This window comes from Alosa alosa, chromosome 20, assembly GCF_017589495.1.
Source record: "Alosa alosa isolate M-15738 ecotype Scorff River chromosome 20, AALO_Geno_1.1, whole genome shotgun sequence".
NCBI classification, from domain to species: domain Eukaryota; kingdom Metazoa; phylum Chordata; class Actinopteri; order Clupeiformes; family Clupeidae; genus Alosa; species Alosa alosa.
Genome location: NC_063208.1, coordinates 20,253,164 through 20,312,723, shown reverse-complemented (window position 1 = coordinate 20,312,723; position 59,560 = coordinate 20,253,164). Strand labels below are relative to the sequence as shown.

Sequence of the window (59,560 nt, the reverse complement as noted above, 5' to 3'; positions counted from 1 at the left end):
CGTGAAGAAAGCATTGTAGCCTATGTTAAGGTAAAGCATAGAGGCAAGTAAACCTAATGAAAAACAGTAGTTTTACCGTTAGATAGTCTAACAATAATCATTTCAGAGGTTTTCGATGGATTGACCGTAGGTCAGAAAAGTGGAAAGAAGATTAGCCTCAAGGCTATAACGTTTTTGTTTTGTTTTACCATGACTGTTTTTGAAGATTTACTTTACTTTGCTTTCCTGCTTTACTTTGTCAGGCAGGTCCTATTTAAGTGATTTCTTGACTGAGAACAGGTGTGGCAGTAATCAGGCCTGGGTGTAGCTAGAGAAATTTAACTCAGGTGTGATAAACCAAAATTAAGTTACCCTTAAAAACCTTCAAGAAAATAGAACAAGAAAATAAACACGCAAAATGATCAGTTATAACAAGTGCAGACACAAGCTAGATGGTTTGGAATTACAGATATGAACTAACCAACGGTTTCCAAGAAGTTCATCTTATTTATAAGGAATTCCAAGGAGCTGGTAGCCTAGTCAGGCTAAGGAGCTGGAGCATATAAAGCAATGCAGATTCAACCCATCTGTTTGGACTACCCTAGGGGGGAAAGGCAGCCAAAAACAACATTTGGGTGATTTGTGGTGACCAAAGGAGTTCACTAGAAAATGTTTGTCAATGCCAAAAGTTTGTCAATGCATAGAGCCAAACTTCCAGCAAAGTTCTGGCAGCAATGAGTTAGGAACAAACTGATTCATAAACCTGGCAAATATTGATTTAATGACAATTTTCATTTTCTCTTGGTCAATAAGATTATTCTGACTGAAAATGACACTGCCACATGCCAAAACGTTATATATTATAATTTGTTTAATGAAAAATGGCATGTCCAAAATGATGTATACCCTTTTTAAATAATCAATGCAAATAATCAATATTTGCATTTACAGTTCTCAAAATGGTTATTTGGTTCTCAAGCCTCTCCATGTCTCCACAATGATTCTAGACCACACCTTAGCAGCAATCCAGGTTTTGAGGATTATTTGCCATCACTCTGGCCTTGTGCTCACTTTTTTTGATGGATTGAGGTCTGGACTCACTGGGGCCACTCTAAAATGTGGATATTGTTTTCTATTAACCAGTTCTTGCCTTTGTTTGGCTGTATGTTTTGGATCATTGTGTGGTTTATGGTCCAATGCCACATATTGGGGCAGGTCTCTCGGCAGACAGCCTGATCTTTTCCTCCAAAATCTTAATATTAATGTAGCTCCTTGTTTTAGTGTTACCATTTATTTCATTACATGATTTTGCTGAAAATTTAAGTTTAAGTTAATCTGACAATTGTTGTTGCCAAAAATAAGGAAAATCAAGTCATATCCCCAAATAGACTTTATTCTATTCTATAAATTACAAGTGACACTTATATATATGTATATAAAACATTGTGAACATGTTTCAGCAAAGGGGAAAAAACTGAGGGAGATTGACTAAAAGGTTTAAATGGTGATTCAGGATTTTGGACATAGGACCTCATTTCCAAGTTAGCACGTGTGATATTTATCAGTGGAGACCGTTTTCAACACGTTTCATCCAGTCCTTCTAGTTGCAGAGTTCGCAGAGTTTGGAGCAGTTGCTAGGCTAGCGCAAGTCATCAGTATGTGTTAGCCTGCCACTAAAAACAGTCTTACCCACTCCAAAGTACACCCGAGGCAAATAAATTATAACGCCAGACAATCAATGTAAATGTCTGTGTTGATAGAATACTACCCTTGCATCGCATTGCAATAGTTATACTTGGTTCCCTGAAGTTGGTAGTAGGCATATAAGCACCGGCAGCGGCGGACTGTAATCCAACAGTGCAACAGTGCAAGAATAAAGTATAGAGACCAGCATAAAATAAATATGGACATATAAGAGAATAATGTAGACAAATATAAAAAACTAGCAAGAATAGGTTGAAGTAATAGGGTTACAGCCATTAGTCCAGTATTAAGTATTAAGTATGGCCACAATCCAGGCTGTGGGAGGGAGGGAGGGAGGGGTTATCCATATGTGCTAATATAGCATGTAAAGAGTGTACCAGTAAAACAGTAGGCTAGTGGACAGTCAGTACACAAACATGGAGAAGGTGGAGAGGCAGACAGACTATGCAGAGAAGTCTATCTCTCCTCTTCCCTTAAGTGAAGCATTGCACAGTTCAATGGCCCTGGGGACAAATGACTTCCTCAGTCTGTCAGTTGTGCATGACAGTGAGTGAAGTCTCCAGCTGATCAAGCTCTTCTGCTGTGTAATAGTGCTGTGGAGTGGATGACATTCATTGTCCAAGATGTCGATCAGTTTGTTCAGGGTATTTTTTATCTGATATTGAAATGATGCACTCCAGTTCGGCTCCCACGACAGAGCCAGCTTTCCTTGCCTGCCTGTCTAGTCGCCCAGCATCCTTCTTCTTTGTGCTTCCTCCCCAGCATACCACCGCATGGAAGAGGACGCTGGCAACAACAGACTGGTAAAACATCCTGAGGAGCTTACTGCAGGCATTGAAGGACCGCAGCCTCATCAGGAAGTACAGCATGCTCTGCCCTTTCTTGTAGAGTGCTTCAGTATTGGCTGACCAGTCCAGTTTATTGCCCAGATACTTGTAGGTGTTTACAACCTCCACATTGACCCCATCAATGGAGACTGGTAGCAGAGTGGGCTTAGACCTGCGGAAATCCACCACCATCTCCGAACTGTGGCCGCTCGGTCAGGTAATCTGTAATCCAGGATACCAGGTGAGCATCCACACCCATGGATGGTGTTAAAAGCACTTAAGATTTTCCTTTTTCTCAAAATAAATTTGCTTCCCTTCAAGGTTGTATTTTTCCTATTTTTTTCATTGTGAGATTACAATAAATCACCAACAGATTATGTTTTATACCAGTTTTTAGTCAACTTTAGCAGAGGTGCCAATAATTCTGGAGGGTACTGTATACATTTATTTGTACTCTTTATCACAGTAGTAGTCTATGCTCATAGCCTAAACTTGTCATTCAAAAAGAGAATATTCATTTTTAAGTATTGATCCATATACATGCATTAAAATAGGGCCTAATAATACACCCAGATCAGTGTAATTTAAATTAAAAACATTTTTTTTTTTAAAGAAAATACAGTTTTTCGGGTCTGTTTATTAGTCCCAGTTCTGTTTCTTTCTTTGTTTTTAGTCTTGCTTTAGTCTTATTCTACTCAACTGAAATATTTTCCAAGTTTCCAAGTATCCCTAGTTGACATAGTATTTATGCTTGGATATTAAAATGAGAGTTTTTAGTTTGGTACAGAGTTCACAGCCATAGAGGCCTGAAACTGAGGAATTCAGTTAAAAATGCGAGTAGGCCTAGTTTTGAACCATAGGAACTTTAATCGTAGCCTATAGCCAAATTGAAATAAATGCGAATTTATGATAAGCCTGTCAGTTCGACTGGCGACCCACAGTTGGATAAGCAGGTCCCCCCGAACAGTCTGCATTGCTACATTGAGGGCTTCTCTGTCTGCTGATATTTTGCTCAAAGGTCCAGGCGGTCCACATATAGCTTTCATGCCATTTCAGCTGAAAACACTTTTCATTTGTTAGCCTACTTATAAACGTATCTTTATTAGTGTCAACATTACAGTATTTAGGCTATGTTAATCTCAAAGCACTCTAAGAAATGGGTAGGTCTACTTTTACAGTACAGCACAGCAAAAAATCTATTCAAATTGCAGTCCGAGGGATATTGTCCATAAAACGTTGTTAAACTTAGCCTATAGGCTAGGATACATAATCACATATTTGGAGATTTGAAGTGGGCTCATATGCTTACATAACGTATTGATGTAAGAAAGAGAAAATGTGGTAAGGCCAGCCTATGGCATTTCTCATATCTCGCAGATAATTGGTTATAGTCCTGTTTTGCCGATGGTTATTATTACGCATAATAGTTTAAGCAACAATAGCAATAGCTTTTCACTAATAACGACACAAATAGACTAATGAATGTTCATTTAATGAAGTTTCAACATTGTACAGTGTTCCTACGTGTATTCATGTTCCAACACAAGCCTACATGTATCCATCATGCTCCAACAGAATAAGTACATGTTGCAACAATTCTGGGCACATGTTGGATACGTGTAAGTTCATGTAGGTATATGTAGGCTGCTTATAAAAAGGCAATTATTCTGATACATGTAAGTAAGGCGGGTGGTATGACGTTCGGTTGGTCGATCGGTTGGTTGATCAGATGGACGGTCGGAAGGTTTTAGGCACGATTCCCGCGCCATACCCGAGCGCCGCCGTTAAAGCAGGCAGCTCACTGCGCCGGGATTAGTGTGTGCTTCACCTCACTGTGTGTTCACTGTGTGCTGTTTGTGTTTCACTAATTCACCGATTGGGTTAAATGCAGAGACCAAATTTCCCTCACGGGATCAAAAAAGTATACTTATACTTATACTTAGTTATGTTTCATGTACTTTATTTCATGTTGAGTTTTGCTTCCCAGCATGCATTGCGATTCATTTAGTATTTTTGGCTATTTATTATTAGTTTTTAATATTTTGAAACAATATGGTTTGAACAATTTATCTTAGGCTAGCCTAGGCCTACTCTGATGATGTTTTGAACAATATGCTACAGGATATGCCCATTAAAACGTCGTATTAGTTTATTAAGAAAATGACACCGTAGATGTGAAAGCAGCACATGCTGGCCCGGTATAAATGTATATATGTAAAAATATAAACTGACTTCAAATATGAGGTGAGTGAAGTTGAATGTGTAGTTGTAGATCAAGTCGTTAATGCGTGTTCATATTCCTTCTCTCCTAGCAACGCTGAGACATATAGGATGTAATAGCCTACCATACTACAGTGCGCTTCATGATTTTTTTTTTTTATTTACCATCGCGGAAATATAAACGTCGCGCGCATTACAGGACGTCCTCTCAAAGTCTCGTGGACGTCTTTTAGACCTCCCGAACAGAGGTCCGCGGGACGTAAAGGGAACCCTACACAATGTCGAGGAGGTGACGTTCGCCAGGGGACCTTTAGGGGACGTCGCCAGGACTTTATTTTGTATGGGTTTACGTTCACATTATTTTGCAAGCCACTTAACCTGGCCAACATAGTGTAGGGTTGCCAACCGTTGGTAAAATACGGAATCGTCCCGTAGGCCTATTTGAACAAAAAATATTTGTCCCCTATTGAACTGATAAGGAATGCATTTTGTTCCCTGTTATTGAGAATCAATTTAAAAATCCATGACAGATCAGTATAATATAGTTAGACAACGAAGAATGCACGATTCGTATGAGATGAAGTGAACCTTGCTGCTGTCATTACTATCCCAACAGAGAATGCACTTTTCATTTGAGCCACTGTGAATCACGTATTACGCTGATAGTCTCCTTGCAACACTGCATTTCGGTCATTGATTTTACCTTCCCAAAAGATATACGCATGCCAGAATGAATCCACCTGCTGCCTGCAGCATACCTCCAAAACTCCAAAGCTCCTGTCAGATTATGTTCCGAGGACACCACTTGCCTATTGTGTATCAACAACAAAAATGTGATTAGGTAATCACTGCATTTCTTCCCTAACAATTTGACAACAGCTATTTCTGGAGTAGACTACCCAACTAGCCCGCTTGCTTGCGAGACTCAGGTGGCTGCGCTGTGTGCACCCGCGTCTTTAGTTGGGTTTTGGGTTGCCAGGTTTTATGATAAAAAACGTGGAAATTAAGAGTAGCCTTCGTGATTGTGTAGCCTATGTGTAGGGTGTATTTCATACACAATCTGGCAACCTAGGAAATATCAGACTAACAGAAAAAATGAATGGACCCGTGATTTTAAACTGAAGTTTGATGGTCATGGAAATTACGGAGTTTTTCGAAAGAAATAACAGAACGAGCGGGCGCTGGGAAATGACCTTGAGATACCGGAGAAACTAGGGAAAACCGGGAGCTTTGGCAGGTAGCCTATGGGCGTGGCACATACAACGTTTATGATGTAATGGTTATAAGACCATTGACTGTATACAGTCTATGTATAAGACACACCATTCGCGTCCATGCAGTATTAGTCGCCTACACAACATCTTTGAATGAACATGGTGAGTGAGCGTGTTATGTAACCTGTTTGAACACTCTGAAACAGAAGTATTCCAAAACAGTTTAAGGGAATTATTTTCCACATTGGCATGTTTTTGTGTATTAAATATTTTTCTTTCCCAGTGGTTCGTTGTGCTGATGATCGTCTTTGCCAGTGCCCAGTCCACAGCGCAGAACTCCACGACTTATCTGCACATCGACCAGTCCACTGGACAGACTCTTACATGTTCGAGATGTGAGCCCGGTTATCGACTTCTTGACCATTGTACTGCCACCCAGCCTACAAAGTGTATGCAGTGCCAAAACGGTCTTTATACTGAGTGTTGGAACTACGTCCCCGACTGCCTTATATGCGACACTTGCTACGAAAACCAAGTAATCTCACAGCCGTGTTCGCCTTCTCAAAACACCAAGTGCGCTTGTAAAGAGGGTTACTTTTGGAATACTTACTACTGCAAAAGACACAAAATGTGTCCTTCTGGACACGGTGTTAAGACGAAAGGTAGGCCCTAATGTGACCAGTAAAAGTTACGCACTTAGTTGCGCACTTAACGCACGGTTGTGATTTGGCGGATCTGTTCAATGTAATCCTCATCCTGACCTGATGCCTTTTTTTTTATTTGTCTCTGATTTCTCCAGGCACATCATATGAAGATACTGAATGTGTCCTTTGTCCAAGTGGATCTTACGCAGTTGGAAAACTAGGGCATGCTACTTGTGAAGTACACACCAAGTGTGAATTAAAGGGATGTAAAACCGTACTGAAGGGGACGATTTGGCATGATAATATCTGCGTTTGTTGTGATTCCATCCATGAAGGTATAGACACTATTTTTTCCACACTAAATCATTTTGATTACATTTCAGACAGGTGTAATGTCTGTTGATGTTATTATGATTAGTTTAAGCAATTTCAGAAGTTAGCACAGCATCGTTGCATTCTCATTTTCTTTTGTGTGTGTGTGTGTGTGTGTGTTTAGATGGGGTTGAATACCTTCGTAGCATCCTTCCTGATTTCTTCATCCATAACAACTTGATTAAAAATAAACGACTAGCAAGGATGTTCCAAAAATCAAACAAGAGATTCCGCATAAAGAGGAACAGAAGACCTGAAATGAATGACCCTCTTGTGCACATCATGGCTTGGGTCAGCAAAGCTAGTGTGCAGGATCTTAGAAAATTGCCAGAGATGCTTGAAAAAGTGAATATTTACCATGCAGCTGAAAAACTTGACCGTAAAATGACAAGACTAGATAAAGAAGTGAAAACATGCATTGGGTCAAAAACGAACACAATAGACATGCATTGACCTGAACACGAGGCCTTTTTACATGTATGCAAGTTAGTAATGGTTTTATACTGTGTGTATTTATTCTATTTTTATATCATTCATAGAAACGGGAACTTAATCATATGAATGATTTCTTGTGTAAAATATGTTAGCAAATTAACTTTAATCACAATACATTAATAAAGCACTGAGGCCTACCCATGATTTTTTGCCTACCCATGATTTTTTGCCTATGCCCACAATTATGTTTTCATAGAGACACCTGTGGACACAGTGACAAGGATTTCAATAGCCTACAATCAGCCTTCGATCAAATTGTTAATACTTATCAATCACAAAAGCCCTTTAATATAAAGAAACATCTGATTCCCTTTCTATTGTCAGTCAATTAAAGCCAACCAATCACAATGTGTGTTACAGCTGCTATTGCTGTCATCTGTATTGAAACCTATAATGATTGATAACATGTTTTAGGCTTACATGTAGCTCAGCCATTCAAACGTACCATACCTTGATGTCCATACCTAAGTGGGGTTTATTAGAAACAGTTGACCTAGGTCAGGATGGAATTTATTTCTGCAAGAAAAAGACAAGACTATCTGACTGTTGAAATGTGTGTCATATGTTACACTCTCTATACAATGAAAAATAACAAGTAGGCCTAGGTCTAGAATACAACAAGAGTCCACATAAGGCTACTTATCAGATTATGTCAGTCAATAGCCTAGGTCAGTGGTTCCCAAAGTTGGTTGCACAACCCATAGCCAAGGGGTCTGCAATATTAATCTACAGATGACGAACCATTTTCACCAAGAAACACCACTTCGTCAAACAAGCCTACTGCAAAAAGTTTACACACCTACCAGAAAACACAGGATACTGAACCTGGCCACAACTTCAAAAATACAAATGGCACATGCTTAACTGATTACAAGGAAGTCCTCAGATATTGTTCTCCCCCCAAAAAGTTTGAGACACAGTGGCCTAGGCCAAACTACCACTCCAAGCTATACAAGCACACTCTGGTACCAGTACATGTGATGTCAGTCTCACTATACTTTAATTTCCCCTAGGGGATCAATAAACTATCTATCTATCTATCTATCTATCTATCTATCTATCTATCATAACAGTGCCAAAGGGTGATTTGAGGAAAGAGGATAGATGCAGAATAATTAAGACCATAATTAATAAGTAAACAACATTGGTTAGTGTTCTATCAAAGGGGTTCCCAAACTTTTCCATGGCAAGGCCCCCAAATATCACTATAGGTTCTGGCCAAGACCCCCCTATTGCACAATGTCTTATTACATTCATACCAAACCTTTCATGAATGTGGAAGACAGAATGATGACAACTTGTCAAAATAAAAGTCCAACATCGTATTTATGTAACCTGGATACCATTAATTTAATCTCTCCAGCCTTTGTAAATATTTCATGAATATCTTATGAAGTCTACATCGAATGTCACTTTACTATACAAGTTGTGAAGTATTCTTAATCACTGAGTTTAACACTGGGAGGTAAACTACCCTACATTCAGCTGACACGTATTTGTGTATCCTGGAATGGTTGGACATTCCCAGTAGCAAAAGATAAGAAATCATCTGCAAAGGTTACATCATAAAACAAATACATTTTTATGAGACAAAAATTATTTGCTTGACCATGTTCTCTCTTTTTGGCACTGGAGTAGCCCGTTGACTCAGATGTGACATGATCAGGTAAGAGGTTTGGACCAAAAACGGCAATGCTGCTTTGCGACTTTGGACTTTTATTTTGACAAGTTGTCGTCGTTCTGTCTTCCACATTCATGAAATGTTTGGTATGAATGTTGAGTCATGTCTCATGAAACAGTCATGAATGCTTTATGTGCAGTTTATGACAGCTGCTATGAATGTGTTATGAACTCACCCGTCAAGTAAAGTGTTACCCAAATTGCTGTAGTTAGGGGAGTAAGTGAGTACAAGACACTGAATATGTACATTTCACAGTTTTACTGTATATGCTCTTTGCAATTCTACAGCATTGTGACAGAATTTGATAACTAGTTCACCAATTTTGTATGTAATGACTCAAGCAATGAGGACTATTTGTTTTATTGGGAACGACTATTCAGCATTCATAAGTATAGTTCAATTTAACTGACATGACAAAGCAACTCATACATGTTCAAAAGCATTTGCAATTTGTTCAGAGGAAGGACAAATTGCTACTATGATGTGCACAAATAACTAAATGTTGTGGAGGTTGAACTAATAGTTATGATTTTCATTCTGATCTGAGAAAAGCACCAAAGCGACTGAGAAAAACTGTAAACCCACTGGCAATATTAAAGCCAATAAAAATAAACAAAAATAAATTAGACTCATCCTCTATCCGTTTAGCCACAAGCACTTTGCGATTTCATACTGTGAATGAAAATTGCAATCAGGGCTCTCTGCTTGATGGAAGCTGTCTCTCCACTGTTATTCCCAGTCATAGCCCCCCCCATATGAAAACACTCCCGCACAACAAGACCAGTCAAGTCCATTTGCCTCAATGTACTCCTCCAAAACTTGAAAAATATCTCTCCCTTTGGCTCTACTTTCAAAAAGGTATCCATTTTTGCAGATAGCCAGCTTGCCCAATAGCACTCGCAGATGTCATGGACTTTACCAGGACTACACTGACAGTTTACGTGATGATGAAGGTGTTTGAAACCAGGTACCAGGTTTATAATGGTATTTCATTACACTCATAATGACTATTATATGATGGTATATTTGTATGTTTTTTTATTATTATTTATTTTCCCTTCCAGCTTGCTGCTGCCCCCCGGGCTCCTCCTCGTGGCCCCACTTTGAAAACTACTAGTTTATTATCCTAACTAAATCAAGCTCTTCAATGAATGAAACACATAGGCCTAAACCCTCATCTCAACCTGCTGTTTCTGTTCATGTCAATTTTAATCCAATTTGACCACAGTTTCATGTTTGCCATGTTGCCTACCCAATATTTCTACCAGCCCACCTTAATATACTAGGCTAGAACTGGCACTTGCACAGCATACTAACAGTACTTTGAAAAAAGGCCAACTACTGTCAGAAGAACTGTTACAGAAAATATGTAATTAGTTGTAAAAGGTGTAATTAGTTAAAATTCAGCAATTGCTTTGCATGCAGAAAGGGTATACTGTATGGCAAAAGAATGTTCTGCTTCTGGTTCCTCCCTCGCTTTTTTTGTTGCTATAAATGGAATGAAAGCATCCTCTTGTTCAAGTGTGCTTTAGCGAAAGGAAAATGTTGCGGTTTTACATGTAGAACTCCATCCTGTAATATGTAGGAGGAAGTCTAGAGGTACACACCAAGTTTTGTGTTCCCTTTCCCTTCAAATAAACAAATAAAAGTAGGAAGTGATCAAAGTGCAAAGTACATTTAACGCGACCTTATGTAAATGCTACTCACAGGTAAACACACTTACACACACATTATGCACATGGTACCTAAAGACAGATTCATTTGGATTGAATTTATTCTTTCTTAAAGATGAATCTTATTAAAGATGTATAATCAAATGGCTTTAGCAGATATCGCCTGCTAAAGATTAAGTCTGTATGTCTGTCCATTTTTATATAATATATTATGATAATGGTGTGTTAACACACATAGTTATTTTCATATGGATATTTCCATAAACCTTAATATAGAAACCAAATATTTTTTTAGACAACCTACCTTCCATGTTGAGGAGCATTATACTATTTTAATTATATGTGTGCAAGCTCTTTATACCACAGATTTATTGTGGTTTAAAATTGTGCATGAAAAATGGGATTCTTATATGTTTTATGGAGAAATGTGAGATGAAGTGGCTTGTGAAAGTGCCTTCTCAGTACGGCACTGAACTTAAATCACCTGCCATTTCTGCTAATAATTCTTGTACACCAACATGCATAGTCTTTCTATGATTGCCTATGCTGTCCTGATTAAACTACTGTTGACTTGTACAGACTTTCTCCTCACAAGATGGCAGCGACCTGAAGAGCAAGACTGACACACTGACTTCAACAGTATTTTTAGGGCCTGAGCACCGGAGGTGCAAAGCACTATTGTTTCTGTAAGGATTAAAGTTGTAATTTGTCTTAACCTGCCACACTTTGTCTTTTTTGAGGTGGTTCCCATGGGCGAAAACTTAGAACAGTTGTCAGATAAAGCACAAAGGTTTAGCCCCGGGTGCGGCTTAGGCTCTCCATAGCACCCCCTTATGTCACTTAGCCTCGTGGTTGGCATGTAGTTTCACCTGCACACACCAAATTTGGTAGGTGTGTGTAACTCCTCAACAACTCTCATTTGTACATTTTATTAGCCACACCCAACAGGAAGTGGGGTATTTGGGATTTTGTGCATTTGGAACATTATGTTTTATGCACTACTCCAGATAATTGATCCGATTAATGTCAAAATTGGTATACATGATGCAAAGATGTTGCTAATTCTATATTGCAAAGCTTTTATTGATATGTTGTAATATGCAGAAATGGGAAAACAATGAATTTTAATACCTCTCCATATCAATGGGAAACGAGTCCCTTTCCATCCTTTGACATGGCTTAAATTTCACAGGTTAAAAGAAAAATATTGATTTTAATGAAGTAATGATGATATTCACATGCCTACAATGCTTATTTGGCACACCACCTGGCAGTAGAAACAATGGATATACTGATGTCACATGATCAATTTGGTTCATCTGATTCATGTAAAATGTGGTATACATGATATTAAGATGTTGCTCATGTTATATTGCGAAGATATTTTTGATATGTTGTAATATGCTGAAATGGTGAACAGATTCATTTAAAGGCCAATTTAATGGTAAACGAACTTGTAATAGGGGAATCGTTCACCTAGCACAGCCATAGAGCATACCCGTAGTGGGTCGCTACCGAGAGAACTAGCAATGCAACTTCAAGAATTACTGACCCGGAGACATTTCGCGAGAATCTCGAGAGAAACATGAAACATCACCTTGCCAGTAGATATAGCAACAAAAATATCTAACTAAGTGTTATAATCTTATATTAAGATATTTTAAAAAATCTAGTTAGCATTGTTTTTAGTATTAAGATACTCTGAGCTTTCTCATAAATTAGTTTAAATAAAATTAAATTAAGACATAAAACAAGTAAACTTATCTGTCCATGGTGTAAGTCAATTTATCTTAATGAATAATACCTCACCACATTAACAGTAAATGTTTCATAAATTCGCCATGCATTGCTTGACATGGCTGAAATTTCACAGGTTATTGAAAACTATGTAGTGTAAACTATGAAAACTATTCAGTACCATAATGATTCACATGCCCACAATGCATGTCTGGCATGGGCCACTATCTGGCAACAGATAGAATGGATGTTTCACTGGTCTTACTCTACCATTCCCAGATGTTTCAACAGATTCGTTTCACGTTTGGTGTATGAACTCAGTGTCCTGATTTTATATAATGGGGGTATGCCCCACACACACGTAGCAGATACGTAAAAATCAATGGCTCCCATGGGCAAAAACTAGTGAATTTGGCACACACATCATTCCTCACAGTGTCTGGTCCATGGACTATATAGAGCCCCCTTATGTCATTGAATCTTGTGCTCGGCATACAGTTTCACCCACACACCTCAATGTTGGCATGTGGACCTCTCTAAGATGAACATGAGGGTGCATGCATCAGATTTGTTTCAGGTTTGGTGTACATGTCATGAACTCACAAGTGTGCTGATTTTAATGTGTGTGTGTGTGTGTGTGTGTGTGTGTGTGGGGGTAACATAACTTGTTTTTAATGAACTTGTTTTTAACATAACTTGTCAACGGTTGCACTGCAGATCACAAAATGTTTGTCATTTATGGGTTATTTGGAGGTGCGCATCATTCCAACATATTTGTAGCGCCACTTAGTGAATACCATCAGTGTGAAATGTCATGCACAATAGTAAGTGAATAAGTGCTTCCTTTGTTAATATGTCATGCCCCCCACCCCCCTGGCAGGTAGGCTGAAATCAATGGTTCCTATGAGGGGGAAAACTCCTTTGATAGTTTTATGCATGTGTGTGTACATTTGTATGGTTTTCAGTGGTACAGAAAACACATGTGTACATATACAGTTGTGCTCAAAAAAATAGCAGTGCCTTTAGAAAAATTAGTAAATGTCAAAATTCTTCAAACAAATTATACTTTCGTGAACACAGATGCATTGGGGACACAGTACATTCTTTTCCAAAGCAAAACAATTGGGCAAAGTCATCAAAACTTAAATAATAATAATGATATTTCATAGAAAGTCAGAAATGTCATGTTCAAAGAAATAGCAGCGTTGCCATCTTTCCTTGGAAACTCAAAAATGTACTGTACAAACTAAGAAATTCTTGATAAGTGAACTTGGCTGAGTATCCTAAACTAATATTTTGTTGCAAAACCACGGTTTCTGATAACTGCTTCACATCTGTGGTGCATGGAGTCAACCAACTTCTGGCATCGTTCAACAGGTATTGCAGCCCAGGTTAATTGTACTGTATTCCACAATTCCTCTTTGTTTCTTGGTTTTGCCTCATGCACTGCACTTTTTATGTCAGCCCACAAGTTTTCTATGGGATTAAGGTCCGGGGATTGTGCTGGCCACTCCATCAGTTGAATCCTGTTCATATGGAACCATGCTTTTGCTCGCTTGCTGGTGTGTTGAGTCATTATCTTGTTGAAAGGTCCACCTCAAAGGCATTTCCTCTTCAGCATGACCTCTTCCAGTATGTCAGACGCCCTGCAAACACCGAATTCAAGCCACAGTACTCAGTGAAGGCAATTAAGCATGGTGGTGCAAGCATCATGATATGGGGATGTTTCTCCTACTACGGTGTTGGTCCTATTTACCGCATACAAGGAATCATTTCTGGCTTTCTATGAAATATCATTATTTTTATTTAATAATGTTTGTTTTGATGACTTTGCCCAATTGTTTTGCTTTGGAATAGAATGTACTGTGTCCCCAATGCATCTGTGTTCATGAAAGTACAATTTGTTTGAAGAATTTTGACATTTACTCATTTTTCTAAAGGCACTGCTATTTTTTTGAGCACAACTGTACATGGATACAGGAAGAGGTTTTAATTTGAATACCTATCACAGCTGACATGCACAAGCACAGAGTAGAGGACAGAGTAAAGGACATTATCCCTCACAGTCTCTACTCAGGGACAGAAATTTGACCCCGGGTGTGGCCCAGGGACTCCATAGCATCATTATGAGATTAAGTCATTAAGTTTTGAGATGATAAATAATTTCATCATTCTGTGATTAAGACATTGAGTTTTGAGATGCTAAATAATTTCACTCACACACACAAAAGTTGTTATACATGTGGACATCCCTTCCTGATCAAACTTAAAGAACAAAGTCATATTTAGAGGTTGTTTTTACAGTGAGCTTTAAGATTATTAAATTAGCACACCATAAAGGAGGTATATTTAGTTCATGTTTCCTGTTTGTAGTTGATTCGCAGGTGCCACAGCAGCAAATATGTTTAGCCAAATGCATGTCAGGAGGATGCAGACCTCAACTTTGTCTTGTAAATGTTGCCTGCTAATGTTTAACTAAGTTGTTTGTCAGACGTCAGTGTTATAGCTTCCACAAAAGGCCATTCAAATGAGAGGTATTCAGGTCATTCGAAAGGTCATTGTTCGTCATGGAATGTTTTTTTTTTGTAGTAGTGTTTATGCATGCACAAGCCACACAAATTCATTCATTTGAAATCTGCCTCGTCAACAAAATAGCCCTGGAAGTAATTATTCAAATTCAATAGAAACTTATTTGATAGTTTTACGCATGTGTGTGTAAATTTGTATATGTTATGGTTTTCAGCTGTACATGTGCACATATACATGGATACAGGAAGAGGCTTTAATTTGAATACTACAAAGAAGTACACACCATGCACGAACACAGAGTAGAAAAGACAACCTTTATTTTAATCATGTAAAAGATGATCAGAGAAATATTCCTCAGGGGATTGAAGAAGCCTTGCTCTTAGGGAGTATCTGTAAAATATATTTATTTATTTATTTATTTGGGGGCGGGCTGTATTCTTTCATAGAGTGGCGTGCCCTATTTACAAAATCTAAACAAAACTGAATCACCCAAAAAGCAAAAAATACATTTTGCATAGGCCTATACTATGTTTAGACTTCTGTGGAGAGATCTTCTGTTCTTTAAAGCAACCTGGTCTTTCATGATGGTCGACTAAAATGAACCTTTTATTGCATGTGAAAGGTTAGTTTCATAAAATTCATACTAATGACTGTAAATAATTATGTACACATGCCTGTAAACTTTCTGAACACTTGATTGGATTGGTCATAGTTTGTGGAGTAGAGAAGAGCAAAAGAGCATGTTGTTTCATGTTTTGGTTTCAGCCGTAATGTGTGTTAACATGTTCAATTAATAATCCACCTTCGTTTCAGTCAACCAATGACAATTACCTCGTAGACAGAATTGTCATCCTTGGTAAAGTAGCGACCTCTTGTGGGCAAAGTTGAGAAGTGAGTGAAAATGGATAGACCAGCTTGAACAGTGGTGTGGAAAAAGTGTTTGCACCCTTCCTGATTTCTTATTTTTTTGCATGTTTATCACACTTAAATGTTTCAGATCATAAATTTAAATATTAGTCAAAGATAACACAAGTAAACACAAAATGCAGTTTTTAAATGAAGGTTATTATTAAGGGGAAACAAAATCCAAACCTACATGGCCCTGTGTGAAAAGGTGATTGCCCCCTAAACCTAATAACTGGTTGGGCCACCCTTAGCAGCAACAACTGCAATCAAGCGTTTGTGATAACTTGCAATGAGTCTTTTACAGCGCTGTGGAGGAATTTTGGCCCACTCATCTTTGAAGAATTGTTGCTATGGGAAACACACAAATATATGATTGGGTATACAGTATGTGGACCCTCAAAATCCCCCAAAAAAGTAAGTAAAAGATGAAGATACATAGATAGATAGATAGATAGATAGATAGATAGATATACTTTATTCATCCGCAAAGGGAAATTACAGTGTTCCAGCAGCACAGACAAACACAGCATTCAAATATATTATATTATATAAAAATAATAAATTATTTTAAAAAAATGTTATTTCTCTCTCTCTCTGCTCAGGGAGGGTGTCATTATAAAGTGCTAGTGCAGTGGTTAAAAAATTATTTCTGTATCTGTCCTTCTTACAGCTAGCCTCCAACTGAAAACACTTTTTTGTTTGACCAGTAAGTTAGTGGATGTGAGGTATTGTCCAATATTTGACAGTTTGTGCAGCATTCTTCTCTCCACCACCAACTCCAGGGGCTCTATGCACCTGCAGCTTCCTGCACACTGGCTAGTCTGTTCCATTGCGTGTTTTCCGTATGCTAAGAAGAAGCCTTGCCTCATCTTGACGGATTCGACTCGGCGGGACTCGTTCTACCACGCACGGCTCCTTGACTTTGAGAAAAGCCCTGTGTCTACTTTACTTTGTCAGGCAGGTCCTATTTAAGTGATTTCTTGATTGAGAACAGGTGTGGCAGTAATCAGGCCTGGGCGTGGCTAGAGAAATTGAACTCAGAAATTGAACCACAGTTAAGTTATATTTTAACATAGAGGGCAAATATTTTTTCACACAGGGCCATGTAGGTTTTGATCATTTTTCCTTTAATAACAAAAACCCTCGTTTAATAACTGCATTTTGTGTTTACTTGTGCAAGGGCGCGGGAAGGGGGGTGCTTAGGGTGCTGCAGCACCCCCTGCTAGATTTAAAAAAATATATTATATATATTTTTAAATAATTACTAATTCGCTGTCTGACATTATTTATATTTTTGTATGTGAAATGATGAGTCAAATAGCAAAAAAGGGTTATGGATAGGTTCGAATATAGGCTACTAAAAATTAACAGTTATAGAGATCAACGTGAACGTGAGTCAGTTACTGTAAGAACCGTAGCGTGGTTTCATCTATGTGATAGCGATCAAGTGTGTAGGCCTACGGTTGATATAGGCCTACATATTCTATGCGATTTACACTTTCAAAAAAACCATGGAGGAACTGAAAGAAACTTTAATTGTGTTTTACAGTTTTGTAACAAAAATATTAAATGCATAACTAGTGAAATCATTTCACTATCCTATAGTCGCTAAGATAGAAATTATTAGGACACATAGGCTAGGGGAGACCGGGGCTGGTTGGAACACTTTTCACTCTCGGCTATATTCTCCATCTTACAATGTGTTGAAATGGTCAAATTGTGATTAACTGAAAGCTTGGGATCTCAGCTACAAAATGTATACATTCAATGTCAACAAATGATCCCTTGTTTTGAGTTAGATATGATTAAAGTGGTGTTGTGCACATTTGCCAACCTGCCCCATGCACGGGGTTTGTTGGCACATGAGTCGAGGTTGGTTGGAACACCTATGTTATAGTCCTTAGCAGTACCCCTTTTGCTTTTGTTTGAAGTGCTCATCTATATCACTGCCTGTATGGCTTTGCTGTTGTCTTTCCTAGGCCTATGTGTTTTTCTTCAGTAGGGCCCACCGTCAAGACCAATTTGGTCCCTACCGATTTTTTTTTTTACTTCAAATGTTTAAAAATGTCTGAAATTCTTCCAAATGTAAAACTATGTTCAGTAATTACAATAACAATGTTAAAATAAAGATTGATGATGTTTTTATGTGTAAAATAAAAAGTTTATAGATTTGTCACAAAATAGCCATAGGGAATGTATGTGCCAACCAACCCCAAAATCATTGTGCCAACCTGTCCCGCCCACATTAGGTCAAACTTTTTTGCACAAATGCTGTTAGCCTGCTAATATCAGTCACCTCAGGTTTTCAAACTTCATTTTAAGATATAGATGAGTCCCCTAACAATCAATTACAATTAATATTTTTGTTATATCCCTAACTATTACCCTTCTAGGATGTATTTAGTGGGAGGTGCATATTCTAAGTTTTGACACTACAAAATTAAAATGTTGTTCTCACCTAAAGGGTTAATGACCTGAGACCAGTTACATACAGTGAGTTTACTCTACTCAATAAGGCCGTCAGTTTAGTGTTGGAATTTTGTTGCAGCTCCCTCTAGTAGCCTGGATATTAAGTGTTTCAACCTGCCCCTGTTCCAACCAGCCCCGGTCTCCTTGCTGTGGAGACGACACACTTTAGGCTATTCAGAAATGATTTGCGAGATCATTGCAGCCTGATTATTACCCTATATTTAAAGCCTAACATCTCTGGTGTGGTTTTGACGATCAGAAAACTAATTTTCCTTAGCTATAGTGAAATAGGCTAACGATGTCAAGTGCGCTTATGTGGGGGTTAGGGTGGGCGCAGTGGACTCGGAGTGCTGTCGCGGAACATTGGAATTTGTGGCTGCCCAGGACTTTTCTAAAACTTCTCGCTATCCCCCGCACACCGCACTAAAATGACGTATTTAGCATTCAAAATCGTGGAATCGTCGGACATCCATTATTTTTGTTATTCAGCACCCCTGCTCAAAAATAGGTTCACGCGCGCCTGGACTTGTGTTATCTTTGTTTTATATTTAAATTTGTTTGATGATCTGAAACATTTAAGTGTGACAAACATGCAAAAATATAAGAGATCAGGAAGGGGGCAAACACTTTTTCCCACCACTGTATATGAAATTACCATAAAATACCTTGAACTAGTTGTCTATGATTTCAACAGTAATTTCTACAGAAATTCTAAATTTTTACAGACAGTGAATGACATTAAATATATAGTCAACCAGTCAAAATTATATTTTAATAGGAATTAGACTATATTGTCACTGAATGTTAGTAGTATTTGTTTATAGATCCATATTATATTTCCATATTATTAGATTTATAGATCCATATTAACTTTCTTGTCTTGCAGGTAATTTGTTTTCACACCCTGCACAGCAAAAACACAGACAACATACAAATAGCCACAGGTGTTGTACACAGACCCAGTAGCCTATGTAGCCATGTAACACATCCATACATACACAAAAATGTGTGCATGTATGGATAAACATATAAACATATACAGCTCTGGAAAAAATTAAGAGACCACTGCAAATTTGAATATGACCGTCAACTCATGCAAATATCCGTAGGATGACATCAGATACACACATATTACACACCCGGTCAAGTCTGGCTCTGTACAAGGTTGGAGAGACCGTTTCAGTACTAAGGCAGGAACAAAATGTCTGCCAAAGCACACTTTACTCCTTTGTAGGGATCATATCTTCAACCTCAAAGTGGCAATGTGAAATATGGATTAACAAGTGCAAGGAGTATGGTTATTTTAAGTTTATATTAATGCGTGTGAGTAGTTTCACAATCAAGGTAAGCGCTTTGTTACATGGGGCCTGAAAATGAAATCTTAAAATATCATTATTGATATTTTTGTTTGTTTGTTTGGTCATTTAATCTACATCTGTTGAAGGATTTAAAAAAAATTAATGGCATCTGGTCTTTGACAATTCTATGTATACTTCCAATGTTAAATGAGCTAGAGTGGACATCTGAAAAAAATCTAGATTTCCGCCATCAGTATAAGGTTAAACATTTGCATGCAATCTGTGTAGTGTTTATAATGGTTCCTTGGGTTAACATTATTTAAGTAAGACTGGATAAGTTGTATCATTTAGAATATACTTTCCATTAACTTTATGGAAAATGTGTTGAAGTGGACAAAAACTGTTTGGTTTAGTGCATATCTGAAGTATTTCCTCGGCTAAATAAGTTCAACCAAGTCAGATTTCTGAACTTATTTTGACGTATAAAATTGACCATTTTATTTAAAATTATGATAAGTTTCTATTTTTTCCGACATCACAAATGTAACATTTGTATTACAGAATGTCTTAGTGTTGCCCAGGTTTCTGCCAACAGTAACATTTTAAAGTTTGTGGTGGTGTAGTTTTAAAGGATGTGTTTTGGGCAAACAAATATATATTTTTTTACACTTCTTTTTCCAATTGTCAAGGTGCCCCTAAGTTTACTCATTACTAATAGCCCCAACATACAGTTATACAACATATTCACATATTTTCAGCTACACAGACATATACGGTATGTGGAAAACTACCCATATCTGCAGAATGCAGGCTACAAGACTAAAGGTTGCAAGAATGCTGATACCTACTAGAAGTGTGAGCTCATCACTCCAGTCCAGGCCTCCTTGCATTGGCTCCCTGTCCATTTCGGAGTTCAGTTCATGGTCTTGTTGTTTTTAAGTCTCTGCAAGCCCCAACTTATATCACTGACCTCATCCATTTACACCACGCCCCCAGATCTCTTATCAAGCAATCCACTTGTATGCTGAAGACTTGTGACAACTCGTAAGTTGTGAAATGACGTAACTTGTAAGAACTTGGTGTGAACTGGGGGTCTTTGATTTGTATGAGATCGCTTCCCATCAAACAAGTTTAGGGGGGCGTGCTGTCGTGTCATTTTGCATAACTTCCGTTTTTTTTACAGTTTTTCTCAGTTGCTTTGATGCTTTTCTCAGATCAGAACTATTAGTTCAACCTCCACAACATTTAGTCATTTGTGCACATCATAGTAGCAATTTCTCCTTCCTCTGAACAAATTGAAAATGCTTTTGGACATGTATCAGTTGCTTTGTCATGTCAGTCAAAATGAACTATACTTGGATGCTGAGAAGTCGTTCCCAATAAAACTAATAGTCTTCATTTCATTGCTTGAGTCATTACATACAAAATTGGTGAACTAGTTATCGAATTCTGTCACAATGCTGTAGAATTGCAAAGAGCATATACAGTAAAAATGTGAAACGTACATATTCAGTGTCTCACTTACTCTCCTAACAGTAATTTCTAACTTTACTGTAGTTTTCAAATGGCTGTACAAGTGTATAGTGCCGTCTTGAGCATGTTCAGGTAGTGTCACCAAGTTCTGACCTTTTTTGGCATGAGAATAAACTGCCATGATGAAAACAAGCCATTTGACTATCTTGTTCATAAACGATGGTGTCAAGACTTCTCATTTTGATGACACTGGCAGTTTCATTGACATAAATACTTGCTTTTGAGGAATAGACTATCCATTTTGAGCAAGTGACGTGCTTTTGCAGGTTATCCACTAGGTTTTGCAGTTTGCACTAATTGTTTTGAGAAATGTACTAACTGCTGTGCAAATGTTAATAGTGATGTGAGAAAAGCACCAAAGCGACTGAGAAAAACTGTAACAACTTATACTCGTAAGACGAGTACATTGGACAAATGGATCGCACCATTAGATCTGTGGTAAAGCTCTCTTCCATCTGCCTCAGGCACGACTCAGACAAAAAGGTGACGGATCTTTCGCGGCCCCTCATTTGTGGAACCAACTGCCTCTTAAAGGTTCAGTCAGCGATTGTGCCGAAAGTCGCGTTTATTTATGTTTATATTTTAAATTCAAAACAATGTATGTTATATTTTAACCAAGGACCAAACTAAATACACCAGGGAGATAGCTCACTCCTATATATTCAGTGTTCCTAGAGAAACTCCACATGGGTTTCGTTTTTTTGAAGGGGACTGGCTGCCCCCACTTCATTGTTTCCAGCGGATTGTGAGGAGATGATTGCTGAATCTGACAGAAAATGTTATGGGCTTGATATCACGTACAATCGCTGACTGCACCTTTAACATTCTTTGAGCAATGTAGCAATCTGCAGGGTTGGGTAGTAACGGATTACATGTAATCTGGATTACGTAATCAGATTACAAAAATCAAGTAACTATAATCAACCCAGATTACAATAAAAATAATTGTGTAATCAGATTACAGTTACATTGTTGGGGATTACCTGATTACATTTTATCATGCAAACAATGCAACTTTTTTATGATAGCCTAGCTATCTTTTAATTTGACAAGCAGTTCATTCGGATGTTCACTTTTTAGACTTTTTTAAGATAATTATTCATACCCCTGGCAAATATTGATTTTCTCTTGAGCAATATGTTTGTTCTTACTTAAAATGACACTTGCACATGCCAAAAGGTTGCAAGACAATGTGGTAAAAACATGGAATAAAATAAAAAATAAAAAATAAAAGTGTTTTTATATTTTTTAAAATTTTTATGAAAAATTGTGTGTTCAAAATTATTCATACCCTTTTTAAACAATCACTGGAAACATCTTTATTTACCACCACAGCCCTCAAAATGGTTCATATAATACCCACCAAGCCTCTTCATGTCTCCACAATGATTGTAGACTGCACCTTTTTAGCAGCAATCTGGGGTTTGAGGCAGGAACGATTATTTGCCATCACTTTGGCCTTGTGCTCACTTTTTTGACGGATTGAGGTCCGCTCTAAAATATTGATATTGTTCTCTGTTCTTGCCTTGCCTTGCCTTGTTCTTACCATTTCTTGCCTTGTTTGGCTGTATATTTTGGATCATTGTGTGGTGTAATGTTCAAATGCTGCCTTTTGGGGCAGCCATGGCCTACTGGTTAGGGCTTAGGCCTTTGGGCTTGCCGGTTCGGCTTCACTAATTCACGGATTGGGATAAATGCAGAGACCATATGTCCCTCACGGGATCAAAAGATATACTTACTTACTAACTTACATACTATTGGAGCAGGTCTCTCGGCACACTACCTGATCTTTTCCTCCGAATCTTAATGTAGCCTCTTGTTTTAGTGTTACCGTTTACCTGCCGTTCACCAGGTCCCCCTGGTTGAAAAACATCCCAAAATAATAATTTTCTCACCCCCACAATTGAAATGGACATGGTGTCATTTGGGTTTAATGCTTCCCTTTTTTATGCCAATCTCAGGCCATGTCCCTGGGTCACAAAAATCCAGCGAAAGCTAAATTCTTTGTCCAGGTGTGCCCTTATAAAGGTTAAGCTGAGTTGTGCATGTTTGGAGAAGAGTGGAGAAAAATAGAATGAGAATTCTTTCATCAATTCTGTGGTGGTGTCTTTTACTTAATGGGCATATTTAAGTAATCCTAAAGTAATCAGATTACGTTACATGTTTTTGGTAATCCAACTGATTACGTTACTGAATACAAAAATTGGCATGTAGTTTGTAGTCAGTAATGGATTACATTTCAAAGTAATCCGACCCAACCCTGGCAATCTGTTGGTAGATGTTGCACAAAACCTTCGCAGCTTACCTCCACAGGATGAACTTCAGTGTTAAGGTTAGGGATGGTGTGCCTCAGCTGCCAATTCTGCATAGCATAGACGTTCTCACTCATGTGCTCATGTGCTGATCCTCCAGGGTACAGTGAGTTCTATGATGAAAAAAGTATTAAGTACAGAATAGTCTAGTACTGAGTACATTGAAGGATCTTTATTTATGATTTCCCAAGACAGGAAGGAAGTTGCATAGTGTCCACCCACTTGAGTTAATTAACGTTAGTGTTAAAAAAAAAAACATTCTCATATGACATTTGAGAAACTCTGGTGACATGGAAACCAACCAGATAATTACAGATACATATAATTGGTTATATGTTGGACCACAAGTCAATGTCTGTAAAAGTAAATGGGTGAGTGGAAGTTTTTGAACAAAGCCAGACTGCTTATGACTGAGGGGATCTGTGCCTTGTCTCACACTGAACTAAATATACTTTGAGATCACATTAAGACGGGACACTGTAGGCTACTTCATCTTTTAAAAACCCCAAATAGCTAAAAACCTGCTTAAAGTTGCTAAAACCATCACATTTCTTCTAGTGTCTTCTGCCAAAATGTGTCCCCTTTTTCTCAACATGTTTATCCACGTGGTTAACAGTTCTATATTTAGCTGGTTTGTTTTGATTGCTACATCAGTTATCCTTTCACAAAGAAATCTTTTCATCACAAATTCCTTCATTCATTCACAGATTTTACTAACACATGTAGGCCTAGTGGTCAGAGGAGATATCTTCAACTATTAGAATTTATTAGATTTTCATTTTTTATTTCAGAAGACAGGAAGCAAGTTCAATAGCAAAATACATTTTGTGCAAGATACACAATAATGCATAAGAGGAGTGAAGCTAAAATAAGTCATATGACCTCCATCGATTCCGCCAGTAGATGGCAGCGTTGCAACAGCCATGATGAGAATGCAGGCTCTGCTCTCAAGTCTCAAGACTCACACCACACAAGGTTTTTTTCACAGTGACTTTTCATCTTCCTCCTATATTTGATTATTAAATAAGGGTTAAGCTGAAGATTAAGCATCACTGAGCCATGGGGAAAGCAAACAAGCTGTCAAATGATTTACAAGAAAAGGTAGTTGAACTGTAGCCTATAAATCAGGGAAATGTAAAATGTAAATCAGGTTTCTAGGCCAAGTATACTTGTGTATACAAGGAATTTGGTCTCTGCATTGATCGCATCTGTGAATTAGTGAACACACAGAGCACACAGTGAACACACAGTGAGGTGAAGCACACACTAACCCACTACAGCGGCGCTCGGGGAGCAGTGAGGGGTTAGGTGCCTTGCTCAAGGGCACTTCAGCCGTACCTACTGGTCGGGGATTGAACCAGCTACCCTTCGGTTCCAAGCCCGAAGCCCTAACTAGTAGGCCACGGCTGCCCCAAACAAGGATTCAAAAAAAAAAATCCAAAGATCTGAAAATGCCAATCTTCATCTTCCAAGATTCAATTTCTATGGATTCTTGTGAATATTTCAGTACCCAACATGTTACATCTACTTATTGTGCTGCAGCTACACTGCAGCTAGAAGTCAGGGTATCCCTATAGCACCAAAAGCTGAGGAGGGGGAGGGGGGCATTTTGGATCAAATTTAATTGAGACATAATAAGATTAATCTGAGAATGTAAAGCACTATACATATTGTACATGAACAAAGTTCTAATTTTTGGATCCCCAAGAGTCAAAGCTTTGAAATTGTGTATAACATTACTATGCTACATGCATAGACTGTAAGGCATGTTGGGGGGGAGGTGGGTTACCGTCCCGCGGGCGCGACACTGATTATGTGGTTTTAAGCAATCTGATTTAGAGCTTTTCACATCTGCTTCTGATCGTTTAGAGGTAAATTAATAACAACCTTTCGACGTAAATCGTGTAAAAGAGCCGTCCTTCCTCGCGCTTTTTCTTTTCGATTCTGTAGTGGCCAGCTAGGTCTAATCTACCACAGGTTCCATTACAAATAGCCTATCCAGTCTTAGCAGGAGCATGGGAACTGGGACTATAAACATCACTGACCAGTCTCTGATGTAGCTTCGGCTGGTTTCCTGAAGTCTTCACTGCCACCAGGTGTCTCCTATTTCCCATTTCGGATGGCAAAGAAGAGACTGGAGCTTGAAGGAGGGGCGAGGGTCTAACTGTTGTCTTCCGGCACATTCCAAGTGTAAAAAGTTCGTCTTCTGGCTGATTGTATTCAGTTTGTTTTTTTACCCATTTCATTGTCTCTAATAATGTTCGAATTTTGGATGTTTTTGGATTAACGTGGGAAAGTACCAAAGTGCGCCATGTAGCGCATGAAAGAATGGAGTGTGGACATTTTAAGAAAACACCTGAGTGAGTGGGAAGAACCTGAAACTATTTGTGCGCTACCGACTCGTAATCTAACTAAACACTGGATTTTGGACGCGTGTTTTGAATGTAGCATACCTAATCGGCTACAATGAGTGAGGAGAATACAGACATTTCTAGGGAATTAATGGGTAAGAGTCACCTTTATTGAAGCCAGTGATTTATATTTTTCCAAGTTTGGCTGAACAAAAAATGTGAATGACGTTTACTGACTAGCTGTGGTTGACTTCTAAGAGATGTTATGTACAATGCAATGTGGTGTTATGATAATTTGTTTTGATGTTGATTAACTTCGTTGCAGCTGTTCAGAACAGCTGGAGGAGTGGAATGCTTAAGTTAGCTTACTACTCGCATAGTTTTCTACAGGGCGAGCTAAAATGTTTCAGGTAAGATGATCTGGTCTCTACTGTCATTGCGTGGGAAAGCAGGTAGGCTATCCAGAAATTTGCCCAATTAAGATGCAGATGATGATCTGATTACCGTGTGTTAAATTGAAATAGAAAATCTGTTATTTGGACAGTAACTTTTCAAGTTTTCATTTTATTTATTAATGTCAACACACTGCCATTGACAATAGCCTACTGCTGAAAATTAAGTTTCAATATAGATTATCAAGGACTGCCCTAAACTGTATAAAAGCTTCAACTCTCCAAATTCTCTAAACATATTTTTATTTGCTCTTTTGACCTCAAACGCACTGATGTCTTGAGGAGAGAATTCCTTGGTGATATAATTCTGCCCTCTCCCATTTGACTTGCTGTGCTGAAGTTTATAGTCTCTAAGTAGGGCGCAGAAGAGAAACAATACCTTGAAAATGAATACTACTTTAGACAAACCACTCACAACCCAGTGATCCTCAAGTTGTTATGATCCCACAGTAAAGAGTTTCACCTTGGGTGAAAAATCAGTTGTAGTTGTCTGAGTTGAATTACTCTCTCCAGTGCTCTCCCTGAATGTCTCTCATCTGTTAGACAATGTCAAAATGTTCTCTGAACGTTAGGCCTGCTCCGCTTCATGGGACCACATGGGCAAAGCTGTGGAATGCTTGGCATCTGGGACATGGATTGGAGCCATTGGGAATGTAAAGTGATATGAAGTTGTGGTAGAACCCTTGTGACCTCAGCTCCACTATGTTGCTTGTGGTATGGCAGTGTCAACATGTTGAGAAAAGTACGCATGAGATGTTTTGGACCTTTTTCATACGTTGATAAGCCAGGACAGCAGGTCAGATGCGTGTGATCATGTGCGGGTAGTTTAAGTGCTATTAGGATCCAATCAGGATTTTTGTTTGTAAGTATAAACAAACCGTGCATATGCATACATGCTACTTTCAAAAACATACTAGGCGGGTGTTGAAAATTCCTTTCACTTAGAAGGTCATGCTAGTTTGTCAGTGCATCTAGACGGAACATATTGATTTCAGGGTCAGCTGCACAGATACAGAGAAAAAAGACTGGCTTTGAGGTGGTGGTCAGTTCAAACTGAAATGACTAATACAATTGATGTGTCACATGTAGCAGTTTTCCCTCATGTTCATATCTCCTCTCACCTCTATTCATATCTTTCTCTTTGTAGAGAGTGTGAGAGATGCTGTCGGTAAGAAGATCAACCTCTCTCTCAGGAAGAGGGTCAGTGTGGAGGTCAAAGGAGACAAGCTGGAGAAGCGCATTCTAGTAAGACACCTGCCCACCATCACACCTCTTATTCCTACAGATTCACACACCCAATAGGCTACTTTTTTTTCACTTACTAGCACTAATGTCTCCCACTCCATGGCCAGTTAAAGGCATCACATTCCACTCAGTATTGCCTCGCTCTGTAGGGTAACAGTCAACATTACACATCTCTCTCTCTATGTCTCTCTCTCTTTCACACACTGTCTCTGAGAGCAGGAATGAGTAAAACCTTGCTGGCACATTTTGGGGGTGTGAATTGGTAGGTTGCCTTCTGTTGCTATGGAAACGCTCCACCCTCCTGAATAGACACTACCTCACTACTTCCTGTGTTTTTGGGAGTCCTCTGGAATTGGGTGATGATGTCATTGGTTAAATGACCTTGCACAGCTGTAAGGGAAGTAAATGGGTGCTGGGTGCACGCTGATTTTAAATGTGTGGGCATACTTGTGTCGCCAGTCGGTCGCCACGCCAACATTTTTCAGCATGTTGCAGAACATGTGGTCTCAGTTATTCTGCTCAATAGCTCTGCATCTTTGGGGTTTCAAACACAATTCAAGGCCATTACGCACAAAAAGTAAAAAAATAATTTGTCCTTCACAGCACACTCTCTTTTAATGGCATACAATATCTGTTGTCATTCATAGTGGAAATGTCTAATTTTGACTGTTTACACACATACCTGTTTAATCAATGTATTTTCTCTTAATGGCACAATCCACAGTCCTGGCCCCTTACATGTTTTGGGATACAGGGAATTACTCCTCACAGCCTGTTTGTTCAGTGATTGCATGAAAAAAATTATGTTTGTACACAGTCCGAGGGCATATTCGAAGTACATAAATTAGTGACAAACCTGGGTAAGTTAATGCAGCGTATGTGGTAAAGAAGAAGAGCCCAGTGGCTTTGTTTTGCCAGGAGGATGAAGGTATGGGGCTCTTTTATTAGAAAGATTATCACTTTGAGTTAACTTAACCAGGTTTGTTATTAAACCGTGTACTTGGAATCCCTCCCAGCTCCGTAAATAGGAAACAGACATAGTGGCTTAGACTAAGCCATAAATATTACCAGTTAATCAACACGGTGCTTCAGTGTCACAGAAGAGAGGAGTGTAATTTGATTGGCAAACCAAGTTTACTAATCCGTCAGTGAATTACAGGCTGTGTCCACAATGCGTGAGAGATATGAGCAGCTTGGTGCTGCCCAGGTCAGACACCAGAAATTGTGAAAGACATCTGATTTCACAGCTGCAGGTGTTTTGCAAGAGGCTATTCAGCAAGACCTGAAAACCCTGCGGGACTTGAGCATTTCAGGTATCAAGTTTCATGTATCTACACGTTCCCCTTAGTCACCTATATTTTGTGAAGCCCTCCTCTTGTTTTTCCCCCCAGAGTTAATTAGGTGAAAGAGCCAGACCAAGAAAGTTGGTGAGATTCTGTAAACTTTCAATCAGTGGCTTTAATGCACTGATAACAGCCAGGGCCGGCCTTGTAGTAGTAGTGTGTTGTGGGGAAACAGGGTGGGGCTGATTGTGGCATTCTTTCATTCGGTTGTGCCTTAAGGCTACAGTAAACGCACTTTAGCAACTCCCTATTGTTTGGCAAGGACACTGGCTTTGGCAGTCATTTAGCGGGCTTATCCACTGTCCAGTAATTGGGCACCCTGCCCTCTTGTGATTTGGGTATCTGTTACTGTATCTCAAAACAACAGCTTCAAAAGCCACTGAGCCCAACAGCCATCAGCATATGTCGTTAGTCAGCCAGTCAAGTGAATGATCATTTAAAAAACACTAAATAGAAAGAAACTGAACCAGAAGTTTAAACATGTGTGAGTGACTTCAAAACACATCAGAATGAAAACGGGGTGTCGGTGATCAGTGTGGAGTATATCCATGTCCGTGAGGTACGCACATACCTGAGTTTTGTTTCCTGGTAAAATTCCACGTTTTTGTGGTAGCCTGCCTCTCTCCTGTTGTCTTGTTCTGACTTGACATGACACATGCCTGATGTTGCAGCCTATTCACACAAACATGGTCACAGTGCATTCCAGATGTTGCCAAAACCATAAGTGCAGAAAAATAAGAGGTTATGAATGAAGTAAACAACTAATCTCCTACAAGTAAGTGAGTGTGCTTTTCTTTATATTAGGAAGGAAATTCATCTGGCCCTGATATTATATTATTATTATTATTTATATGATAAATATGTAAGGTCTATCTTTACCAATTTCATGGACACTGTTACCCTTCCTTTCCAGTTAGCAATGTCAGTTTACCATTTACAATATAAGTTGTGCTGAATCTGTGCATGAGTGTGCATGTGTATGTGCATGGAAGAGTGGTTCCCATCCCCCCTCCCCCTCCCACCCACGCCTACACACACACACACACACACACACAAAGCATGCTGAGGTTTAGTTGCAAGTCTCTGCAGAAACAGGTTGTTGAAACAGAGGGTCTGTGAATAGTACAGGTTTTGACTCAGTCTCCTCTTTCCATTTATTTTTACACCCAATCTGCCCCCTAATGTTGGTCACTCACCAGTACAAATGGCATTGGGAAAACACTGTTACCACACCCCATACACTTAAGCATGAGCAAAATGTGTAACACATACTGTGATTGATCCAAGATGGAAGCCCTTATTATTTCCTCAAGTCATGTGCATGGATTGTAGCTTTATGTCCAAATACTTAATTTACTTACTTACTTAATCATATTGTTATATGTAGTCCCCTGGTGAGCAGTTGATTTGGTCTTTTGGCTAAATTCGGATTCTGACATTAAACTCTTTTTATCTGTCCCTGAGTTAGTATGTGCGTAAAACGCAAAGTCTGCCCTTGCATTGACACATCGGCAACAAAAGGAGCATCTCCTCTCTCAAAATGTTGCTTTCTTTGGGTAGAGCACAATGTGTCCAGATTGAGTCCAGAGGTCTCGGCTGGTTTGCAGGAAATCTGCCGTGCTCTGTGTGTAATGTTTTGGGTCACGATGGGCACTTTCTTTTTTTTTTTTAAGAATCCAGGAAAATGTTTGTTTTGACTTTAAAATGCTGGAGCGAAACACTAACAGTCAAAAGGACTCCATTTCACATCGAGAGTACTGTAGCACAGGCATCAATGCTGTAAGAACAGATGCGGGTGTGTGATCTGGCACGCGGGCCCTTGTTTTACTGTTTAATGAGTATCTAGGTCCGCTCACTGCTAGTCGAGAGCTGGCTTCCCTCCAGTTTCCCTCAGATAACTTGGGAGAAGGCCAAACGGGCAAGTCGGGCCTTTTGGTGGTAATAAAATTTCTGTAATCTGTATTATTCCAAACACTGGAGAAAGGATGTGGGTGTCGGCAATGAGCATGGAGCCGTTTGTTTGCACAAGGGGCCAAGCTGAGTGGGATTCTGGGTAATGTGTGCTAAACAGGAAGTCTAACACAGATTCAACCTTGACCTTTTCATAGCTGTATGTGTGTGTTTTGTGGTTCTGTGTGTGCGTTTGTGTGTCTGGGTCTGTGTGTGTCTCTGGGTCTACCTGTGTGTGAGAGTGGGTTCCATTTCGACGGGGGAACAGTAAGTTATTATTTAGGATTCAGCCTGAGAACTCTGGAACCAAACTGAAATGTGGAACGGATTACTGTCAATTGGAGAACTAGACTGGAAACACACTTCAAGTGGCTTCATTACTTGACAGACTGGATTCCCACTTCTACAATTTCAGTCTTGAATCCATATTTCCTATAGAAATCTATCGTTTGATTAGAGAACAGAGAAAGACACTAATGCCTGACCCCTGGACTGACCTTTGTATAACCTGTTCCACAGCCATCTCATGTTAAAGTCAGCGTGGTTACAGTCATCCTGTATTGCTGCTGTGCTAAACAGTATACCCAAGAAATGAAATCTCCTATATAATTATTCTTGCTTTTGTCCAATAAGCAGAGGGATGTTTCTAGGGTTGGCAGTTGAGCAAACCCAATAAAATATTGATTTACACAAAAAAGTGATTTAGAGTGTTGATGACTTCTGTAATTGCTATACCAAATGGCTCGACTAGTCTAATATTACCCTGCTGTAAACACTGTGAGCAGTTTTGAAGGGAAACGTCATTTGATTATGAGAGGGGAAAAATCCACAAAAAAATCCACAAATATTTCCCTTTAGTTTTATTTATATTCCTTTCAGCCAGTTTGTGGGAAGCAGAATGCCATGGGTCTGTAGGGCCCTGGGTCTGGAAGAGAACTTAGATCATAGGCCTGCAGGCCTCAGTGCCTGGTTTTGGCCATGCCAGTAGGGTTCAAATCCAACTATTTACTCTTAACAATAACATATGGAATATATTGAGTTGAAATGTATGCATTTCATTTAAAGGCCAGTGTTGACGTGTTTTTGTGATTTTAGTTGTTCAAATGTTCATATGTCGAAAGCATCTATCAGGTAATACATGGAAATATGCTAAATCATTCCTGCTCAAATAATCAACTAGCTGGTAGTGGTTGTGTTTCTGTGTGAACAGATGGTGTACTGAAGTTGAAAATCATTGAAATCAATTATGGAATAGCACCATAAAAGAGAAGAGAAAATTTGCTTGTTCGATGGAATACCGATGAGTGTGGGGAAATGTTGAATGAAGTGGAAAAACTGTGCTATGACTTATATTGTTTGGTTGTGAACGCTTGTCCTGTTGCTCTGTGAGTAGAGAGTGCTGGAAACAAAAGGTCAGGAACTTAATTCCCGTTTGGAACTGATATAGTCTATGAGCTAGGAAGGGTCCACATGCACCCCCAAACTCCCACTACTAGACTTAAGTGGTATTTTCTTGTAGCCCTGGTCCCAGAGTTTAAGAAAAATTTTGTTAACAAGAAATAAACTAATTTCCACTGTACCTGGTAGACCACTGTCTGACTGGTACCGTGGTGGAAAAATACAGATTTTAAGACGTATGAGATGGAATTGGCCATTGCTTATGCAAAAAGTGGTCAATATTGAGCAAGTTTCAACACAAAGTATTTCAGATGTTATATCATAATCTAAATTTCAATTATGTGTTAATCCATATTATTATATAGAATTAGATCTGAAATAGTCATATATGTGTTGTCTGTGGGGTATATCCCATGGGGTCAACCTGTACCACTCCACTACTGGGGTGGTACATGTGGACCCCTCCTAGCCAATATACAGGCGCACCGTTTTTGTAGACAATAGCTCCATGAATTAGATCTTGGTGTTTTGATTTGTATTGTGTCATTCAGTACAGATATTTCAGTCAACGTTTTTAATTCTTCCAGGGACAAGAATTATTTACCCCATCAAACTAGAACAAAAATCTTTTTGAGTATATGCATTTCTGATGTCTCTTTTTCCCTCTGCAGGCATTGGCTTCTCATCGGGCCTACCTTCTTACTGCACGAGTGCCCTCCAAGGTAAAGAAGCACATTGTGGCCATACAGAATACAGTGATCAAGCCTGTATGCTGGTGGGAGTAAGGGCAGGGTTTGCTTTTGTTTTTGCGCATGCAGCTGTGATTGTGTTAATGACTATATCTAGGTGTTTCTTCATTAGACAGCAGAGTTAAAAGGGCTCAAGGTTTAAGCGTTAAACTGCAATAAGTCAGCTCTAGTTAGACAGAGATTGGAAAAGAATCCTTTGTGTTGGTTCTCCTCCTCCCTTTCTGGATTCCACCCTGCCCGTGATTATGAGACGTGTCACTCAAAAATATGATCATTCAATAAACTGCTAAAAGATACAATATATTTTTTGCTTTGTGATATTGATATTAAACCTGTATTTAAGACATGTGAGCCAAACATGAGTTAAGCACTGTTTTTAAAATTAAATTCCAACTGCTTTCCACACACTGCAAGCTGGTTGGTTTAATTCAACTTCAGAGAAGCAGACTAACTTGAAGCAGACTACTTGTTTTGGTAGACCTGTCTAGGCAGAAAACCAGGCAAGCTCTTATAAACTCACAAATAAACACTAAATCATACAGCAGGCAGAATTTGCCCCTGTTGCATTTGCCCTCTATTCTCTGCTTTCTGAGGAAGTAGCAGACTTGTGCTCCTAGGACCCTTCTCTGTCTCTCTCTCTCGCCCTTCTACTCTAGAGGCTTTGACCTCAAATCTGGTGTGCTGAACTTCCCACTGTAGATGCAGGCGTGTCCTTACTTGCTTTTCGGAGAGACATGGAATGTCTTGAGCATGATGGGTTGATAAAGGTATTGCTTACTTCTCCCCTGCATTCTACTTCTCCCCACCTCTGTTTTATCACTATACATCCTTTATCTTTTTTATTTGATTTTATTTCTATTCCATTATACAATTTATTTTTGTTTCCCTCTGTTCACTCCACCCCCCCATCTCTCCTCTTCTGTTATTATTCATGCCCTCCATCTTCCTCTGGGTGTCTTTACAGATTTCTTCAAGTCCTTCTAGGCTGCCCCCCTGTTTTTCTTTCCCACAGGCTGTTTTCACAGCTGGATTTTGGGTGACTGCCGACTGTCCACTAGCGTGGGATAACCCCCAAAACAATTCTCCTCTAAGAGAGCCCACCTCAAGACATTAGTCACATCCCAAACAAGTAAACAAGCTAATAAAATTTGCTTAAGGACAGGAAAAAAAGAAAAATCATGCTTTCAAATCAAGCTTTCTTTTTCTGCAAGTGGATAAAGAATGGATAGAACAGACAGACAAGGGATGGACAGAGTAGAGGGAGAAGTGAAAGCCACAAAGGCGCTTGTTGGCTTGCTGGCTGGAGTCGGGCAGGCTTGGGCGCGAGCCAGTGCTTGTGGGAGCGGGCTGTCCCAGAGGAGGGCAGGGAGAGGAGAGCGCGCTCAGACAATGGCCACAGTGAAACAGCTGGACAGAGGCAAGCTTTCTCTCGCTCTTGTCCTCAGGAAGAGATGAGGGTTCCTGGATTAGTTTGACCTCCCTCTGTTTGTGCTTCCTGTCAAGTTGTGTGTCTATACATTTGTGCATGTATAGAGGATGTGCGATTGTGCATAGCCAATTGTGCATTTGCATTTTAGTGAGCTTATGTGTGTGCTTGTGTGTATACATGTATGTGTGTGCTACTGTATGCCTGCACAAGTGGGAGGAGGAGGGGGGTATTGTGTGTTGCTGCATTGCATGTTAATTTAATTACCATTTAACACACATAAAATGCAGAATAAAATCACCACATATTAAGCTGCAGTTCCTTAGAACAGATACCATGTTGCCAGGATATCTTATACAGTCCTGTACACAGTTTTTGGGTTGCACTCTGTGCATACAAAAATGCACTATATAAATAAAGGTGACTTGACAATGTATGCTTCCATTGTTCTTGGTCTGCATATTACTTTTTCAATGTTCTTTGTGTTATGCGAAGACAAAAAAGTTACCCTAATTTGCTCCTTTTGTTATTTCCAAGGTTGAGCAGTCTTTCAACTATCTGGACATTCAAAGCATCAGCAGTTTCAAGCCAGATCAGGTGTGTAGCCAAACTGAGAGTGTACGTCATTCCGTCATTCGGACTTGTTTTTGTTCTGTGTAGTACTCATTTGTAAGACTTATCCTGACCAAAACCTCAGGCACAATGGACTGTGAGTGTTGCAAGCTACTGTGATCTGTGTGTTCTGTAGTCCTGAAATGACCAGAACACACACTGCCTCCCTGTGTGCTGGTTCTGACATCCCCAAGAAGAATGGAGGCCCATTATGATATTGCCTTACCACCAACCTGCACTCCCAGACTGGTGCTGCTGTAACTTGATCTGATAAGAACCCAGGCCCAGTCAGACTGGCATGGTCAGCCATCGGGCCCTCGAGCCCAGTCACTCTGGGGTTTTGTTGATGTGTTTGTGGCGCCCCCTGCAGCTGGTGGTGAAGCATGAGCGCGGCCTGGTGTCCTTCAAGCTGGCCAGCGCTGAGGAGGTGGACGAGGTGGTGGCCCAAGTGGGCCGTGGTCTCCAGAGGATATGCCCCAGTCTGTCTCCAGGGTAGGTGCTCTCCCGTTGACCTCAGCTCCAGCTGGCGATTTCTGTTTTATGAGTTTTCTTTCTTTGGTTTTGTTTTGTTTTCTTCTCTGCCCTTTGCCTTTCCCCCTGTAAAAAGACACAAGTGTTTTGCTTTTGGTGATCTCTTTTCTTTGGCACTCAAACTTGTAACTTTGTCTTAAATACACACAAAGGCAAATGCACATGCTCTCACTCACACACACACACACAGGCACACATACACATACTCATGCACACACACACACACACAGACACGCACATATCCCAGAACTGCGGTTGTTTAGTATGAGGGAGTGAAATAGTGTGTTATTCTCTCTTGCTGTTTGGCAGGGAGGTCATGAAGAAAGTGTCTCTGAAGCCAGAGGACAGGATGACTGCCCTTCTCTCTAAGTGGGAAGACCAGCTGCCTGTCGACTGCGGGCCGTGTGGTGAGCGTCATCAGCATCTCGACACTGCCACTCTGAAAACATTATTTACTCCAGGGTGAAATGGCAACAGATTTCTACTCTGTACTCTCTGAACAGGATTTCAGTCATGTGTAGTTTGTCATTTTAAATATTTGTTAGAAATTGATGTTTGAAAAAGATGGGATACACTTGTTCATGCCGTATACTGCTTGGTAGTGGATATCAAATCACCTTTGTTTCACATTGCACTTTAGTCCAAGGTCTGATTCTATATTTTGGGTGAGAAAGACACTACCAAAACATGTAATGTTATATGTAGCATTAAGGAAATAGTCCAATAAAATGTGCAATATTTAATTATTGTTCCAATTGCCTGCTGTACCATTCTAGGTGGATTTTCGCACACATACTGGTGTATGTGTGATCAGTTGGGTCTTCCGTACAGAGATGAAGTGCAGTGGGTTAGTACAAAACACAGTTCTTCCAACAGTGACTCTGTGGTGCTGACTATATGCGTTTTCTGCACCCATTTACACCCCTGTACAGTAGTCACCTCTTCACAGTGTTCTTCCTCTCTGTCTCAAGGACGTAGATACAATATACCTAACCCAAGACACAAGGGAACTGAATCTGCAAGATTTTATTCATCTAGAGAACAGGTACAATCTCCATAAGGGATATCAGGATGTCATTACGGCTGATCATTAGATTCTGTTCCCATTGCTGTTTACATTAACTTTATGTTGAGATACTGTAACTTAAAAACCAGCTATGCATTAGCAGTGACAGTTCTTTCTTGCATGGAAGTTGCTTGGACAATAAACAGTAATTAAGTTTGGCATTTATCTGCTTCACAGAGATTTGGTTATCATCGTCGCTGCTCTGGAATACAACCAGTGGTTCACTAAGCTCTCTGTGAAGGATTACAAACTGGTATGTCTCTTTAAACACAACATATTGGCATATGTTCTCCTACAAATGTTGGTGAGTGTCACCATACAGGGTTTCCCGCAGAAAATTTGTTAGTCAAGGTGGGCTTTGCCGTGGGGGAGATTGGGGGGCATCTGACTGGGACGACGGAGGGGGATTGTTTGTGCAATTAATGTGTGCAATTTTTACAAACACTATACAAACTATACAACACTGAAGTGCAAAAGAAAGTGCAAAACAACATTTTCAAAATGTGCAACGGTGATCACAGTCACTGCTTATGGCAGAGCTGACATCTAGCATCGCTACAGGCTATCCTCCTTGTTTTTAAAAAAGAACAATTCAAGGACCCTTTGGTAAAGCACTCTTTTACAAGTGCGGAGCATTTATTATTTTCATGCAGGCTATCAAACTGTTGCCCTGCATCCTGTTCGGCAAGTCTGTATTGATCTATACGCGGAGAGTGAATGAAGTTTAGATTATTTCATACTTTTGTGTAAGATTTACAATTTTGAATTAGAATGTTTGGCGAACGATGATAGATAGCGTGATGAAATTCAACCACCAGATGCCACTGTTCGGACGCATCACATGATTCAGAGGCATATCACATACCCGTAAATCCTCAAATTATGGCCGGGATACTGCCTACCAGTAGCTTAATAGTGAACCATCAAATACCTTCCAGATTTCAGTGCCTATCCGTCCCAACATTTAGCAATATAATCAAACAGTCCAAAAGTAAATTAAACCCAAAACCAACCATAAAATCGTATGCTTTTGATGGCCTACCACCGGTATGCCGCGCCAAACGAAACGCATGCCTCACAATAAAACGCAAAAATAAAGGCCTGCCTTGATTACAAGCCTGCCCCAAATAAACCCCTGTGCTTTAAAAAAAAATCTATATTGTTGCCTAATTGGCTCAGTGGAATTCAGTACTCAACACACCACCCTGTTCTGTGAGACTGCTTCTTTAAGACTTCATGTTTTGGGATCACAAAGTCCCAAAACATGGGAGTAGTCTGTTTCCAGTCCTAAGTCAGAATCTTGGAAAATCCCCTTTGCAGTGCTCACCATGTTAATGACTTTGGGGCCCTATACTGTTAAACTACATTTCAGAGAGAGTGGTATACAGTATTCCTATATGAAGAGTGAGGTATATTCTGTTGTCAACAGACAGCAGTGTCATAAGAAACTTATTTTAGCATCTGGTGTAATTTGGATGTCAAGTTTGCTGTTTATTTTGATTTCTTTTTTTTTAGTCTACAGACCTTTGTGAGCAGATTCTCCGAGTTGTGTCACGCTCAGTGCGACTTGAGGAGCTAGTCTTGGACAATGCCAGTCTCAAAGCGTGAGTATCACACTTGTGTCATACCCAAGATCCAAATCACAATGTACTGTAACTAACTGTATTCAATAATGGCAACAAATAGCATTCTTTGCATGGTGAAGGAAATGCCGTATAGGAACGGGGCTTAATAGTATGGACGTTCCTCAACATCAGGTACTGGAATTGTATGAGTGTGTTCAGTGGTCAAATGTCCCCTCAGTTGAAGAAACAATCCTACCAGTGTGTGTCTGTGTGTGTGTGTGTGTTTAAATGTTGTGAATTATGCTTGTTGGGAGAGTGTTGCTCTGCGCTGTGATTCACAGTTGTTAGAAATGTGCACACAGATAGCAGGCAGGTATGCATGGTGCATTTATGACACTCTGTGTTGTCCATTCTCAGCTCTGTCCACTGTGGAATGCTGATTTATGCCAGTTCTGTGGGCTACTTTGGGCCAGACTGGGTTATGTTAGGTCAATCTGTACTGCTGAGAGTTAATGTGCTCCGTCTGTGTGTGTGTGTGTGTGTGTGTGCAGAGATTTTGCACAGAAGCTGGCCATTGCTCTCAGCCACAACCCCAAATCCGCTCTCCACACCCTCAACCTGGCCAACAACTCACTGGAGGACAAAGGTATTATTTAAACACATATTTAAAAAGACTATACATTTATGTAAGTATACCCACTCAAATACACAGATACAAATAGTCTCTAGTCTCTCTCTCTGTCTCAAATTCAATTTTACATGCATTCACACAGCTGTACACCCACACACAGGACACAGACGTGGCCAGAATGCTGATTTGAGACTGTCTGTAAAAGATGGTTGAAACTCAGTGTTTGAAAGGGATCGTACCTGTTCCCTGCTTTGTATGGACCGGAGAACATTTATTTATTTTATTTTTTTAAACCTAACCCTAACCCTATCCCAGAGCAGGGAACATAGGACCCGAGGAACAGAGGGAAGGCCCTGTTTGAAACTTGATGTAAATAAAAATGAAGTTACAAGACTGTAACAAATTGAAACCTTTCTCAATACAATGTTTTGATAGGTTGAAACAAGTCTCATACTCTTTTTACAATATGTTTGCAACTTATTTTCATAGTTTAAAGATTTTGACAGTGTGTCCCCAATAACATTTCAGAGTTTCAGATTTGTAACTGTTCTGGTGCATTCGCCTCTGAATCTTTGAAGAAAAAATATTTGAAAGGGCGGATCTTAATTTTGAAACTTATGCAGAGTCAGACACATTTGCACTGTGTTGCCAGCTTCAAGTTCACAACTGGCAGAGCCCACACAGCAGGGTCTTACACGGGTCTTACAGTAGGTGAGACAGACGCTGCCCAAAAGTGTGAACAGTGTTTGAAACCCTGAAAGATATTGAGCATATCACTCCCCACTTTACTTTGAATGGAGCTGCATCCTTGTTGTTTTTTCCCCTTCAAAAACAGGGTTTTAAAACTCCTAAATTCTGTGTGTTACGCTAGTGCCACCACCACTGATCTATAAAGAAGTGTTCTTTATAGATCAGTGGCGACCAAGTTAAGGACGCCAGAATAAATGTAGCCTAAATGTAAAACTACGGAACAGCCTGAACTTGAAAAATGCGAAAACAGTAGCATCCTGACATTAACTTAGTATGTAACGTTACCGAAAGTCGGCCCATGTTCACTGAATTAAAATATCCAAATGTAAGTTTAGGGTGCTATATTTCTGTAGGTCAAGTTCAGCATTTGACCCCGAGTGCAATGTGATTTTATAAGCTAACGTTACCGAACAGGCTGCAGGCTAGGCATAGCCGGAACAGCATCCAGATATTAACATATGTGTGTAATGTTACAGACTTACACTGATTTATATATGCAAATGTCAGTTTAGGGTGCTATATTTCTATAACTAGATGAAGTTCAGCATTTGACTGCGTGCAATTTGTGAAAAGTGAATGAATAAGAACGCTACGAAATAACATTATCACATGTTTGTTTACATACAAAGTGGCTTGGCGATAGCTACGGAATAAATAGCTAGCTTCTATCTATTTAGCCCATGTAGCTCTACAGTTTTTTTAAGGCAGCCTTCGATGGATCATAAAACCCTAGTTCTTGGTTCACTAGGATGCACTAACGTTACCAACAACTTTAAAAAACAATAATTACCAAAGTTTTGATTTCCAAACAGAAATAAAATGGCCGCTTTAACGTTAACTTAGCACCAGCTAACGTTACCCGAAGCTAACATACTGTTGGCTAAGTGCAAGTCAGCTAACAGCTAGAAGCTAAGCTAAAGTTAGGATGTCTTTTGTATGGCACCTTAGAAATTGAGCCAATAATAATTCTATCACCCTCCACCATCCTCCCCTGGCACGTTAGAAGTTGAAATAAGCCAATAATAATCCCAAAAAAGTTATAACTAATTTCTCCAGTGTTGCCTCACATCATCCATAAGTTTGATTCATGGTCGTAAACAAATTTTACTCACCAACAACAAATTTTTTTTTTTTTTTTTTTTTTTTTTTTTTTTTTGGATAGATAGATAGATCTACAGATCTGATGCACAGCATCAAAGTGGACATTGTGCTTGGCTTCAAAAATGTGTTTTAATGTTTCAAATTATTTTACATTTCAACCCTTCAAACAGAGTTTCAACCTTTTGTATTTTTCAGGTTTCAGATGATTGTCAACATTCTGGCCTCAGGGGTGCTCTTGTGATATTTTTGTTTTGGTCTTTTTCCCTTTGATGCAGGCATTGCTGCTCTTAGTTCTCCTCTGGCCAAACAAACACGGCTCAAGTATTTGAATCTTTCAAGGAACTCACTGTCATCCAAAGGTAAACAGCAACTCTCCGCTTTTCCTCAGTCTGGTGGAAACCACTCAAGCGTCTCTATACCAGCACCTGCAAACATTTACGGCTATGTTCATACTGTCTCCTAGAAAAAATGCCTGGGCAGCCGAGCATTCCTTTTTTAGCCAATGTCAGCTTCTGTTTTTTGCATTTTTTCAGGAGTGAACATTCTTGCACAGTCTCTCATTGCCAATCCTTCCATGGCCAGCACACTGACACACCTGGACCTGTCTGGGAATGCACTTCGGGGGGACGATCTTGCAGTAGGCTCTACCACCTACCCATCTTAGAGAATTGTCTTGTTTACAAATAGATAATGATTATCAGGAGAAAAGCTTGTGGATAAGCTAGTAGAAAACATACCTAAAGCAGAAAGGCATTAGGCCTACAGTAGCCTAAGTAGGCTAAAGTAATAGTGCAAAATGGGTCACCTTTTATGGTGATCAAGCCTCCCTGTTTGTCTCTTTATGTACAATTTCTGTTGGCTAATGTTTCTGTCTCCCCTTTTTTGCCATCTTTATAGAATCTCTGCAATTTCTTGGGTCAGTCAAATAGCCTACAAACACTGGATCTGTCTAATAGCGACTGCCCTCTTGAATTAGTGAGTTGTTTCTCATCTCTATCCAGCCATCACCTGCTTCATTAGCCTATAGCCTACATTATGCGTTTTCTTTGTTAAAATGTTATTAATTATAGAGATAAAATGCACTTTGAGGTTGATGAAGTTTGTAAATATGAGCTAATTGATCTGATATTTCCCTTAGATATGCTCTTCGCTGCTTCGGGGATGTCTCAAGAATCTTTCAGTTCTCAACATGTGTAAAAGTGTTTTTTCTCATAGGTAACTCTCACACACACACAAACATTATACACCACACACAGCCATGTATCCAAACTATATTTTCCTACCCTAGCCCAGTTCTTTGTTTGATAAAGGCTAAATGTATTGATGTTTTTGGTTTGTCATCCATGTTTCAGGAAGGGGAAAGACATCCCACCCTCTTTTAAGCAGTTCTTCAACAGTGCATTAGCACTGAGCACCATCAACCTGTCAGGCACAAAGTTACCCCCAGAGGCACTGAAGTAAGCCACAACCTCCTGTCACATGTAGTGTCGATTTTCCTTTACCTCTCATGTCACATAAATTATAGAATACAAAAAGCAGGTTATATATAAAAATAAAAAAAAACTCCGCTTGATTGTCTCTGGCTTCAAAGCTCCCAAAAGCAAAAACACACCATATTTGCATTCAGGAAGTGCTAATCGGATGGGGATAATGTTTCTGTTCTGTGTCTGCATTCGGTTCTGAAGTCTGACTCGGGTCTTTGTTCTGTTTCTGTGTTCTGCTCTGTTCTGTTATGCCAGAGCCCTTCTGCTCGGGATTGCCAGTAACACCAACCTCAAAGAGGTCTCGCTGGATCTGAGCAACTCCGAGGTGAGCCTAAAACCAAGCTCTGGATTGTCACTAGTTCTGAGGTTGATTTACAGGGTTCTGCCTTTTGTCCCTGTTTACATGAATTTGTGAGTTGTGTTCTGTTTGTATTTTTCCACTTAGCATATCTCTTTTTAACACCACAGTGTTTTTGGCCCAGCTCGTAGCGTAAGCAGGACCATGATTCAGTGAGCTAAATAACCATGTGTATTGTGCTGTGTGTGAAAGACACAGAAGCCTAAATGAGATTACATTGTGGCATAAGAAGCATGGGTAAAGTCTCTTCCTCCTGTCAGTGCTCACCCACATGTGCTCCTGTAGTGGATTAAATGGGATCAGGTTTGCTCATTCACAGTTGTGAATGCACAGCTGACTTTACATGCTGAAATGGGGATTAGCAATAAAGGCCCCTGTAAATGTTGAGTAATTTATTTTTTGCTTTTGCATGTTTGTATTCTGTATATTTTTTTTTTAATGGAAATAGATTTGTTCACAGATTTAGCGGGTATCCAGACAGAGCAGAGATTGTATATCTATTTGGGAACATTGTACTATCATCTTCATTACCCCAAATTTTAACATGATTGTATCATCTGAGCCCATTCTTGGGTGTAAAGTAAACTTTACAACTTTGCGAAAGGTGAACCCCAATAATTTGATGGATTGATTGCTCTTATCTTGACTGCAGCTGAGGTCAGCCGGTTCTCAGATCATGGAGGGCTGCATTGCTGAGATCACCAACATTTCTAGCCTGGACATCTCGGATAACAGTGAGTCCTCTGAAGACACTGGAATGCTGTCCATCTGTTCTGACCCCAGCTCCCTTACTGTATATGTGCCTCAGATGAAATACACTGCCCACACATACTATTTGAACTATGTAAAAGGCCTCCTTCAGCTCACATAATAAGTATTGGTTACTCCTCAATCTGACTGTGAAGTGGTTTTAGTACACTTGCAATATCATGTTGCATTACCTGTGTCAGGTTATGATGCTCGTAATTTTTCAATGGTGTTGTCCGCTAAGTTGTTATCCTAATGTTTTATACCACTTGGATTTTTGCCAGGCTTTGACACAGACCTTACCACCCTTCTGGTGTGGTTAGCAAAGAACCGCTCCATACGACACCTGTCCCTGGGCAAGAACTTCAACAACATCAAGTCCAAGTATGAGCCTGTTTTTTCACTCACAAACTTTGAGGAAATTTCTCTCTCTCTCTCTCTCTCTCACTCACTCTCACTCTCACACACACACACACACACACACACACACACACACACACACACACACACACACACACACACACACACACACACACACACACTCATCTCACTCACTTACTCACTCCCTTTCCCTCTCCCTCCCTTGTGTAGGAATTTGGGCCAGGTCTTAAGCAACTTGGTGCACATGATTCAGGAAGAAGAGTCTGTGAGTTATTTTCCTGTCCAAGTCCTCTCCACAGACTGCTAAACTTAGACCTATCTGGTGTCTCTGAGGAAAAACTCTCAGACAGAGATTAAGTATAATCCAAGTCTGAAGTGAGTTTTAATGGAATTTCTCAAGATCTACTCTTACGTACTCCACGTCTCTAGTTAAGCAAACATGGCTCTGAGTGCAGATGTTGAACCAAAATTAACTCTGGGAAATACTCCGCTCATACAGAAAAAGTTGAGGTTTTTGTTGATGAGAAATTATTCCCATCTTAATTAGGATGTATTGAGATTAAATAAAAGGATTTGTGTGTCGAAGGGAGCACCACTGACTTGTGCTCTTCTCCCTCTAGCCCCTAACGTCCCTCTCTCTGGCTGACTCAAAGCTAAAGGGTGACCTCTCCATTGTTCTCAATGCACTGGGCAGTAACACCAGTCTAACCAAACTGGATATTAGTGGCAATGGGATGGGCGACATGGGTGCCAAAATGTTGGCCAAGGCTTTGCAAATCAACACCAAGCTAAGGTGCAGTGCAACAGTCATAGCCAATTTTGTACTCTACCCTATTTTGCTTGACGTGTTCTATAATAATTCATATTAAAGTTATTGAAGATATGTTGAATTGATGTAGTTTACTTTCTCCAGGACTGTTGTGTGGGACAAGAACAGCGTGAGCCCACAAGGCTTACAGGATGTTGCAGCTGCCCTAGAGAAGTATGTTCTATTTTTGAGTGTGTGTACAGCTGTGTGAATGCATGTAACATTGAATTTGAAGTGTATGATGGCATGTTGTGTACAGTTTACTCATAGATTTATACTCTTACCTGCTCACAGAAACTACACCATCCGCTTCATGCCAATGCCCATCATAGATGCTGCCCAGGCACTAAAGGCCAGCCCAGATAAGACAGAGGATGCTCTTCTGAAGGTCAGAGGTCAAGACTGAATTTTTATCATAGGAGTAGTATATGCTTGGTGTAGATTCAGAGATTGTGTAACAATAGAATTGAATGCTACATAGTGCATAGATATTCATATGTGTATATGCATTTTATGGAATGACTATTGTATGTTATTTACATTGCCAGGGTACAGTTGTGAATATGCCTGTACTCTGTGTCAGCATTCATTTGTGTATAGATGTGCTCTTTGTGTCACTTTGTATTGCCTGAACCCCCAGTTAGTAAGGGTTTTGGCAGCACTCACATGGAAAATTTCTATTATAAACAAATAAACCGTGAGAGACATGAAGGAGACTTGAGGGGTCACTCGAAAACATGCAGTGCAGTTTGCACCAATGTTTGCCTTTCTCTGTGTTCCAGATGGAGCAGTATCTTCTGAGGAATCATGAGACGCGCAAATACCTCCAGGAACAGGCCTACCGACTCCAGCAAGGCATTGTCACGACAACCACTCACCAGGTGTTTTGCCGTTAGCTGTACTGCTCGCTAACCTCCTGGAGCTCTTTGACCTAGATGACTGTTTCCTTATGATGAGGAACTCCATGGCCAGTGTGTTTTTAGTATCCTATTGGGAACTGTGATATGATCCATTGAAAAGTTTCCCTTTATGCGTACAGGTACAGGTATTTGCTGGCACTCCTGGGTCTGACTTCTTTAGTTCTTCTTAGTCTAGTTTCCACATGAGATCCATTGACTGATGTTTTTACCTCACCTACACTAAAGATCACATTTCCACACATCTCTGTAAGCTACTCTGTCTTAATCTACTCATGTCTTACCCCCCCAACCCGCATCTTCAGATGATTGAGAGAATGTGTGTGAAGGTTCAGGACCACCTGAACTCTCTGAGGTACTCTGAGATTGACCCCATCCAGGAGGACATGAGGGTAGCTGAGAAGCTCCTGAAGGATGCCAGGAACTCCAAAACGGTGAGAAGCACTGATTGACAGGATGAGTAGGTTTGAGATTCTAGGTTATAATCTTGACACTGCACTGTCCACACTAATATTGTTTCTAGAAAGGTGTATAGTATACTGTTAATGGATATACATTATTTCTGTCAGCGCCAGCTTAATAGTTATGATTTGTTTTTATAGTAAATTGAGTCATTTTTGTATCTGTTTGTTGACTTACTTTTCTATCCATATCTTGCCCTCTGTATCTCGCTGGTTCCAGTTACTGCCTAACATGTACCACTTAACGACGTCTCGAAATGAAGAGATTGCGGAAGGCCCTTGTATCGGTCCCATTCAGGACAAGCTACAGTCTATGGCAGGAGAGGTCACCGGAGTCATGGAACAACAACTACAGGTACTCTAAAACCTACCTAAGTCACAGGATTATGTGATAAATTGAGTTCAGGTTCATAAAATCTCAACTACATATAGTATAAGGGACAGGAGTTTTCCTGGCTTGAAGCCCTGAAACATTTTCTTAACAGTTGGCATATGAAGTACTTATTGAACTCTACAACTGTCTCTGTCCCCTAGAACCTGCTGCAGTCCATGGTGGATGCAGCGGAGAGTCTCTGCCCTAACGTTATGAAGAAACCCAACCTGAGGCAGAAGCTCGTACGAGCCAGTGCCAGCAAAATGGCCGTACCAAGGGACTTTGTCTCAACCACCTTACTGGAACAGTCTGCTGTAGACATAATCAACAAGATCAGGTGGGGTTTTGATCACTGGTGGTTCACTGCTACTCTTAATTAAATCAGTGAATATAAATGTATGGGATTTATTTCCAACCGCTAAGCTAAAATATCCGGGATAGGCACTAAAACATCATAGGATCATGGATTCTTAGGTATAGAAGTAAAAAAGTCATGGTAACAAGATACTTAACAATTGCTTACTATCTTTTTCACTACTTCCATAAGGAAGAGAAGAGAGCCAAGCAAAGATTTGAGTTTGAAAAATAATTATTAATATTATTATTAATTAATATTTATCATCAATGTTAATAAAGAGTTATTTATTCAGTTCTTATGCATCCTCTTCTACTGTGGATGATTTCCTCCAACAACAGAATGCAGAAGGCTGGCTAGTCTTGGCCCTCTCCTCTCTTGCTCTCTTCTTCTCCAGTTTTTCGGCCTCCTTTCTCTCCTTAGCTTCCTTTCTTTGCTTCTCCTTCAGCTCAGCCTTCTGGACTTTCTCCAATGCTTTCCTGGTCTTTTCTTCTACCTTCACCTTCTTTTTAAGCACAGAAGCCTTTAACTTCTCCTGCTTTTTAAGGGTCTCAATCATGTGACGCTCCATCTTTTTCTCGAACTCCACATCAATCTCTCCCTTGAGCGTCTGATTTTCAACAATGACGTCTTCAATTTTCTGGCAGTTGATGAAACTCTGAGAACAACAAAAAAAACATCTTTTGGCTTAATAATGATCAAGATTATAGCCTATTTCTGTGGTAGCCTGCTAAGCCTCATGTTCTAAGCAGTGATTGCAGCATGTCAGCTGTGTGTTCAGGTACCTGGAGGTCATCATTGAGGCACGCCCTGTTGTCTTGGAGTTTCCTCCATTGATCCCTTAACATCCATGATTTAAAAACCATGGGAGCTCTCTCGGTGCCGTTGGCTCCTTGAGTTACCTGAGGAAAACAAGCACAGCATTTTCTCCGTTTCCCTCTGTTGTGTAGGATAAAAGTAAATATCTTTGGAAGATCAACTAGACTATATGAAATGTCAAAGTAAAAGTGACATTTCTCACCATCCATTTTTCTGCCTGGCTCTTCAGCTCCTGTAGCAACCTTTGCTTCAGGACTGCAGCAGTGAGAGCCGTTGACAAGGTGCAGCTCTCCCTTTCTTTGGTCCATCTGTCCCACCTCGCAGACTCTGCAATCATGCGCTCTGTCTCCTTGGCCATCATTTTATCGTAGTCTTCCTCCTCCTTCATCTCCAGGAGGAAAACTACCCTCTTGTGCTCTTTCTCCAGAGCAACAAGTTTCTTTCTCTCCATCTCAAGCTCCTCAGCCCTTCTGTCCACATTGGACTGCAGGCGAGAGTAGGTGTTGCGATGCTTCTCCTGTAAATCGCGTTTGGCAGCCTCTCCAGCCGCTTCCACACTCTCCTTCTCCCTTTGCCACTCCTCCACCTGCGCCTTCCTGGCATGCTCCATCTCTGTGACATGCTGGAGAAGCTTCTCCAGAGTGGCCTTCAGGATGGTCTCTTTCTCCTGTGCCTCCTCCATCATGCCAGCGAGAAACAGCTGCAGCTCCTTGGCCCCGGCGGGACTCAGGGATGCTCTCAGATGCTCACTAAGTTGATCCATGTAGAAATCGCAGTAATACCAATGCTCTCGTGTCTTTGTGAAATAGTGTTCAGAATGAGTGATACTGAAGAAGTGCGTGGCTTTTTATACCCATCGAACGTTATCGCTAACATTCTGAATTGGAGTGGAATTTTTTGAAATGGAGTGGAATTAAGAATACTCAGCGTGTGCGTAGGCCTAGCTAGTCTACTTGAAAAATATACACCATTAGGGCCTGAATCCATCAAACGCGTTTTTTGCGCTGACGGCGGCTATTTTCAATAGCCTACAAATCCTGTGAAGTTCAGCGTTCACTGTGCTCAGCGCCGTCGGCGAAAAAAAGCCAAAGCGACACATGTGTTAATCTGTTCTCGTTTTGTAAAAGGTTGTCATATAGGCCCATATATTAAAAATGGCATGTTGCATCATTGTGGAGAAGCAAATTAGGAGACCACCGTTAATGCCTATCAATCTGTTCTCGTTTTCAAAAATGTAAAGGTTGTCATTTAGGGTAAAAAGAACAGACCTAGTAGACCTAGCGGCTAGCCTATCATGTTTACGCCCACTTGGGTGCAGCAAAAATTCTCCCATTGGAGAATTACTGTTGAATTATCAAAATGTGATCAATACAGAAAGCTGCGTTATTTTTCGCGTAACAGTAACAACCCAAAGTAATGCTTCACTTTTCCAAGATCACTTTATTGTTACGAAGAAAGGTTGTTGAAATTATAAAAACATGATCACCAAATCATAGTTTTTTTTATATGGATATTAGCTTAAGAACACACCAACAGCAATAACGAGATGGGAACGAAGTGAAGGAAAAGGAGCTTGAGCAAATTACTACTTTGCTCTTATATGAGTTTGTCGTATTTCTCAATGGGAAAAGTTAATTGAAGAGGGGAAATGTGAAATAATGAGTAGCCTAATGAGCGTTAAATCAGGGATAGGATCAAGCGAACAAAAGTAGCCGTCGACAGTTGGGCGCGACTAGGACCGCGCTAATGGGCAGAAGAAAATATATTTGTGTAGTCCCTGATTTCGTCAGGAAATAAAACCACTGCATGTAATATTACATTCAGCGAAAAATACAAATATTAAATAGTTTACAGATGTCTGTAATAAAACATTTATTATTCACATGCGTAATGTTTCCGCCAAATGAAAATATAGCCTACAGTCAAAATACTTCACAAATGGGGGGGGATTCAGCTTCAAAGTTATATTTAGCTAGCTCTGTGGCAGTCATTGTTTTATGCAGGATCAAATAGCATTGCTATATAGATCGATCCATATTGAATACTGCACAGAATTAACATTTGGTTGTAAGAAAGTGAAAACTGAGAAAAGAGAAAATACTGTTGTATTGTGTAAAAAATACATATTCCCAAGGGGTTTAAAAGGGAGGGGGGAAATCATACTGTATATTTTTTACATCTAGTCCTACATTTTCAGTAGGCCTACACAAGCTTCTAAACTCTGATGCAGTAGAGAACGTGTTGAGTATGTCCTGTAAATGATTTCCCCTTTTTCTTCCCTTAGTGAAGTGAAGCTCAGTATGGCATCCTTCCTCTCGGACCAAATCGAAGATGAGATTTTAGAAGCTCTGTCCCATTCTCAACAAACCCTGGTCAGTGTCTCTGAATGAATGTGTAAACACACACACACACACACACACACACACACACACACACACTCACTCACACACAGACACGACACAATTCCTCTGTGCACCATGACATGGAGTTGAGAGTGCAGTGTCTGCATGTGCTTTATCCCACTAATCTGTTCCTGCAGTCGGAGCATCTGAACAGACGAGCGCAGCCCCTGCTGCACCACGACTCCCAGGAGACGGAGGTGTTGGAGGAGAGCATCTTGCAGCCAGAGAGCCACAGCTCCGAGACCGAGGAGATGGAGGATCTGGACTCCTGCTTGGTGAGCCCCACACACACACACACACACACACACACACACACATCTCACATCAAGATTCATGGTCAAGCAGGGCTCTGAGACATATTCTTACATTATCGTACTATATAAATCAAACTGAGTTGAATTGTCTATCTGTGACTCATGAAACAACACTGTGAGCCATTGTTTCAACAAGCAAAGTTAGAGTGCATGAACTAAAGCCATCATATGGCATATAGGAACATTGAGCTGACTCATCAGTGTTTGCAGTTAAGGTCTTGCCCATGGTGTTAAATTATCAAATTGATTTTGCCTAGTTATTGAATTTGCTTTAGATAGACTTCAGACACTTTGCCCATCATTCAAGTTAGGACCTCTTGACCAAGATGCATCTAACCACGCAATCACTGAAGTTACGCAAAACAGCATGTACAATGTAAAATATGCAGTTAAATTGACCTGCGCTACTGTATTTTAACTCCGGTCATAATGGTGATACTTGGAGCGCAAATTTTCTGATGTGATACTCATTGTCAAAAGTTTGAGAACCACTGATCTAAAGAATGGATACAATTTGATTGTAAACCAATCCATTTCAGAATAGAAAAGGAATGTGGTCTTTTTGATTGCTTTAACACAATGCATGTGTATGTGTTTCCCCATGACTGAGCCTTATCTCTTCCTGCATCTCTTGTCTTTGCAGCTGACACCCAAATCTAAGAGGAAAAGTATTCTTTACAGGATGCTAAGGCCCATCTCTGTCGCCTTTGGTAATGTAGCATTTGGCTTTGTGTGACTGGGAAAATATTCTTACCCTTCTCTATTCACAAAATATTTGACTTTACAAATGGCCTGTTGTCGTCCCCATCAGAAATGGAGTTTGATTTAGACAAGGCCTTGGAGGACGTCCCGATTCATGTGGAGGACCCACCATTACCCCCGCCGCCTCACCCCAAGCTGGAGAAGAAGCCGTCCGGGGTCTTTGGGGACCTGCCTTCGGCAGAGGTCACCAGCCTCCAGCACATCACCAAGCTCCGGCCGAAGAAGAACAAGATGACCAAGCCCAGCAGAGCCCCAGTAAGGCTCCCAGAGCATCAGTTAACTCCCATCATGCACTTTTGCTGTGTGGACTGTAGGGATGTAACGATAACCGGTATAATGGTAAACCGTGATAAAAATGTTGACAATAACAATTACCATTTTCTTTTCAAATATCATGATTATCACGGATGATTACCACGGTGTTGAAACCGTGTGTTTAATCCTTCCCAGCTTCATCCGAGCCTGCTTTTGACATACAGTAGGCCTGGTGCAATGAAACAAAACTGGTACTCTACTGATTCTGTTGTCTAATTGATGGTTTTAACTGCGATTCGGATTAGGTTACACCTGATTTTAAAAGGCGGAACATTTTCACCGCAAAACGTGCACTGTATCATTTAGCCACTCTGCGTCTTTTTATGTTCGCATCCACATGAAATCCATTCCACTCACGTTATCAGGAGAATACAGTAGTCTAAAGTTTTATTTCAAACACTTACTTTGGTCTCACTCATTGGATCCAAATAACAGAAATAGCAAACTTCAAGTAATGGTAGGGTAAGTTAAGCTCTAAGCGCATAGCCAATTAAACAAGACCAAGGAAAAAGTGACCGGGACACTGTTTGAAACTATTTCAGCTTGTGTAGGCCTATCAGTGCTTTCTAAACATATTGAACTCACTTTTAAAAATACCATGATAATACCAAAAACCGTGATAATTTTGATCACTATAACCGTGAGGTTAAATTTTCATACCGTTACATCCCTAGTGGACTAATATCATCCATTAGATCTCCATGTTGCTAAATATGGCTGCATGATTTGGGGAAAATATCTACTTGCTATAATGCGATTGCCATTGGGATGGGCAATATGATTTTTGAATGTCAATGTCAAGATTGAGTTCAATATTCCAAATGTGTTTTTAAGTTGTGCCACTTCTGCATGCGTAGTGCATGAGAAGCACAGCACTCCTGATTGGTGAGCTTCACTGTCTACGACTGGATAATTGCATTGGTTCAAAATACGATTGCGATAATTGTGCAGCCTTTATTGCTGATTTAGCTACAAACATTATGACAATGTGCCAGGCTGTGTAAATTAAGATGTTCACCTATTGTTCAGGGGTGTGTCTGTATTGTAATGCATTAATTGAAAATAATTTGTTTAATTGTGTATTGAAGGCCACAGCCAGCAGCCCAGCCCTAGAGGTTGATCAGAATGGAGTTGTGGTGAAGGTGGATGAGGGGATGGACGATTTCTTCTCCAAGAAGGTCACCAAGCTCAGTTTTAAGTAAGTCTGAGGAGGTGCCAGTCATCCACACTCGTTGTTTTGTTTGGGTAATATTTCCGATTACACTGAACATTTCAGGTCGTTCAGTATTAGCCCATTTTGACGTGTTTTACTTGAATAGCTTATGAACATGTTTTATTTTTCTCCTCCCAGGCGCCTCACACAGAAGAGTAGCCCATCTCTGCAGGATGGCGACAGGAAGCGCGAGTCCCGGATGAGCGGCCTCTTCAACCGCATCAAGCCACGCTCCAAGTTGGAGAAGAGTCACGCGGCTTCGGCGACGCCCACCACCCCTCAGCACACGCCTGTCCTCAGTCCCACTACCACCGCCACACCGCTGCCCCCTGCTCCCACACCCGACCCAGAGGAACCCACACCGCCCAGGCCTCCGGTCAAAACCGCCATCCTTCCTCCTGTGCCCGAGCCCGACTTCATCTTCACACCCGCTGACCCTGAGCATCCAGAGGAGCCCGTGACCTCCGACCCCAAGGAGGCAGAGGCCACGAGGAAGCACAGCCCTCTGATGGGACGCCACATGGGCGTGCAGGTGATGGGCAACGACTTCCTAGCAGAGATGAGAGCCAAGCAGGAGCGGAAGGCCGCTGCCACTATGAAAGTGAGTAAGCTACGTTTCATGCTGCCATATTGCTTATTACAACAATATCCTAAACATTGGCTACTCATTAACTCTGAGATTGCATGTGTCATAGCTGGATATACGCCAGAGTTTGCTGTTGTTTGTAGTATTTTAAAAGGCTGCCCTACATAGTTTTATTTCAATAATGGTATAATATTTTATTATACAGTATTACATACTAGTATTGTGCATTAGTGTATGTATGTACTGTAGTCCTAATGTTGAACTGTTACTATTTTATGTGATGAAACTGCCCTCTACTGGTCAAATCAATAGTTAGTTATAATAGTAATAGGTACAAAATTAAATAAATAGCTATCAGTCAGCACTCTGGTTTACTGTTTACTGTTTACTGTTTTGTTTATGTCAGTATATTGTAAAGGTCTGAATCATGATCTTTGTACATTGTTTCTCAGGTTAGTGAACCCTCTTCTCCAGAAAAGACAGAGTTGACTGAAGCACAGGGTCCTACTCCTCCTCCCACCTCAGCCAAACCCAGCATCGGCGTCCCAAAGCCCCCCATCCAGAACACCAAGTCTGCCCTTGGCCCTCGCACCTCTGGACCCCTCAAGACCCGCACCAACAGCAGCAGGAGCATCGGTAGGTATGGCAACAGCCTCCTTAGCAGAGAATGGGCTTGGCAACAGTGTTTGTAGCACAGTGAAGCATTCTGGGAGAGGGATTAAAAGGACTTCCCATTACATCCTGGAGGAGAAAGAGATGGACTGTCTGTTACCTCTACCTGAGAAATATCTAGAAAATATTCACTCTGTTACCTCTATCAAAGAAATATCTAGCAATATTTCCTGGTTCTGTATACATTTATATGTATCTCTTCCTTCTCTCCCATTCTCTCCCTCTGTATTGTGTCTTTCTGTCTTTGTGTCTGTATTTGTCTATCAATCAATTAATCATTCAGATGACAGTCCGGATTCTCCCAGTGGTGGCTCGTCTCCAAAAATGCCAAGTCTTACCCAGGTGCCTGTACCTGCCCAGCGCCACAAGAGGGCACCCTCCGACACTGAGCGAGAGAATGTGACCAGTCCACCACCTGAAGACCCTGACAGCAGGGAGTTTCCCTCTGGTGAGGTGCCATCTATCTATAAATTGCAGGAACGTGTGTGTGTGTTATTCGCATATCTCTCGAACCGATGGTCCGATTGATTTTAACCATGGCAGGTGTCTTGCTACGGGCACGAGTAAGTGCAGTGCCAAGTTTGACGTTGTTTGGATAAGAAAGGCAAAAGATATTTGTGACGCTGCAAGGCGAAACCAGTCGCTTTGTGCACGGTGCTATTTTGAGAAAATCCATGTTAAACAAACATACGGGTTAAAATGTCGAATTTCACGTTTTCGCATAATTCAACAGTCTACACTTTCATATTGTGAATTTCACGGATAAACATACGTTTTGACTGTTAAACCCTGACTTTATTTAGGTGAAGATTCAACACATTAGCAGTCATTCCCTTTGTCCACGCCGCTATAAGGTTTTACGGTAGGCTAGAGCTAAAATGTACTCCTTAGGCTACTCATTACTTGTACTCAATGTGTCAGCTCTCTATCGTTCTTGGCAGATGTAACCGAATATGAATATGAAAGACTTGCCTTTCAGGGCACAAACGGTCAAAAGCAGAACTTTTAGAAATATCCTGGCGTCATTTTAGGGACCAGGAGAAGTTTTCCATTGACGTAGCGCATTTTAGAAGTATACACAATCTATGTACACAGAACTTCCTCTCCTCTTACTTTCCCCGAAATACATTAATTATATTCTATAGTGACACCTTATGATTGTCCCAGGTATTAACTAGGGGGCAGAAAAAGACACTGAAAAAGACACTGCACGGTTGATGAAACTGCACATAGTCAGGCATCCGCTTCAAAGTCACGCTACCGTAAGGCTAATAATAGCTGTGCCCTTACACTCTCGCACGTGACAATTTACTTAAAAAGGTGATTTTTTTTTTTTTTTTTTATCCTTTTTTGGTGTATCCATGGAGACCCATGCCAACTTTGGATGTGGATACTTTTTGCAATACCCTCGATATACATGTCGTTGGCAAGCTTAATTTATGGCCGTTCATGTGAGCACAATAACTTAATTTTGTAAATTTTATCAAAGTGGTTTCGCCTTGCAGGGTCACATTTAATATTTAAATATATTGGTAAAAGAAGCACACGTTGGCTTTCTCCGCTCTACCGTAGCCACTCCCCCTCTCTCGCACAGCGCAGGACCAGAGGCTGAGAGTGTAAGCGGAGTTTTGCCAGTACTGAATCACGGGTTAAGACGCAAGATGTTTGGATGATTATCATCTTACTTCAACAATAAAGACTCTCTGTATGCAGTTTGCTTGCGTACAATGATGTCAGTTTTTACAGTTTGTCTAAAATGCAAACTAATACAATAGAACTTATAACAGTAGAATGGTGTTTCTGGATGAGTAGAACATGTGTTTTATGTGTGCCACCTATGGCAAGTATACCATCATATATGCTACATCAGAAAGCATGCTATGATGAAATCACATGTAAGAGTTAACCACAAGCAACTTTAATCCGTCCCCCTTACAGAGATAGCTGGAGACAGCAGTGTATTCGATGGAGACCTGGACTCTGCTCCAGTAAAACACTCATCCTCCCTTCGCTGCTCAACCAATCCTGTTGTGGAAGCAGATGAGCACCAGCGAATCAAGTCCCTCCCCACACCTGGTCTGTCCAATCAATAAAAAATAAAAATTTTGCTATTGGAATAGAGTGATACATTTCAGCATAAATGAAGATGCCAGTATTATGCTTATTGTGCCTTTTTTAAAATCTACAAGTAAATGCTTATAACTCCATGTTGCCATACTGCTTTTATCTAATGCCTGTTTCAACCAAAGGTAAAAGTGTCCGAGATTCAAGTCTAATATTGTTGTGTATTGTTTATTGTTGCTGCAGTGAAATTGTTCCCAGAGGATGACCCAGTCCCCAGTCCTGGTCTGCCTCCCCCTCCCCTTGACCTGCCTGAACCCATCCCAGAGGACCAGACCCCAGACCCAGACGCCAGCGCATAGACGCCTGCCTCCTCCTCCTCACCACAGACCAGACAAATGAAGATGACTCCTCTGACAAAGAGACTCATAGGAGTTTTGACTCTTCCCTCTCCTGCCATTTTTTTTCTTCAGTACAACATTTTTATGTACGTTTCCTATCATTATGGGCACACACTACACAAAAGTGCGGGACCAGGGTTGTGTTCTCATTTCAGAGGAGACTGAAAGAGTCTTTGGTATGTTAGTGCTCATGATTATGACCGTATACCTTGCAGAGTCTAACAGGGATCGATAGCAACTGTAATCCTGTTTTTGTCCCCTGGTGGTTCTTGTAGTGAACTACAGACAATAAACAGCGATGAGTTGGGGAGGTCGGTGTACAGTGGTGACTGGGCATTTCACTTTGCCTTTTCATGTCTTTATCCTCTGGTAAGTCAGCTTATCAAGGGAGTTTTTCTTAGTTGCATTAGTTGAGAATAAATCAGCTATTAATGCCAAATAGTCTTATGGTGTAAAGTATGTTTCTGTATATGTGCAATATATGTTAATTCAATGTATGAGCTATACCCTCAGTTATGTTTCACTATATATGTGTTAAAGTCTTGAGGTTAAATAGTTGGTGGATATTTTGTTAAGCATGTATAAATGGGTACATGGTGATGGTTTTCTGCACCTTTGTGTAGTTTTTTAAAAGTAAAATGCAATTACTAATACTACAGTTATTTATCACTGATTATTAATGTGTAAACAAACACATTAGACAAGATTTTTTTTTCTTTTTTTTGCAAGATTGCAAGACTGACCTTTCTCTAGATAAGTGTTCTCTTTTTGTTCAGATTACTTTTTCATACATCTTTGCACTGCTCTTAGTTGTCCATATCTTATACAATATGTATATTTGTGCCAATAAAATATTCTACACAAATTTCAAGTCAACCAAAATGTTACTTATGGATGAAAACTTTTAGGCTGCAGTCAATTACAGACGAGACAGTGGTGAGGAAAGATGTTTTATGACAGTTGTTGATCTAAGCTCTCGATATTTTTGCACTACCGAATTGTGCTTTCTCCAATCATTCACCTTACCCGTAGGCATAGCCTACCATTCTCTATCAAAAACGGGGAGGTGGAGTTAAGTAGGCTACATTGAAATAGGACATACCATTTAGCCCATTGTAACGAGATGGCTCTCTGTGCCAGTAACTTCACATCGGAATTAATTAGGCCTATTTCACAGTTTTAATGGTGCTGTCCAAGGTCCCATGGACAGCAGCACCTTATCTGGATGCTGCCTCCTTTTTGCAAATCTGGAAGCATTTTGACTGACGGTATACGGTATATACGGTAATTTAATGGTTATAGTGTAGGTTCACTATATACTCAAATTATGCTGTACACTAAATTTTCATTTAAATATGCATGTGTATATGTTAAAAAACACAGGGAAATTAAATTTCATTATGCTTTATTATAAGTTTTGGTGGCTGGGAAGCTGGGTACTGGATGGCTAGGGTGCTGAGTGAAGGCGCCTCTTCCTGCCTCCATCCCCAGCCCAGTAAAACCACTTTTTAATGGTCTGTTTCAGCCTCAGTGGCAGCAGAACCTTCTTCTTACTACATCTAATACTAAAGCATAAAAGTCAAAACAAACAGAATTACTAAATGCAGAAGTAAGACTAGACAAGAGAGAAAAAATAGTGATGAAATGGCGAAACCAACCTATTACCACTGTTTCCAAAATTTGTTTTTCAAAGCCCACCTTTTCATTCAACCCCCTCCAGGTGACCTTTTGGGAAAATTCATTTGTAAATACCCCTTGGCAAAACCCTCCAAACTGTTTTGCATAAGGTGGCACCCCCCGCTAGTCCAAGCAAAAGAGTCTGAAAGTAGAGAATTACCCACATTGATTTTCAAATCAACTACAATTACATTACCCTGTCTCTAAGAAATTAACAACTCCTCAAATCCTTTTTCAGTTCCAGAACAGACTGAAGGTCTCCTTCCAGAACCATTAAGTCGTGTGGGCCCTTCAGTGTAAAATAGGCACTGTGCCTGTACACTGTCCCCTGTGTAGCAATGGAGCCGTTGGTAGCAGAGGCAAAGGCAGCATGTACAGTAGATCTTGCACCATCCTGACTATGTTTTTCTGCTGCTGTATGATTATTTCTTGCTTTACCAGCATGTCATGCAGCAAAGCTGTAAAGCATTTTCAACAAGCTTTGTATCTATCTATCTTAAATTCAACAATGCAATACAATAATTCTTACATTTAAACATCTTCAACAGTTAAATTGCATCAATGGCCTGGTGCAATGGGTATAAAAACATTCACTTAAGAGTAATGCTTTGAATCCTTAAATGTAACTCATTTAAACATCCAACATTTGTTTCTCATTAAACCTACATCTAAATGTAATTATAATATCAAAAACTGAAACTGAATGAACGTTTATTACATGGTTATTTGAGATCTCTTTTCCGATCTCCGAGAACCCCACTTGGTCTGATTGTGGGCTGATAATGTATCGGCGAAAATGGTGATGGTATCTGAGGGGGCTTTGGTAGCATGCTCCTCTTGGGTGCCACCTCTTCATTATCACTGTCGTATACATCATCGAAGTGCCGGTTCCGCCTTTGGAGACAAACACACACAAAAAAAAACACCACAATAATAGAGTAAGTGCGTAAACAACAGAGGTAAACATGTGTGGCACACATTTTTGTTTTGGTATAGTAGTCACCAGTCCACAATTTTACAAATAGAAACTACTGTTATAATGGAAAATAATATAATTAAATGATAATGTAGTAAAAGGGAGATAATTAGCCAAAATACAAAAGCACTTTAGTTTCCTGAACGTCTTACTTGATTTATCTTTTTTGGGGTCGTCCAGCATCAATCTCAGCTTCTGATTGAAGATCAGTCTGCTGCTCTGTGAGTGGCAACCAATCCTCGCTTCTTGATAATTATCTGTTTAAAACAGACCTCAATTTTAACATTATGTCACTGACCTTTTAACTGTTAGTTTAAATCTGACTTCTATTCAATCACTCACTTGTGTATAGCACACGGGCATTATACGGGGACCAGGTGTTGTCTGCCTTCTGAAAGTTCTTGATGGCCCTCTGCAGCCCTTCTCCTTTATAAGGGGGCCACCAACAGACTAAGATTGACCGAGATGGACTAAGCTGTGAATATTGTACACAACAAATTCGGCACCATATCATTTTTGGAAATGCTCTACAAATGAGCACAGTAATGCTCCGGCAAAGTCATTCATTACATGACATAACAAGGGACTTGCCAAAATATGTATTGCAACTGACAACAGCATGAAATTTTCATACACATCCTCAGCTAAAATATTCTTTAACACAACTGGACCCATGTACAGTAAAAACTGCCTGAGTTCAGTTGCTTTCCACCTT

At 40.1% G+C, this 59,560-nt stretch overlaps 3 protein-coding genes across 4 annotated transcripts; 2 read left to right on the top strand and 1 right to left on the bottom strand.

The window, feature by feature from the left end:
• The first annotated feature begins 6,059 nt into the window (after positions 1-6,059).
• On the top strand, positions 6,060-7,584 carry LOC125285577 (tumor necrosis factor receptor superfamily member 11B-like). The gene is made up of 4 exons (XM_048230101.1): positions 6,060-6,106; positions 6,228-6,606; positions 6,744-6,923; positions 7,085-7,584. Exons 1-4 carry the CDS (start codon positions 6,098-6,100, stop codon positions 7,411-7,413), a joined length of 897 nt encoding a protein of 298 aa, XP_048086058.1. The 5' UTR covers positions 6,060-6,097; the 3' UTR covers positions 7,414-7,584.
• Positions 7,585-25,714: 18,130 nt separating this feature from the next.
• LOC125285365 (F-actin-uncapping protein LRRC16A) lies at positions 25,715-57,057 on the top strand. Of its 2 annotated transcripts, XM_048229782.1 has the most exons (37): positions 25,715-26,099; positions 27,544-27,641; positions 33,004-33,054; positions 35,045-35,104; positions 35,490-35,611; positions 35,960-36,057; positions 36,427-36,497; positions 36,622-36,695; positions 36,894-36,969; positions 38,232-38,320; positions 38,833-38,927; positions 41,039-41,122; positions 41,297-41,400; positions 41,661-41,738; positions 41,902-41,978; positions 42,116-42,220; positions 42,503-42,572; positions 43,258-43,339; positions 43,637-43,736; positions 43,944-43,998; positions 44,354-44,526; positions 44,647-44,715; positions 44,836-44,929; positions 45,324-45,422; positions 45,764-45,892; positions 46,140-46,274; positions 46,454-46,629; positions 49,751-49,838; positions 50,006-50,143; positions 50,826-50,892; positions 50,994-51,199; positions 52,348-52,457; positions 52,611-53,073; positions 53,511-53,694; positions 54,014-54,178; positions 55,669-55,806; positions 56,038-57,057. In XM_048229782.1, the coding sequence occupies exons 1-37, from the start codon at positions 26,060-26,062 to the stop codon at positions 56,151-56,153; spliced, it is 4,179 nt and encodes a 1,392-aa protein (XP_048085739.1). In that variant the 5' UTR covers positions 25,715-26,059; the 3' UTR covers positions 56,154-57,057. The 2 variants fall into 2 exon arrangements, with proteins under 2 accessions (XP_048085739.1, XP_048085740.1); XM_048229783.1 differs by lacking the exons at positions 25,715-26,099; positions 27,544-27,641; positions 33,004-33,054 and adding an exon at positions 33,603-33,848.
• On the bottom strand, positions 46,919-48,330 carry LOC125285366 (stress response protein NST1-like). Its single transcript, XM_048229784.1, has 3 exons — positions 47,669-48,330; positions 47,433-47,549; positions 46,919-47,305 (listed from the first exon to the last, which is right to left on the bottom strand). The coding sequence occupies exons 1-3, from the start codon at positions 48,227-48,229 to the stop codon at positions 46,946-46,948; spliced, it is 1,038 nt and encodes a 345-aa protein (XP_048085741.1). The 5' UTR covers positions 48,230-48,330; the 3' UTR covers positions 46,919-46,945.
• Positions 57,058-59,560: the final 2,503 nt, after the last annotated feature.

Coding starts and splice junctions, on each gene's coding strand:
- LOC125285365 (XM_048229782.1), top strand. CDS start 26,060: ATGAGTGAGGAGAATACAGACATTTCTAGGGAATTAATGG. Junction 26,100..27,543: donor CATTTCTAGGGAATTAATGG/GTAAGAGTCACC, acceptor TTCTCTTTGTAG/AGAGTGTGAGAGATGCTGTC. Junction 41,123..41,296: donor GAACTCACTGTCATCCAAAG/GTAAACAGCAAC, acceptor GCATTTTTTCAG/GAGTGAACATTCTTGCACAG.
- LOC125285577 (XM_048230101.1), top strand. Junction 6,607..6,743: donor ACACGGTGTTAAGACGAAAG/GTAGGCCCTAAT, acceptor TGATTTCTCCAG/GCACATCATATGAAGATACT. Junction 6,924..7,084: donor TTGTGATTCCATCCATGAAG/GTATAGACACTA, acceptor GTGTGTGTTTAG/ATGGGGTTGAATACCTTCGT.
- LOC125285366 (XM_048229784.1), bottom strand. CDS start 48,229: ATGGATCAACTTAGTGAGCATCTGAGAGCATCCCTGAGTCCCGCCGGG. Junction 47,550..47,668: donor GCCAGGCAGAAAAATGGATG/GTGAGAAATGTC, acceptor TGTTTTCCTCAG/GTAACTCAAGGAGCCAACGG. Junction 47,306..47,432: donor GCCTCAATGATGACCTCCAG/GTACCTGAACAC, acceptor TGTTGTTCTCAG/AGTTTCATCAACTGCCAGAA.